At 48.4% G+C, this 54,881-nt stretch overlaps 1 protein-coding gene across 2 annotated transcripts; it reads left to right on the top strand.

Annotated features, from left to right (window-relative positions):
* Positions 1–1,693: 1,693 nt before the first annotated feature.
* Positions 1,694–50,974, top strand: KLF13 (KLF transcription factor 13). 2 transcript variants are annotated; one of them, XM_079122261.1, is made up of 2 exons: positions 1,694–3,070; positions 45,066–45,202. In XM_079122261.1, the coding sequence occupies exons 1-2, from the start codon at positions 2,145–2,147 to the stop codon at positions 45,067–45,069; spliced, it is 930 nt and encodes a 309-aa protein (XP_078978387.1). In that variant the 5' UTR covers positions 1,694–2,144; the 3' UTR covers positions 45,070–45,202. The 2 variants fall into 2 exon arrangements, with proteins under 2 accessions (XP_078978387.1, XP_078978388.1); XM_079122262.1 differs by having other exon boundaries at positions 1,741–2,724; positions 45,066–50,974.
* Positions 50,975–54,881: the final 3,907 nt, after the last annotated feature.

The raw sequence follows: 54,881 nt of genomic DNA, 5'->3' as shown, positions 1-54,881 counted from the left end.
GAGGAAGATGACTACTTTCTGCCAAGCAGAGACCCTCCTACAGGGACTTGAGCCAGCTTAACAAGCTTTGTAGTCTCCCCTGAGGGCAGCAACTCAGTCAGTGAGAGGGAATTTCAGGGTTTTAGTTACAGATACCCAAAATGCTCAAATGTTGACACAAATTTACAATCCACCACAATATGCAAACCAGAATGGCTTAATTTCCCCCTTGGCTACCTGGAAATCGAAGTCTTTCCTACCTAAGCTTCAAATTAATTCCGAGAAAACTTAAACCTCACCATTGCTCTTAATTCCCAGCCTCTCTACTCTGGTCCACTGGGGTTCAATGCCTGAGTGATCCTCACTTTCCGAACTCCTGTTGGAATTCGGCACAGATGCCTGTCTTGTTCCAAGGCCGTTAAGCCCAATGAACGAGTAGTTGCAGACCTCTGGGCTCAATGTTCCCAGGTCAGGTGCCAGGAATTGCCATGGAGGGTCTGGTGAGGGTAACGCTGTGAGGGGTATGTTAAGCTCGTTTCCAAGGCAGGAAGTTATGCACCAGTCTCTTAGCTGATGGTCCAGACCTGGAGTTTGGGGTTGGGGTGCCTGCAGTGAAAGTCAAGGGCAAGTTGGTCTGTCCCAGGCAGGGACGCTGCCAGAGGGGTACAGCCCAGCATTTCCTTAGGGCGGCTGAGTGGAAGGGTGGGGCGGTGTGGGCGGGGTCCTAGCAGCTGGTGGCTTTTGAAGCTTTCCCGACCGCGGTGGGAGAGGGGCAGCCTAGAGAAGTTGGCAGCGGGCCTAGAGCGGGAGGGGGAAGAAGGGGCCCCACGTTCCCTGTACTGCAGCGCCCGCTTCCCGGGCACGTAGTTCACTCCTGTAAGCACAGGCCACGGTGGGCACATCACCCGGCTGCCAGATTAATCGCCGGACCGGAGCCAGTCCTGCTCCAGCTGAGGCGGGCTCAAAGGCAGTGGGGCGGCACCCTATGTCCCTGGCTCCCGGAACGAGTCGGGGGAACGCCTGGTTCCTCTCGCGTGAGAAGTCCAGTTCCATTCGTGACCTTGCTCTGGCCAGGGCTGAGCTGAAGCGCAACAGGAAAAGAGCGAGGTGGTGACCATTGGCCTGAAGTTCTAGGAGCGGCCACCTGGGAAACCCACAGCGTTGAGGTGCAGCGCGACAGAGTTCCGCCCCTACGCGAGGGCAGCAGCCCAGTGCCCGGCCTCAACAGACACGCCTCCTCGCCAGCGCCCCTCACGGCACGGCTGGAGGGACAAAGGGGTGTACTCCAGAGCTCTCCACCGCGGGGCTCAAGGTTGTCATCGCACAAAAGCTCGGGCAGGGAAAAGCCGGCCGGGTTCCCCGCTGAGGCGGGTACAGACAGCGGCCCCGCGCGGTTACACCCAGACCCGCCATCCTCGAACGTCGTGCGTCAGCGTGCCCCTTGCTGGGCTCTAATTTCCGCCCCCCCTCCCGCCCGCCAAGGGGACACGCCCATTGGCGCGCGCAGGACCTGCGGACGAGTGAGCCCCTCTAGAAGCCTGGATTGGCCTGACCCGGTATTCGCCAGCCAATGGCGTTCATCCCTGCTCTCGGCCACGCCCCCTCCTCAGACGCGAGCGCGCGACCGCTCGGTCCCGCCGGTGCGCGCGCCAGGCTCCCCGCCCCCTACGCGCGCGCAGCTCCCTGCGGCCGCTGCCGCCTGTAACCTGCGCCGCCAGGATGTGGCTGGGGGCTGACGTCGGGTCCAGATGTGGCCCCAGCCCCGCCCACCCCCGAGGCCGGGCCGCCCACACCGAGCTGCGGCGCGCACAGCGGCTGTCCGGACTGCCACAATGCGCGGCGAAGCTGTGCCCGCGACTTGACGCGGTCGTCCCTAACGTCGCCACTCGACATCCTTAGGACAGGCCGCTTCTGACGCCGCGCCGAGACCCTACTCGCCCACGCCCCCCATGCGCTCACTCTCCGGTGCCGGGCCGGGCGGACGCGGAGCCGCGCGGGTGACGGCAGAGGCGGCTGCGCGCCCAGCCTAGCCCAGCCCAGCCGGAGGAGAGGGCGCGCCGCGCCCCCGCCCCCCGCCCGCTCTCCGGAGGCCGTGGGTGCGGATGCGCCGCTGACGACTCGTAGCGACTAGCACTGCCGCCCGCCCGCCGGCCGGAGCCCGCAGCATGGCAGCCGCCGCCTATGTGGACCACTTCGCCGCCGAGTGCCTCGTGTCCATGTCCAGCCGTGCAGTCGTGCATGGACCGCGAGAGGGACCGGAGCCCCGGCCCGAGGGCGCGGCCAGCGCCGCCGCCACCCCCACACTGCCCCGCGTTGAGGAGCGCCGCGACGGCAAGGACAGCGCCTCGCTCTTCGTGGTGGCGCGGATCCTAGCGGACCTCAACCAACAAGCGCCAGCGCCCGCCCCAGCGGAGCGCAGAGAGGGCGCCGCTGCCCGGAAGGCGAGGACCCCCTGCCGGCTACCGCCCGCGCCGCCGCCTGTTTCCGAACCCGCCTCGCCCGGTGAAGGCGCGGCGGCCGCGCCCCCCAGCCCGGCGTGGAGCGAGACCGAGGCGGGACTGGAGCCTGAGCGGGAGCCGGGACCCGCGGGGAGCGGCGAGTCCGGCCTCAGACAAAGGGGCCGGCGGGGCCGAAGTCGCGCCGACCTCGAGTCCCCGCAGAGAAAGCACAAGTGCCACTACGCGGGTTGTGAGAAAGTTTATGGGAAATCTTCGCACCTCAAGGCGCACCTGAGAACTCACACAGGTCAGTGGGGCGGCCGGGCGCCAGGAGCGCGCGATCAGGGGACTGCGCGGGCGGTCCAGCCACGCCCCCGGAGCTACCCGCCGGGCGCAAGGGGAGGGCCGGGCGCAGGGAACGGTCGGGCGGAGGACGATCAGGGCCTCGCCCCTTCCCTCGACTCTCAGCCCTGGGGCCGGCCTCACGCGCCGCGTGAGGCAGTCGGGGCTCTAGGAGCCGGCGCCCGCCCGGCGACCGCGCCCCCGCCGGGCACGCCCCCTCCCGGGCTCGCTCGGGCGGGGCCACGGGGGTGGATGTCGTCATCCGGGCCGGGGGCGGCGACCCCACCCAGGCCTGGGGACTACGCGGGCAGGTGCGCACGGATTGGGTGGGGGCAGCAGGCGTCACTCGTGTGGGTGGGCAGCCGGGGCGCCCGGGAACTGAGGGAGGGTGATATCTTACCGGTCCCTCATTTTCCCCTCCCCCGCCCACCGGGCACGCGCTGGGAAGGGGCGGGGGGAGGGAACAGCCCAGGCGCGCGTTGGGCGAAGTTCACGCGGGGACAGAGTTTCCTTCAGCCACTCGGCACATTCTTCGCTCTCCTCTTCCTGTAATTTTTCCAGCGTTCTAAGGTTTAATTTGTCGTAACCAGAGCCCGCGGCTGCACTGGCGGACGCGGGGGGCGGTCCGGGTTAGGAGTTCCCCGCCCGCGGCTCTTTGTGGGAGCCCCCGCCCATCCGGCTAGCGGGGGCGCGCCGGGCCCGAAGGGGCTCCTCGGCTCCGCGTCGCTTTCTCTGGAAAGGAGCGCCCTGCCCACTGTCCGTCGGTCTGCGCCGCCTGTTCCGGGCTCAGCTCTCACCTGCTGGGGGCCGGATGCGGGCACGCGGCACCTGCCGGAGGACTAGAGGCCTGAGCCCGCAGCTGGGGCCGCAAACCGCCTCTAGCCGCCACCTACCCCAGGGGAGTACTTCCCATCACTCTGGTCTGATACTTTGTAGTAGATTCCTCTGTGAAAGTTTGTTGTTTGCTTAACCCCCTTTTTGTTTCGTTGTAACACATAGACGCAACTATTTAATGGATAGCAACTCCCCTCCCCCGGTTTGGTTTACAGATTCATCTATTTCCCTGAACTCACGCGAATTCCTCTGTGACACTTAACTCTTCCATTTTTGAGGCAGGTTCACAGCTTGAATACTTAATACCGTTACCTTGTTACCAACGGTTGTGCATTTTGTTAAGTAGTTCATATGCTGATTAAACATTAAAGCAAACAAACAAACCTGCTGCCTTCAAGACCCTAGAGCTGAAGGCCCTTATTCTCCTGGTAGATTGGGAATTGAACGGCCGAGCTCTGCAAGTGTAGAGGTTGGTGTATCTCTGAACAACTTCCCCTCGAAGACTGTGCTCGGGGTTCTAGCCCTTTGCTGCAGCCGCCCCCGAACCACGTGGCTGATGATGCTGTGGAGGGTGAACGTGGAGCCATTTCTAGGCATTCGGGGTCGGAATTAATCGTGAATTGGGCGGGGGTGGGATGGGGCGGGGCTCTCAATTTGGCTTGGGAATGCTGCCGCGACGGTGGGTGTGGCCGTGGGGGGCGGGGCCAACTAGGTTTTGAAAGCCGGGGACCCGGAGTTCGGGGTAGGGGCAACACTTGGAGCGGGACTGTGGCTGAGATCTACCCGCGGATGGGTGCGAGGCCACTGCTGGGCGGTGTACTTAATGATTGGGAAATCCTGTAGCCTCTTTTATCCGCAGCCGGCAGCACCCGGTAGCTGGCTTCTTGAATTGCGGAGGGACTAGCTCAGGGGAGAGACGGGTGGGCTGTGCTGTGAGGGCCTCTGCCCGGGGATGTTTTCCTGATTGGCTCGCCCCCTCTTTGGGGCTCTGCTGGCCCGGAGCAAACGTCTAGGCTACGGAGAGGATTGGAGCCCCGAGTGCTGGGAACTTTCATTTCTGGAAATGCAGAAGCAACCCTCTTTGAGTGCCTGCAACAAAGTCTATTCTTAAGAAGAGTAGGGAACCCGCTCTGCCTTTCAGGTGTGCTGAGATCTGAGGGAGGCCCCACCTATAGGATGAATGCAGGCTTCTGGGCCCCCTGTTGAGTGCGGGAGTTTGAAATAGCGCAGATTCTGAGGCTGAATTACTACATCATAGCTGGGAACTGCATTTACTTGGTACCCCAGGTGAATGTGATTATGAGAGTTGCACATCCCAGGCACCTGCCTCTGGTCCAGAGCATCTCTGGGAAACCCATTTATAGCCCCTACTTGGGTGGGTGTAGAGAGCATACAGTAACTGGCCTTCATAGGGGCAGAAGGGGAGGTTGCTGGTGGAAGGAGAACGGTACAGCACACAGAAGGGAGAAGTCAGCAAGGCTGGCCCCAGGGTTGGCTGAGTGGCTGGGTTCCTAGGTAGACCCTAACTCAGAGGTGGCTGTGGTTTGGTTTATGGGCCCTCAGAAATATTCTGTGAGGGTCTCTGGAGACAGGGGCTGAGGTCATGCCTCATTTTCTACCTCACTAGGACTCGTCCTCCCAGGACCCATAGTGATTTCATGGCAGGGGTTGAATATTAAAACCACTTTAGCTAAGGAGGTAGGCAGCAGTTCTTTGACCAGAAATGGGTTTTTAGACCTTGTGGCTTGGTGAGATCTACCCTGATCACCTGGAAAGTCTTTGGAGAAATGAGTTGGTGTGTGTGTGTGTGAGTGAGAGAGGGAGAGAGAGAGAGAGAGAGAGAGAGAGAGAGAGAGAGAGAGAGAAACCTTTGGGAATTGCAAGGGTCAGTCTTTACTGGGGAGGGGGGCGAAACCTGCCATCCCAGGCCAGGTCTTTGGTCTACTCTGCCCCCACCACCCTCACCCCTGAACAGCTGCTTGCAAAGAACTGCCCTTCCTGGTTAGCTGTGTGATAGTGTTGTCTCCCTTTCCCACTTCCCTTGTAGTTATCCTGTCACATTTAGGTAATTGTTGATGTTAAAGCAGATGCATAGTAAAACAAACGTCTTTGCAGCTCAAGCCATTTATATAATTGGAACTTCTCAACCCAGTTTTGGGAAATTTTCTAAGTCTAACTTTGGGGAGTAGCAAGATGAGGAGCAGATTTGCTGGAGATTGAGGGGTTTTGGTGTGGAAAGAGAATTTCCAGAAGGTTAGGCCAGGCTGGGCCCTCATGAGAGCAAATAGATCCTTTGAACCAGCTGTGTTGTGCATCTAGAGATTCCAGCTTATCTTCAGGTGGGGCCTGGTGGGCCCCTAGTGGAATGGCCACTCAGCCTTTCTTGGCAGCACTCTAAATACATTCCTACCTATTTTGTTCCCATAAAGAATTGTTTTCCAAGGGACTCTGCCCTGTTTTCCCTCCAAGCACTGGGAGCCAAAACATCTGCTTGCATTCTCCACAGACTGGGCCATCTCAGCAGATCTAGGACGCCATGAGAAAAGCGGGTATGGTGCTGCACTCTGCTCTTCTCCTGCAGACCCTGAGAGATGCTTGTGGTCACTGCCCCTGTTTGGGTTTGAGGTGGGAAATACAGTAAGATAGCATTCTCTCAACCATTTCCTACAATCATTTGGGAGGAATTTGTTTAAAATTTATCCTTACCCACTGAAGCAGGGATTTGATCCTGAATGATATTCTTGGGGCACAGTTTTTCGGCCTCTTCTCCAAGTGCTTTGGCCTTGCTTTCTGTTTACAAGCACACTGCAGCTCTGCTTCTCATAGGTGCTCCCTGATACAAGTATTCAGGAAAGGCAGCCTGTCAGAGTAGAGGGAGACTGTGGGATCTCCTTCACCCAGTCAAAATTTAAAAAAATTAATGGCCACCACTTTGTCCAGTGACATGCCCAGGCCAGTGTCTCCTACCCCTGGCACCTTCACTGCCGTGGGCTTCCATCAGGCCTCCCTTGTGAAACTCCTCAAATAATGCAGGAGTTGTGGACAGAATGTTTGAGCCTGTCCCCTTGCCCACTGGCCATTACTACCCTATGTTGGTATAGCCCCTTTCAAATCTTAATGGATTTGCATATATGCATCCACACAGACCTTTAAACACTACGTAAATAGTCTGCCAGAAACACTGTACCGAAGGTTATACATAGCTTTCATCCTTTTGATTATTTGGTTCCTAGATGTAGCAAATTAAAAGGAAAAAGCAGAAATATATCAATGGCTGCCCAAAGTAAGGAAGGAAACACACTGGTAAGTTACTAAGTTACATGCACTTGTTTAAGGGTGTGCATTTAAATATATAACTGAAGAAACCACACCAAACATAATATCAGGACAAATGTGGTGCCCTGTCGGAGGACATGTTCCTTCCTTCAGGAAAACCTGAGACCTACCTTAGAGACCTTGTAATGAATGACATTCCTAACAGTGATTTTGAGATACCAGCACTCTGTAAAGTGTGTCTGGTTTGTGCTTTAAGAAGGCAGTTTAAATGTTTCTTAAAATTAAAACACTCAGCAATCAAAAATCATCTAAGACTTCCAGACTGCTTGCTAGGGGCAGACATTGTTCGGACTGCATTAGTTTATATGAAGTTACTTAATCTTCAGAAGGACCCTAAGTGGCAGATAGTTATTACTAGTAATTTTCAAATAAGGAAACTAAGGCTCAGAAGGGTTAAGAAACAATCCCAAAGTCACACAGCAAGTGAGAATGGAATTGAGGTTTGCACCTGGACAGCTGTGTGCCTGAATTTGGTCATGCCTACTATGCCCTTTGCCATTGTCTCTGGACTTGCATTCCTGGTGATGCAGGTAAGCAGATTCCCTTCCGTAGTATTAGAAAACCATGCATTCCCCAGAACATTGTTCCCCCACAACTTTTTACTATTTCTGAAATGCCAAGGGTGTAGTACAGTGAACATGCATATACTCTTCCCCTAGTTTTGTCCATTAATATTTTGCCACATATTTCTCCTTTCCTTTCTTCCCTTCTCTCTTCTCTCTTTAATGTATTATCTGATGTATAGACTGTATTCAGTTTTCCAAATGTCCCATAGGGGATCCAGGATCCACATTGTGTTTGGTCATTCTGTTTAGTTTCCTTGAATCTAGAACAGTACATCTTTTGGTTGTTTGTTACATTGACATTTTAAGGATTGAGGCCAGTTGATCTGTAGAACATTCCACAGTCTAGATAGATCTGATTGTTTTTCTCATGTTTAGGTGCTGCTTAAACAAATTTGGCCACCAATAGGATACAGATAATATTTGGCGTTTCCACTGCAATGTAGCTGGTGTGGGGACCAGGGATGTCAGCTTGTCCCCTTGCTGGATCACATGGTTAAGGTGGTGTTCACCAGATCCTCGTGGGCATTTTTTCTCTTGATAATAGCCAAAGTGCTACCCACCCTGTGCACAGCCAGGTACTGTACTGGGGCAGGTGTGTACTTGTTCATCTTTAGTCACACCCTTCCAGTACCTGGTTGATCTCTGCATTATTTTCCAACTTCTTTGTGTGTCTGTGTGTGTGCAGTGTTGGGGATTGAACCCAGGGCCTTGTGCATAGGAGGCAAATTCTCTACCAACTGAGCTATATCCCCAGCCCATTTTCCAACTTCTTGATAGGTGTTGAGATTTTTGAGTTCTGCTTTGGAAGTCTTTATCTAAGAACAACTTCCGGGAGGCTTTGGCATTCCCTTCCTCAAATAAGATACCTTAATTTATTTTTAAAAGTGTTTCCAGGTGGTATAAATAGCCAGTTCTAAAGGTGGTTGGTATTGTGTTCTTGGTCAGCCCCCTGTGCCTAGACTCATCTTATTTCCAGGGGTTGTGCAGTTCTTGCTGTCACCGATACCCTTAGGTCTTGATGAGTCTCTGTATGCTTTCAAGAAAAAGCATGTATAGATCTCAGTTCTGTTTTTCTTCATTTTATAATCTTACAATTTTACAATTTTATTCTCTTGAGAAATCAGCTTCCTTTAAAGGTGAAAATAGACTTCTTTCCAGCTTGGTGGCTCAGAATTAGATGCTGTGCTGTGTGACCAGGGTTAGGGTGGTACAGATAGCTGCTGATATAGTCTCCAGGGCAGTAGGCACTGAGTTCAGAAAGCTGTGGTCGCTGTTCTGGGTCAATATAATGGAGACTTAAATTCAAACATGTTACCTTGTTTGGCAGGGCTTAGACAATAGGTACTTGTTAGAAGACACAAGAAATCCTTAACCGAGCCTGAAACTGACTTTTGACTATACAGATACATGTTTATCTATACACGTTTATACACATACATCTCTATGTACATGTATATATGCACATGTGTACATATACATGTATGTGTATGTAAATGTGATGCCCTGTTCATTGTGTCTGAACCAAGCATCCAGACCTTCAGAAACTGTGAAACTGTGGACCTTCTGATTTCTAGTTCAATTTTAGGTCTTAGGGTTCACCCAAAACCCCAGCAACTGTGGACCAGCTATTTATGAGTTAGGGTGTTGAGCAGAGGCACAGAGTTTCCTCATTTGAAATTAGGACCTTGGTAGAGGTGTTCATTTGCTCTACCCCAACTCCTGACCCTAGCCCTATTTCCCGTACTGTTTTTGTTACCTGACTCTTGTTCTGTCTCCCTCCCTGATCATGTTCCCCTTCTGCTCAGGGCTTTGCCTTCCACACCACTTGCCATTGAGCAGTTGCCCTCAATGACAACATTGAGTTGTCCTCAATGTGTGTGTTGGGTAGGTGGGCACAGCATGGCACCAAGGACCAAAAACACAGTCTTGACAAATCTCTGGTTCTTACCAATATTTTTCTGGACAAAGGAAACTGAGGGCATACATCCCCAGGATTTTTTTTGTGTGTGTGTGTGTGGGGGGGGGCGTCTATTTATTGTTCTTCAGTTTTGAAGTTCATCATACAAAAACACTTGCTAACCAGGAACTTGGCCACACTGTGTGGCCATCAGCCAGTCTGTCCCAAGGTGACCTGTTTGGAAAAGAGCTGAGGCTTGCTGCCTCAGATTAAATGTCCCTATGCTGCTGCCATAGGAGCATGGCCTGCTTTACATGAGTGGGTGACCCTCGGTCACTGGGCACAGGGCACAGGCTTATCTTCTTGGAACTGTAGCCCAGGGTGCATCATGGAAGAGCTTTGCAAGACACAGTACCCCCCAAATTAAAAGTCATTCACCAGGGCTGGGGTGTTACTGAGTGATAGAGTGCTTGCATAGCATGCACAAGTTCCTGGGTTCCAACTCCAGCATTATACTGCACCCCCAAAAAACAAAAGAAGTAATCTCTTGCCAAAGAGCTTGTGACTCAGTTCCTGCCCTGAACTCCTGTCTCAGGGGAACCTCTAAAGGTAGAGGTCTGTCATATGTCCATCTCCTGTGAACAAGGGCCAGTTGGAAGGAAGTCTAGCAATGGCAAGAGGGTGACATGGACTTACCCTGTCTACCACTCAGGTCTACTGCACAAACTTGGGAGGTCAGTGAGGTGATGACTTGAACAGCATGGTAAGTGGTCAGGGACCCTGGATCTGACCTCAATCCTTTTTTGGAGGGCTCATAGTCAACCTTGTGGGTATGAGCTCCTTTCATGGTCCAGAATTCCTCCTTTAGTAAGGAGAGCCTATGACCACAATGGTGTCTCTGAGGTTTATGGCCCTTTGAGATTTTGGGGGCCTTGCAGTTCTGTATGTGGGACTTCCCATCTCACTCCTGGGATGTCTGGGCAGGACAGCTGCTCTTCTTAGGGGCTAGAATCCCTGCTGGGGTTTGGTAGCATATCCTCCCTGGAGAACTTCCAGGTGGCTTAAGAAGACCTGAGAATCATTTTCCTCAGGCCATACCTGAGTATTTGCAGGACCCAGGATATAACCAGGAATGCCCTCCTCCCGTGAATTCCTTCTCTGAGCCTTTTCACTTGTCCTTAACTCTCTTTTATGTATAAATGCTTGCTAAAAAGAAACAGAATAAAGGGAACTTGATTTAGGGCTAGAGGTAGAAGTTAAAATGCAAGGAAGCATTGGGAAAGTGGAAACAGAAAAGAGATGTGTGAGTCTCAGGCTGGCTCCTGGGTCCTCCAGAAGGAGGCCAGACATCTCAGACCCAGCAGGTCATTGGCTTGGAGTTACTATTACTAGGAGGGTTAAAGCTGTTCTCCCAGACCCTTTGCTAGGTGAATTGTTCAGTCTTGTCTGGATTCTGTTGAGGGTCTGAGAGCTGGGGCTGGGCACCAGGGGTGTGCCTGGGCATCTTTTCAACCACAAGCCCTACACATTTTCTTTAAACAAGGGATAGTAAATATGAGTTAATTACATAGTTGCCAGTCATATGAATCTTATGAGATGTATAAAAGTGACAGCAGACTGGTTCTTTGGCAGGCTCTCCATTGTCTTGGTCTGTGTACTTGGGCTCATCAGGTATTCTTGATGCAGTGCGCTTGTCTTCACCCTGACAGCCTTGTTTGGTTTGCCTACTGGTCATTGGTGGTATCATGTCTCCTTAGGTTCCACCATCCCATTGCTTAGGTCTCCATCCTCAGAAGGATTCTCCTCATGCTTGTTTATCAGCTGCTATGTTTGTCTCCTAACGCAAGTGGCATGGTGAGAGAAGGAGATGCTCACTGCAGCACCTGAAGATCCGAAGGGACACTGGCTCCCTGCAGCCCTGCATGCTGAGGCCAAGTTCCTCTAGTTTTATTGTCTTTTCCAGAGTATACCTATTTACATGCATGGCAGTTTCTTTTTTCTAAAAATGACTGCTGCTTGGCCTAAGGCACTAGGGCATTCTCTGGATGAGTCCGAGTGGCTTTGCAGGATGTCACCTTTTGTCAACTTAAATGTGGTTTGAATATTTTATGCTGTGTCCCCTTTGTTATGGGGTCTGGCTGAAGGAGGCAGGCCCCTATGAGTGTTCACTGTCATGGACATTGTGCTAGTATGTTGGCAAGCAGAACTGATTGTCCTAAATTACCGTTCAGACCTTAGGGTCTTACAGAATATTGGCTACTGACAGGTTGTGATTTGAAGCTACCCTAGTGATGGACAGGGCGTTTTACTTTGGATGAATTGTACCATTTTAAAGTTTACTCTTACTCTAGCCTTTGGAAAGCATCAACCTTTATTTTCCTGATCCTCTTTCTTGCTCTAAATTATGAGCCAGGGTTTGAAATATGCACAATCAGTATTGTATCTGATCTTGGGATTTATTTGCATGTGTGTATTTATGCCCATTTATGCATGCATGTTTGTGTACACATGTATGTGTGCATATATGTAAGCATGTGCATGTGTGATCAACCATGTAGCTAATATTCAGGATAGTTTTTCTTTTGGGTAAAAGCCAGTCATAAGATGTCCATCCAGGTGTGCAGGCTGCAGCAGGAATGATTGTTGCTTCCAGCACCATGAACCCCAATAAAGCTGTATTACTGAAAGGCTGATACCTTGTGGTAGCAGGGAAGAAGGCTCTTCAGTCAGGACCCAGTCTTGAAGATGGAGAAGGGCCCTGGAGCTGAATCCAACAGTATTGTTTCCTGTTTCTCTGTTCTTCCTCCACAGACCAAGGGGCTCAGTGGCCTGGTATGGGGGCCTGGCTTGACCCAGAGAGTGAATGAGACCTGAGCTCTTTAACTGCCCAGCTGAGGATTCAGCCTGAGCCCTTCCTCTCTTCACCTCCTCCTCCTTCCCTGGGATCTGAGCTGTTTCTTTATCTGCCTTCAGAGCTTTCTAACCCTCAGGACAAGCTGGGGGAGAAAGGGCTGCAGGAGGTAAAAGAGAGAGGATAGAGATGCCTCTCCTTTGTGCTGTAGGCAGCTCTGCCTAAGAGATCCTGCAGGGGAAGCTGTGGCTTCCTCCTTTTGCCCTATGGGGACACTCTGGCACCTATCCCGTGGGGTGTTGGGAGGCAGTGACTTGGTTGGCTGTTCCTGGTTGTAGTCAGGGTCCTCCTACACAGCAGAACTGGAGGTAAACACTGGGTTGCCTTGACAACTAAGCTAAGCCAAGGCTCCAAGTGCTTGTGGCTAGAGAAGTTCTCATTGTCTCAAGTTTCTAGGATGGGTTTCTATTTTGAATTTTTTTTTTTTTTTTTTTTTTTTTTTAATTAGCTGGTATGACTAAGATAGCAAAATACCTGACCTGGTTCCTATAATTTCTTAATAAACATTTATATTCCCTTTATAGGAGGAACATTTCGGTGCTTCATTGACTTTTTTTTTTTTTTTTGGCAGTGGTGAGGCAGGGTGGGGGAAGCACAGAGCACCCCCGACAGACTGGCAGGGCCACAGGCCAGGGAGTGCTGGCCAAGGTCCAGGGACTGGGAGCACTTACGTAAACACCACACCAGAATTCTATTGGCTTTGAGGCTGATTAATTCCATGGAAAATTTTGGGGAGCTGCTTCTCTTCTCTTGGAAGGTTCAGATGCCCCTAAGTGGAGCTTCCAGAAATGATTAGACAGAGCAGACCAAGAAGTCTGTTTGAGCCCAAGGGGTGCCCTCCCCACCCAGTGCCAGGCCCTCTCTGGAGGTCAAGATGTGAACTTGTTTTACACCTTGGTGCAGGTTTGCTATTAAACTCTAACTGCTCATGCTGGCAGCCTGGGCAGGCTATATCTGAGCCCATGTCCTCCTGTCCACTTGCTTACACTCTTAGTGGGATGCCCTGGTGGAAATGCCCCAGGCTATGGCAGGGACTCAGCAGCATGTTCTTCCATAGATCTGGACTTCCATTTTGTGTCTGACTGGGCTTTCCTGCTCTGCTTAACCATAAATTACCTCACATAGAGTCAGTCACCTGCCCAAGCAAGGAGCTAAGGTGAGTCTAAAAGAAGCGACTTCATTCATTTTATCAGGAGAGCTGATCCAGGTGGGATAATGTGTCCTGTGAACTACTCATAGGTCTCTTTCCTGGGTCCTGTCCTCATCATGATTGCACAGATCCTTTTGAGTCTCTTCCCACAGCACATGCATGCCAGAGTGGACTGGGCTGCATAGTGGATACTTTATCTCTTGTTTCATGACCAACTCCTAGGCATGGATCTACAGGAAAGCATCTCCCTGCAGCAGGGGTTGTTCTAGTTGCTTTGGGGTTAGGGCCCACCAACTTAGCACTAAAGGAAATATCCAGATTTTGTGTTTTTTTTTTTTTTTTTTAAGAATATGTCTCAGGGCTGGGGATATAACTCAGTTTTCAATTGGTAGAGTGCTTGCCTCATAAGCACAAGGCCCTGGGTTCAATCCCCAGTACTGCAAAAAAAAAAAAAAAAAAAAAAGAATATGTCTCTGATATTGTTTTTCCACACTCTGAGCTTCCCAGCTTCTCTCCAGATTTCCCTGCTGAGTGCTGGGCAGCTGTCCCTCAGCATGGTGCCAAACCCCTGGGTGAAATGCCAATTTAGTGTGCCCTCCCCTGAGCAGTCCTCCTCACCTGGACACCATACAGCCTTCTTATCATTCTTTCTTTGTAGGGCAGAAACAGTTCTGTTAACATAACCCCTTTCAGGGATGCATGCAGAATTTGATTTTTTATAAGAAGTTTATAGTGTTGGAGAAAAAACTCAAATATATGAACATGGTATTGAAGAGTATTATACATGTGGGAGTTTTATGAGATATCCAGTGCCTAGCACCTCTGTGCTGTTTGCAAGGTCTAACAGTTTGTGCTTTGGACTTTGAGCCCCATATCATTGCTGCATCTCTCTTCCTGGCCAACCATTTGGAAGTTTGACTCCATAGATGTTGTGTTTTAGCAACCTTCTTTAGGAGTCTCTCAGTGTTTTATCGGAGAAAGGGCTTTTTGTTTGGTTATGTCTTGTTATTTAAAAAGACATATTGATGAGGATGACATATTGATGAGGATGCTTGACTTTGGAGTTGGAACAGGCTGAGCCCAACGCCAGGTTTTCATTAGTAAAGTGGGTCTGTCTGGTCATGCTGACCTTTGAGGAACACATGAGAATGTGGACAAGACATCCAAGAGCAGGGGGTTTGTGGCAAGGCTGTGTATGTTTAAGCTGCAAGAACAGAATTTCATGTCTTACAGTATTATTCACAGGTACCTGGAGGGACAGTTTTGCTTCTTGCCCCTTTGAAAAGAGACATGATTCAGAACTACTTTTTTGATGGTTCTGGGTGGTGCCCCAGGATCCTTACTGCCTGCTCTGAACCTCCCCACCCACAGCTGTCCTATGGCATGGGGTGGCCTCAGATCCACAACCTTACAGCAGTGTGGCCTTAGGCGTACAGCCTTGGCTTTTGTATCTATAAAGTGTCCATCTCAGGGATGCCAGAAAATGAACCAAGGCCCAGTTGTAGAAAAGTGGTACAGACTGCAAGGTTTCATGAACTTGCCATTGTTGTTGGGTGCTGATCTCTGCTCAGACTAGGGAGTATATATCAGATGAGCCTCCTTTGTTACCAGGGAACCAAGCTCTGGTACTAGTAGGTTTTGTACCTGTCTGGACTCAGATTAGCAGAAGCAGCTAAAATAAAATCTCAAGGTAAAAGACTTGGTCCTTGGTCACCAGAGCAGTTATGGACAAGCCAAAGTACTGACAGGGTTAGCCCCCTCCTGTCAGTAGTCTTAGGCAGTTTCACAGTGACGGGTGACTGTGCTAATCCTGCTAACACAGGCCCCACCCAAGCAGAAGGACATTTTGAGTCCCAATGTACTCTGAGTAGTCTTGGGCAAGGGAGAATAGCACCTGCAAGAGTTCTGCCTCCCCTCTGCCCAGGCACTCTGACAGGTTTTGTACTTTCTTCAACGGAAGTCCTGTTTGCAGAAAGACTTGCATCATGTGAACACTCTAGAAGAGCCCCTGGGAGTGGAGCTCATTCACCTCTGCTCTTAGAGCATCTTACATATGCAGCCTAGGGAATCCCATCAGCACCCACTTTGACTGTTTTTATGATTTACCAAGGCTTCTCTGGTTTCAGCAGGCATTCTACTTCTTGTTTACAGGAGTGATTGCTTTTGTGAGTTCTGGGCCATCTGGATTTTTTTTTTCCCCTTTCATTTTCTTTTTCTGGGGATAGCAATTCTGTTTGTAAATATGAGAGTTGTTTCCTACAGTGAAGCAAAGAAGCATTCTTAAGCCCAATTTTCAGCTGTGAAGCAGGTTTCTTACCCCATTCCTGCTTTCTTATCATCTTCATATGAAAGCATTTGGCAACAAAATGCTTCCTGTGTGGTCTGAGGTGAATATTTTGAATGACTGTAAGTAAGAGCATGGCTTCCTTTCTCTCTTCCTGCATGTTTGTTCCAGAGGATACCTGTGAAAGTCCCATTCTGCAGAGCCCACCTACTGGGGGGGATGGTGGGTTCTTCCTGGGGCTGAGGTTTCCTTATCCTTCCCTGCTGACCAGGCCTCTTTGCAGAGACGGCAGAAGACACAGGTGCCTGTGTCACATGTGTGCCCTGTCTGTGTGATCTTGATTGGGTCTCTTCCTTCTTCAGCTCTGAGCCACTGGGTATGGATCAGCCCCTGGGCTGGGGTGGGGACTGTCCTGCACCTCTGCACAGAGTTTACCACTTAGACATCTGCTTGAAATCACCCTGAGAAGTGGTGGCAAAAGCTGGGGGTTGTTGGAGCAGAGACATGTAGGATGAATTCAGTCTCCCAAAGATCTTATTGTACCTACACATGGACTGTTCCAGGCCATGCACCATCCTAGGCCTCAACCTCTAGAGATGAGAGAGAGACTGCCTCCAGGCAACTCACCTGCAGGGAGAAGCACAGGAAGTTGATGAGGGTGTCTAGCCTTCTGGGAAGACTGGCAGATAGGGTCTCCATGCTGATGGACCCTAGTAAAGACCATATGCCCACCTATGTAGGCAGTACTCTGGGCCATAGTAACTCAAACTAGATTTCATGTTAGCAAATGATTTCCAGACTCAGAAAATGATCTGGAAAAATTTTCTGTTTAAACCACTGAGAGCAGGCTAGCAGACCTAGGTCCTAGATTAGGGACATTCTGACAGACTGTGACTGTCACTTCCCACTCCTGTGCTTTATGTGGAACACCTCTTTGGAAAGATCTTAGGTGGGTGACCTAAGGGTACCTTGGGCTCCAGTGCACAGTTTGCTGGCCCAGGTTCCTGAATATACTGAGGAAGGTGATGACAAGCCTCTTGCCATTGCAGTATTGGGGGCAGGGGCAGGTATGGTACTGTCCCATTTAAATATTCCTTCCTTTGGTGGCTGGGGGTCTCTTCCCCAACCCACCTTCATTCACCTGCAGGTCTTTATGTGATTGTGTGTTTAGTGTCCTTCCTCCTTGTGAGACTGCACATTGGTGTCCCCAAAGGCAAGCAAGCCACAGAGCCTCATGGGCTTGTCAGTAGTCTGCAAATGGAATACATGTACATGAGTGGTCTGGCTTTCAGGGATATCTTTTGGCCCTGAGGGTTGCTCACCGACCCCCTGGGACACATACTTACCAACACTTACCCAGCTACCTCCCATTAGTGTCTGGTACCTGTGTTCTAGACTTGGCTTCTTGGTGTCCTGGCTGGTGGTCTGGCCCATGACAGGAGTTGTCACCCATTTAGGAGTTGAGACTGGGCCAACTGAGGGCCCTCTTTCTCTTCTGAGTGGGGTGTGTTTGGGCTTAGGTCTCATTCCACACCCTCCCCAGCCAGTGTGGCCTTCACAGGGCTTTTTCTAAGAATGTAGAGAATGAATCCTGGTTCTGGAGTCTGCAGATTTCCTTCCCCTCCCTGAAAGTAATAGGATTTTTCTTTTAACAAAACCTATGGAATGCAGTGCAGAAAAGAGCTAGGGACCCCTGATGGAATGGGCAGAAATGAGGGCAGGACCCTGACTATGACTGAGTGCTGCCCAGTCTCTCTCTTTCTGCTTATTCTGAGGAGAGGGTTCTGGGTAGTCCTGAAGCTAGTGCAGGGTCCTCCCTCCAACTCTGACATGGAAAAGAAGGAGACCAGCTGAGTGGAGTAGGGGCAGGAACCCCCGGAAACCAAAAGAGGCCAATGTCCCAGCCTGTACCCCTGATGGTCATCCCAGGCATTTGGACCACAGTGCTTCTGAGAGGTGCAGCCTAATCCTTGGGCTGTGGGAGTGATGGGGGCTCTTGAGGTCTGGGGCAGGTGCTTTTGAGGCTTTAGGGTCTGATCCTCTCCTGACTCCTCAGAGGATTGCTACCATGGCCTCCTAGCCTTTGAGCAGGTGGAGATTGGGTCTGGGCGTCTTGGGTTGGGCAGGAGAAGGCAGTGATGAGATCTTAGTTAGAGAGCCGGGTAGGCTCAGCAGCCTGAGGGTAGCAGAATCTGGAATCACAGCCTGGGCAGAAACCTTGGATTCTCCAAAGGGAAGAGAGAAAGTGGCCAAGGTCAAAGTTATAGTTCTGAAGTCGGGGATGGGGCTGGCCTGGCCAGTGGCACACACTGGACCTGGTTGTGTAAAGCTGCATTTGTGGGGTATCAGTGGACAGTGTGGAACAGGTGACATAGGGTTTCTCCACTTGTTCCCCGAGTGTCATGAGGGGTCTGCCTCAACATCTAGCATGGTGTTATCTCCTTCCCACTTCATGCTTTTGTCCCTTGAGGGCTTGCTGTTTGTGAGGGCATTGCCCTGTAGCCTCATCCCACATGCTACCTTGTGGGCCTGGGAGGCCCTTGCTCCTACCCCAGTCTACCTCACCTCCTACCTTCTCTGGTGTCTTCCTAGAGAGCACTGTTAGTGGGACAGATCAGGGCCTGAGTGACTGCCTTGTGCCTAGAGGCAGCAGCCAGGGGATCCACTGGAAGTGTCACTAGATCACATCCTGAGACCAAAAGGAAGTCCTTGAGTAGGTGTGTGGAGGGTGTGGAGGAGTGGATGTAGTTTAGAAGGCAAGGAAGTAAGCTGCTTCTGTGGCCTCCCAAGACCCTTTGCCAGTGACCCCTTCCCTGCCTTTTGGGCCCTGATGGTCCCAAAGAGGTATTACCCCATCTAGCTGGAGTGATGGCCCTGAAGTTGTTACTCCCATGAGGCTGCAGCCTGAGACAGTTGGGCCCATCACTCCTTCCTAGTCACAGTGCTGAGCACAACAGGGCTTAGTGGCCATGTGCTTAGTTCCAACATGTGCCTCTGCAGAATCAGCCGGGTATGTGTTTCTTCAAGAGTTGTCAGACACATGAACTCACTTGCACTCAGTTTGTGAAGGGCAAATGACCCCTGGCTGAGGAGGGCTGTATCTGCACCTCCACCTGCTATTCCCTCATGGCCTCTACTGCCCCAGGGGTACAGTTTGCAGCCACAGGTGGGAATAAACATAATAAATGTGCTCTTTTCCTGGTTCCAGACGGAAGATATGAGAACTGAGAGGGAGCACACCAGAGCACTTGTTTGTACCAGCGCCAGGCTGGAAACCCAGGGCTATTCTGCATATAATGCCTGGTTGATGATCTCGACACTGTTTCTGGGAAGATCACCCATCTGGGGCTTCCAGAAATCACCTTCTTCCTTTTTCTGAAACTTGCAGTCTTTCCCCTACTCTCTTCCCCTGTCTCCGTCTGTTTCTGTGTTTCTGAGTTTGGAGAACTCTTAAGTCCAGGTGTTCCTCTGCACACACCTCACCCTGGCCACAGGGTTGAGCTCCTGGCCAGCAGCCTTGTCATTTTCTTCTTGGATTTGCTCCTTCTAGCCTGACCCCCACTCCTTATTATCAGTATTCTGCTACTCTGGAGTCACAGACCTCGGCTGCCCAGTGGCTGTGGGATGCCCCCAGGCCACAGTATGGTGTTTTCTCTTCTCCCACTTCTGCTTCTTCCTTAGTTCATGCTCAGGTGGTGCATCTTAAGGCCTTGGGGGCTTCCAGGCCAGGGTCCCAAAACCTCCAGCTGCCCCCTCCCATGGTCCCAGCCTCTTCTCAGAGTTGGGGGTGCCCCTCTTAGGGCAATCTTGCTCTGTCACAAGATGGCAGCTCATTTCTATATATTCTGCTTCAAAGGCATCACCTTTGACTGGAAGAAGAAATGAAAATACCACCTGCCCTTCAAATCTTTCAGTTTCTGTAAAGGGACATTCCAGGCACTTGGTGGTGGGGCCAGGGACCAGGACTCCTGCTGGACAGCATGTCAGCATTAGGGTGATTGCTGGTCTCATGACCTCACCCTTCTATGCTGGCAGCTCAGGGTCTGGAGAGGTGCAGATTAGGTGGGTGGGCTGCAGGGGATGCAGGCTTGGGGTGAGATCCTGTCCTGCCCTGGCAATCCTGCTGGGCTTCATCTGGGCTGTAATGAGATCAGGTCTGTGATAGGGCGCATGCTGAGCTCAAAAGGGAGGATTTGAGGGCTTGAGAAACTAGGAGATTAGGCAGGGAGTTTGGTTTGAACCCAGGATCAGCAAGCATCCCCATAGTGCTTTGCCAGCAGCATCAGCCTTCTGAGAAAAAGACTTCTGCATGGACCCTGGGAACTACCTGAGGAAAGCAGGACCACCAGCTTCTTTGCTAGGACTCATGAAACCATTGCATCTCTATAAGTGCTGTCCTTGCCCTTTTAGGGGGGGAAAGGGAGTCTTGCCAGAGCTAGGAACAAGCTTATATATACCTCAAATGGGTGTCCGGGATGTGGACTGTGAGTACTAGAGCAGAGGAGCCACCTTGGGTCTTTGTGAGTGGGGATGGTCATGTGAGAGAGGGTGAGTGACAAACCTTTTGGAAGTAGGCATGCAGCTATGAATCTGCAGGGGCCCTCATGAGACCAGTCTGGGAAGGGGGACTGCTTGTACTGTGACAGAACAACAGAAGAGAGTATTCTGCTTTGGAGATGTGGTTTCTGGGAGATGGTGGAGTCCTACCAGTCCAGTGGGGGCTGAATAGGAGGATGCTGCAATAGGGAAAAGAGGGAGGGAACAGTGTGACTTGGGAAGCCAAGGAAAGAAATGACTACAGAAGCAATATGTGTTGCAGTGGTTGGACCCAAGGCAGCAGTATGAGGGACTCAACCTCTCAGTGTCCTCTCCTGGACTCTGAGGCCCAGGGGCTGCATGTAAGCTGCAGGGTGGGGCTTCTGGATGGTGGAGTTTAGGTAGAACACAAATGTATGATGTTGGCTTCTGGATGGCACAGTGTTGAGAATGGCACTGGCCCTCAGCACATGCAGAAAAGGTACATCTCACAGTCATGGCCTGGATCTCACCCTTGAGTATTTCCAGTCTTGCCTTCTTGGCCACTCCTCCTGGCTCTGCTCATCATTGAGAATTTTTCCAGCTCTTTCTGGACACATTCATCTGAAGGCTGGAGGCAAGACACAAACCCCAGGTTTTCTTGCTGGTGGAGGAAAATGTAAATTGCTCAGGACTATAAAAGGAAAGATGTCCTTTTCCCAGAGATCAAGCATGGAGTTGGGATCTGTACTCATCTCTAGTCAGAATGACTGCAGGAGAAGTGAAAAAAGAATGCCACAACAGAAGCACACAGGAGTGAAGGTGTTTCCTCCTGCCCTTTTTGTTTTGCACTGAAGTAATAGCAGAACACAGTGTCATTCCAGACTCCTGTTTCTTCTAAGTGAGAAAAATACCATGCAGGCACTTGCACATATGTGAGCACACACATTTTTTATTGAAAGTGAAAGATTTACTGCAAGACCATTTACCGCAGCTCAAAGAACTTAAGTGACACCCACAATTTTGCCTCCTAAGGACTATTTCTTGGCCCTTTTCTCACTGAAAACTTAGAAATTAACAGCCCAGGAAGCCCCTCTAGGCAACCAAGGCATGGCCTCACAGTGCAGATGTGCAGCCTGCCTGCTTCATCCATCGAGAGCTGCACTTTTTGTGAGCCTGGGATTCAGAGTATTCCAGGCTTTGACACCTTGGTTATAGTTGGGAGCTTCAGTTGCTGGCATTGGTTTTAACATTTCCTAGGACCATTTGTGGAAGCCTAATGTCTTAATACTTTTGGGTTGCTGTAATGGAATATTATAGACTGGGTGACTGTGGTACACAACAGAAATTTCTTTCAGTTCTGGAGTCTGGAAGTCCAATATCAAGTTGCCTGCAGATAGTGTCTGGTAAGAATGACACTGAGGAGAGATGGTGCCTCCTCCCTATGTCTTTCACATGGCAAAGGTATGAGATAGCTCTCTAAAGGCATGAATCCCAATTGTGAGACTTTCACCCTCATGACCTAACCACCTCTCCAAGGCCTCACATTCTAAATACCATCATCTTCAGAGTGAGGATTTCCACGTATTGATTTTGGGGAACACAAACATTCAGATCATAGAGTATACAGTGTTCTTTTTGGAACCATATTGCACTGATGGGTGGGACAGGATGGGACAGGTTCTCTATAGGCCAGTTCCCTTCACTAGCAAGGGCTTTTTTGTCCTCTGACTTTGGAGATCACGGCTGTGATTTTTACTCCATTTGGGGCAATTTCAGGACCCTGGGGAAATGCTGCTCTCCATTTAGGGAGAGGAGACTGATGCTGCATTCTCAGTGTCCTGCCTGGGCAGACCTCCATGTTGGCACTGTTTTACTGAAGCTGGGAATTGAATGATAGCTATTTCCACCCATGTGGGAAGCCTGTGCCCAGCTGGGCAGCAGTAGACACATCAGCACTCAGATGCATGGTAGTCATGCCAAGGGATTTGGAGATCTAGAGTATGCTTATCTAATGCTGTGGTGACCTTGGACCTTAGTCTCTGGGCCTAGGTTGGTTGTAGATAGGCCCTGGCCTCTGCTTGATCATCTTACCTCTGATACTTACATGGCTCTTGCCACCAGTGTGTTGGTGTTGCCCTCTCAGAGCCTCACAGGCATTGAGAAGGAAATGGGTTGATGTCTGAGGAGGAGAGGCCTGCTATTGCAAATGGTTATGCCACTGCTGTTCTGTGACCAGGTCAGGGAAGACAGGAGCCAGCAACTTGGGAGTGGAGGTCCCTAGTGAGGCTTTAAGCCTGTTTCTTCTGGGCTTGGATGGCTCCCTGGTGGCGGGGGTCACAGCTTTCAGTGCCCCTCCTGCCAGTGTGAACTTGAGAGTGAACTAATGAAAAGCAGATGAGTTCAGATGTCCCTAGAAGTCCACATAATTTTATATTGTAGAATGTGATCAGCCATGTGTCCTTGGCTGAACCAAATGTACTTGGAGAGTTGCTGAAGTGGCCAAGTTCTCAGAGCAGCCTATGCAGAATTTGTGAACATTTCATGGGATGATGTGCTCTGTCCACCAACGAAGCCCTAGAGAAAAGTTTCCTGGCCTTCAGCCATTCTAGGACTTAAGAGAAAGGTACAGCATGCAACCTCTGTTTGTTTGTTTGTTTTTGAGATAGGGTCTGACTGTGATGGCCAGGCTGGCCTTAAACACGAGATCCTTCTGCCTCAGCCTCTCAAGTAGCTAGAATTACAAATAGGTGCTGCCATGTCCAGCTGAGGCCTCTGTTGTAAGTCAATATGCACCTTACAGACCCTTATAGGGTCCATCCCAGTCACAGTGGGATATGAAGCACCCTGCACCCAGAGATCCTGGATAGATAAAGACTTTGGAACTGGAGAAGGTTGGAGAGAGGTATAACAGGCCCCTAGAGACACAGGGTCCCTTGATGGCAACTTGTCATATTGTAGATCCATTGTGTAGAACCTGTCCTGGGCTCTTCTTTGCCTGGTTTGAATGAGAATAGCTGTCTTTTAGCCAGGCAGGTGGACAACTGTGAGCAGATCTCATTGCAGATCTCAAAGTAGAAGTATATGTGGTTGCAGACAAGGATGCTCCACTTGGGTTCTGTCTTCATCAGATGGTTAAAATTTAGGCTATAAGGAATTATGTCCCCCCAGGGTTTAGGGCAGAGGAAATGAAGTCCAGGGCTTAGTCATTTGCATTTGTTTTACCCACCAAATATTTATAGAGAAAACAGTTTAGTGTATAGGGCAGCCTCTGGTCCAACTTCCTTGACTTCATCAGTGAATTCTGGGTCTTGAATAGGAACTGACTCATTAGTCCATTTTCCAAACTTCAGGGGATTCACAGGGCAGCTTGGGTCTGCATATAGCCCTATAGAATGACCTCAGGTGGCCCAGGCCAGTGAAGAAAGCAAGGCCAACTGAACTCTGAGATGTACCCATAGTCAGACCATAGCCCAGGCCTGGTATCCACTATCCAGGGTCCTTGGGGGATATAGCAGTTTTGAATAGGTGAGGATCCTTGCTTTCCATGGCCTTCTGTGAGAAAATGATAATAACAATGAGATAGTGATGGTAGGGGGGAACCTTGGTGGATATCCAAGTGGAGATATTTCTTCAAGAATGACTTGCTTTTTATGATGACCCACATCCACCATCCCTGGATTTAGTGGCAGATTCCAAATTGAGTCAAGGCCTGAAAAATATGAGTCAACATCAAAAAATGTTTACTAAACCCATATTATGGGTTTGCTTTTGGTGCTTGGGACAGGATGAGATGTGTGTTCCTATTTCTTGAAAGAAATGCCTTGCTGGAAAACTGATTTTTGGGGTGGGGGTACCAGGGAGGTTTACTGGGGACTAAACTCAGGGGTGCTTTACCACTGAGCCATATCCCCAGTCTTTTTTACATTTTATTTTGAGACAGGGTCATGCTAAGTTGCTTAGGGCCTCACTAAGTTACTGAGGCTGGCCTTGAACTTCTGATCCTCCTGCCTTAGCCCCCCGCCCCCCGTCAAGTTATTGGGATTACAGGTGTGCACCACTGATTTTAATGCTTTGCATTTGCTTATATTTCTTACTGTAAAAGTTGAGTGTATTAATTAAAGATGATTTGGGAAACTGAAAAATATCAAGAGAAAAATTAATAAGGTGGGAAATCAATAATCAGAAATCAATAATCAGTAATTTTTCCACTTTTAGCATTCTGTCATGATCACATTCCCAGGGCCTCACACATGTTAGGCAAGAGCTCCACCAGCATACTACAACTAATCCCCCAGCCTGGTCTTTAATGGGTTGCCTGCTTATCTTTATCAGTTCATCTTTCAATCTCCCTACCCAAGCCTATGGTTCAGGTAGCTGTGGTATCCCTAGTGATTTGCTCTTCTGGAGCTGCCCTGTGACAACTATCCACAGTGTGTGCATTCTCATTATTTTCAGTATGAACTCCTAGGAGTCAACAAAGGAATGTTTGTTTTAGGGGCAAACTGCCTTCTAGATAGGTGAAATGAGTCTGACACTCAGCAGCAAGGCAGGAGACAGCAGGGCAGGTAGGGAGTATGTTGTTATTAGATATCAAAAGGTTTTGCAGTGAAAAGAAGTAACTATTGGAGTTTATGACAAAGGGGCCCCCAACCTACCTTTTACCCAGGTACTTCCTCATCTTCTGTAGTATGGGCTCCTCTGGAGCCATCAGGTCTACAGGGTATGTGGTCCAACCTTGGACACTAGGGTCCTGAGAGTTTGTAGTCCAGGGACAGGAAAGTATCTCAGAGTGAGACCTTACCAGGGCTGGCTGCTGTGTGCTGGGCACAGGCCAGGCCCATGGGTTCCATCCCCACTCTCAAGCCACATTGTCCACAAAGAGGTCCTCCACATACCCCACGTACCCTGGGGGACTGCATAAGGAAAGTTACCTGCTGGGCTCTACAATTTACCTTGCATGATCTCTGAGCCTTCAGCAGCCTGGGTCCTGCTCAGAATGCACAGACTTGGTGGCACCAGTGCGCAAGAATGGGCCAATCCAACCCTGTGGGCTGGACATGGGCCACAAGGTCAGCCAGTAACCTCAGCAACTGCTTAGATTAACTCCTATCATTTGGTGTCATTAGCAGCGTCATTTGGTATGGTTTTGGCTCCTGGCTCTGGGATCCCTCCCCACCATTAAGGACCCTGTACCCTCAGGGCATTGACATGAAGTAGAACAGGGACCCCCCTCATTGAGTTTTTTCTCTGTTTAAACTGAAACCACACTGCTTCTAGGAAAATGACACACAGGAGGGGCCCCTAGGTATCTACTCTCTCCTAGGCATGGCAGCACTGTCCTTCAGACTTCTCATATGCTTCCCAACTCAAAATTATTACTGCTGAGCTGATTTCTTTCTTTTGACGTTTGCAGATTGTTAGGTGGCAAAGAGTTATGAACAGAAACTTAATAAGAGGATGTTTAAATCCTGGGCATCACAAGGCTGAACTAAGTTCCCTTAGAAGTAAAGGGAGGAAGGATATCTCTTCTAGGTCCCTAGCTGTGGGTATCACAAGATAGAACCCCAAGACCACTGGGCATTGGAACTTTCAGAGTGGCTAAGAGTTCGTGTGAGGAGGTCAGCTTCCTGACCATGGAATGTGACAAGGCCAGGCCATCCTCCCCTTCTCTCTGCATCTGCCTTGCAGCTGACCTGGGCTGTGGGCTCTGTTGGTACCTCCTCTGGGTGTGTAGACTGCTTAGACGGTGAGTGAGCCTTCCAGATGGAGAGGGGCTGTGGTGACAGGGAATGGGTACCTGGCCAGGGAGCTATGCTCAAGAACAGTGCCACCATTTGCTAACTCTGCAGCCTGGTACCCCTCTCAGACCCTCCTTGGGTTTGATTTCTTGACCTGTCACTCATGGAGTTTTACCGGGCCTTGCTAAAAGGTTTGTACCTGCTGGTACCAGAGACGGGGCTTGCTGCCCTGGTTATGTGGTGCAGTTACTGGGGACTTTTACAGCTACAGTGCTGGATCACCCAGGAAGAGAAGTCATGGCCTGGGTAGTGCTTGGGGATCCTGTGCCATGTTTTCTGTAACTGTAGCTATTGTGTCCTTGAGTGTTGCTGCAGGGCTATAGAAGGTCTCCCTGTGAAGTGAGGTACCCTGGGGGATTCTTGGGCAGGGCCATCTGGCTTGGCCCACTGGGGACTGACTGAGTGTCAGGCTTGGTCTCAGCAGGGTTTGGGCTGCTTCCAGATCTGTTTTCATTTTCAGTTCCCTTTATTGCTAAACCACCTCAGGGCCACAGAGAACAAACTGTTGTCCTCAGCTGACCTCAGATTCCTGGCCTCAATTGTTTGCCATTTGCTAATTTTAGCTTCTGATCATTTCCACCCTTATCCTCCCCCCCCAAAGGGAGACACAGACCAAGAATAGCTGCCGGGAAGGGGGACTGTGGTGGTTGTGGCCAGAGTTCCCACAGTGATCTGGCAGTGCATGTGGACATGGTAGGAGGGGCTTTCCCTAGGCAGGCCCCCTCATGGAGGACCCTGCACTCTTGGGGCATTTATGTGCCTTAGAGGAGAAGACAACTCTTGTTGAGTTTTTCTCCTTCTAAACAAAAAACAGTCTGCTTTCAGGAAAATAATGCACCCCCATGGCCTTGCCTAGCACCCAGAATCTTGGGTCTTGCTGACTCCACCCACCACCCCAGACTCCAGGACCCAAGTAGTAACCTGGGGTCATTGTGGCACTCAGCCACAGCCAAGGTCCAGGATTCCTGTCAGGCTGGAGGGTCCAGGCATGTGTAGTGCCTGCCCAGTGTGGCACAGAGCCAGCCTTGCTCTGTCCTCCCAACCTCTCATGTAGGCAATGGGAGGAGGACTGGGCCTTAGTGGATGTGTAGTGATGGCAGGTCCAGGGAATTAGGCTCGGGCTTACAGGATAAGACTTTCTCTGGGAATGGGCAGAGAAGCAGCTGACCCAACCTCAAACCACAGGGAGCAGGCCTTGGGAGGGCAAAAGACAGAATGAACTCCAGCTAGCAAGAGTGGCCTTTAGGCTTGGCCTGAGGCATGGGATTGCAATCCATTTCTTGCATAGTTTTTAAACTTCTATTGTAGAGAACAACAGATACCAGGTTAGACAGGATCATGCAGCAAACGGCCCACATCCCCAGCACCCCTCTCACCCGTCCCATGGTTTTGTTGTCTCTTCTGCCCTCCATCTCTCCATCTCAGTTGTCTGAAATCACTTTATCATTCTATCCATAAATATTTCGGTGCCACACATTTTTAAATAAAAACCCAGTATGTATAATTCTGATGCTAGGATAACACTAAGTAAGTGGAATGAAGAAATCAAAAGCCAGAAACCCTCCCCTGCCTACTTTGAGGTTGAAGTCACCTTTGCAAAATGTATTGGGGATATAACTCAGTAGTATAGTGTGGGCTGTGCATACATTAGACCCTGAATTTTTTCCCCAGGAAATTGCGTGTGCTTGCGTGCACGCGCGCATACACACACACACACACACACACACACACACACACACACACACAAAGCAGTGGGGGCGGGGGTGGGTATCCTCAGCCTGAAGGTAAAACTAGTTACAGGTGAAAAGGAGGCGGTCAGGAAACAACCCTTCTGTCATTGTTGAGCTGTTTGAACATATATTAGAAATCAAAAGCAGCAATTGCCAAAAACAATCAAAAGTGCTTTGATGGTAACCACAGGTAGGAAGAGACCTAGCTACCCAGTTTCCCTTGGGATGGTTCCTCACCTCCCCCAGAGCAGGAGACAAGGTGTCACCTCCACACACCTTAGGTGGATAGTAGGACTAGCTGTCTTCCACAATTTCTGAAGAGGGGTTAACTAGGAGGGAAGGAAGGAAGGAAATTCTCTAAGGAAGGACCATACTGCCAAGAATGTCACACCCTATTTTGTAAATTATTTAACAAAATTTATGAGAGCACATGCATTAATATATGTTCTGTACATTTTATGATATACAAGTTTCTTGCTGCTCCCCTGACCTCTGCTCTCTACCAGAGGCAACACTACCAGCTTCCTCTCTCTCCATGTCTTGCTCCTTGGGACCTTCTTGCTGTTTAGTTTTAGGCATTATCTCTTGACTTCAGTGGTGACAGATGAGGATATGGCTCCCTGTCACCCCAGCCACAGGCACCCTTTCCAGGCCCTGATGTGATAGGATTAGTTGCCTATGTTTTGCTGATTGTGGCTGGACACCAATTGGAGGAGAACCATGCATACGTTATCCACATTTCTTTTCCTTAGAGTCCATAGCTGCCTTTTTGCTTGGTTTTCTTGGTGCTATTGTCACTGACTTGTCCCTACAAACCCTCCTTGCCATATGCGGCCTTCTGGGCATGGCCTGTATAGTGTGTTCCCCTGGTGACTTGACCTCGAAATTCCTCCCTGAAGCCTGGACCTCCATTCTGTTTGGTGAACCCCTCCTCCATAGCTGCCTAGAAGGGTGCATGGGAGGCCAGGATTTTGAGGCTCATCTGTCTGAAAATGGTGCCATCCTGGTCTCATTTGATTCATTTCTGACTGGTGTCACATCCTACCTGGGATAGCTTCTTCAAGGGCTTAACACCACTGCCTCGTTTCCTCGTTCTCATGGCCCCTGGGGAAACTTGGTTTTGGCATTGGAGCTGCTGAGCTGATCTTCCCCCATCTTCCTTCTATTTTCTGATCTCTCCTCTCTCCTTGAAATCTGTTTGTCCTTCTGCTCTGTATGTGTGTGTGTGTGTTTTCCTTGAGATTTTCTTGATGTTCTCTTCCTTCCCTGCTATTCGGGTTTTCATTTCTGCCCTATTTTCCCCTATTGTATCTTTACTTTCTAACTGAGCTTTCTCGGGGCCGCTGCTGCTACTGCTGTTTCTCTCTCTCTCTCTCTCTCTCTCTCTCTCTTTAAGGGAGCTTCCTGTTCTTACTTCTGCCAATCCCTATCTTATCTCTGAGAATCTTATTGATGACTCTGGAAGTTTCCTTCTCCCTACATGGCCTCTACTTCAGGAGTTGCTTTTTCCTGGATCTGTGACCCACTGAGCCAGGGGCTCTCTGAGGTGTTTGTCAATCTCTGGTGTCTGGTGACACTGTCCAGAGGGCCAAGAACTGACTTGGAGTGAGTGGGATCCTATGAATGATGTGCTGAGCCATTTTCTTCAGGGCTTCCCCCAGAGAGTCTTCTGCCCCTGCCTGGGTTGTGGATGGGTAGGGGTGATCCTGGCTACAGTATTCAGAAGCAGCTGGGGAGGGAAGGTTGAGAAGGCAGCTTCAGGGACATGAACTGTTCACCAAGCCTCTTTTGAGGTTGCCTTGCCCTGAGCAATGTCAGGTGCCTAGCCCAGAGCCCTATCCCATGTTGACCCTCAGATAGACAACCATTTGTTGAGGGTCGGGAGAGAGGGAGAGCACCTATGTGCGTTGCCCCTCTATCTAATGTTTAGGTGTCTCCCTTTTCCAGCCCCACTGTACCACACTACCACCTGCCAGAGGCTCCTAAGCCTTTGGGAGAACGTTGTGCAGGGGTAACAAGGATCTCTTCTTCATTTCCTCTGCTGCCGTTTCATTTTCCAGCTTCTAAATTATTATCATTATCTCCTTTCCCTTTTGCTTTGTTAATTCCCCCACCTTTTTTTTTTTTTTTTTTTCCTCCCTTTCCTGTTAGTGGGACTGGGGGCCTGAAAGTGGTAGATGCCCATGACTGATATCTGCCTTTATCCAGTTTGTTTGGCTTTAGGGTCCCAAAGGTCTAGGAGAGATACGGGGTTAAGATGAGAACCAGGCAGGGGGTGGACACGGGGAAGATGTTACCTTGTCGGCAGCCAGTGTCCTCCTTTTATTCTTGTCTAGTGATATTATCCAGGAATTAGCCAGACCTACACCCTGAGTGACATTCTGGAAGCAACCAAAGGCAGCTCACAAGAGGATGGTTGTACAGGGAAAGGAGTGAGTCCAGGCCTAAGATTCCAGGTTTCTTTTTCTAAGCATTTACATCTCCGAACTTGAATAGTCCAGTGCTAGTGAAATAGACCCAGAGTCTACCAGAGAGACCCAGGATCATTGTCTCTCTTCAGCCATCATTGACATGTATATTTGGCTGTTGTCATCTCATAGATGCATGATGGCACCTGCTTCTCCATCCTGGGAACATAATCAATGCAGGAAGAAAGGAAAGGTTGAAGGGAATAGGGCCTTCTTTATCAGAGAAATGCACCCAGTGGCTTCAGCAGCATTCTTGGCAAGAATCGGTTTACAAAGCCAATCCTGGCCCAAAGGGAGTCAGAAAGAAAGCATTATCTGAGCATTGCCGCTCCAAATGAGGAAGGCTGCATAGATGCTGACCTGTTGCTGCATCACTGAGTGACTCCCGTGCATTTGTCCTCCTGGTTGGGAATGCAGATCAGGGAAGTGTCCAGTTGGAAAAGGCAATCACTGTGTGGTCTTCCCAAAACATTTGGGGAACCTTAGAAATTTCTTTCTCCAACATTTTTTTTCCCATCAGTTGAATCTGTATTAGCCATTCACACTTTATAAGCAATATTGGCTTATTACTCAGAAATAAAGTCACACAACTTTTGTGATGATCACAAAAAGGCAGTTAAATAGGTTGTAGTTCATAATTCAAACTGTAGTTGTCAGGTCTCTAGGTCTTTGTAGGCGTCTCTTGGCTTTTCTGATTTTCCTTGTTTTTCATGACCTTTGCCAAGTATTTTGTAAAATGCCCCTCAGTTTGCATTTGTTTGATGTTTTTCTCATGATTGAAGTGGGTTTGTGGCTTTTTGGGGAAAAAAAAAAAAAAAAAAACAACACCAGAGGTGAAGTACTCTTTTCATCACTTCATATCAGTGGGGGAATGAGATTCACATGACTTACCATTATTTATGTTTTTGCTCATATGTATTGGCCTTGATCAGGAACTCCTTTAGGCCAGCTCCTGTGTTCTTTTGACATTCCACTGTCATTTTTAGTTTAGTTTGTTGTCTATTTCCTGATTTTCTGGCTTTACAAGATGCTTTAGGCTCATCTTGTGTTTTTCCTGCCCCAGCCCTAGAAACTGCCATTCTCCAAGGAGCACTATTTCCTCTTACTAGAAAACAGTATTTGAAACAGAGACCTGGGTACAGGGGTTGCTCCCTGAGACTGGGAATCTCTGCTTCAGCTCCTCTCAGTAGACAGACCTAGGAAACGCATGTATGTGCACTCACTCATTTGTACATCATGATTTGCCTTTCTCAATTCCTCTCAGTCCATCTGTCTATATACTGAGCCAAGCATGAATCTACTCTGAGGTCTCAGACTTGGGGCCAGATCAGGGGACACATTCTTTTATTATTATTATTATTATTATTATTTTTATTTTTATTTAGCTTTTAATTTTTTACAGACTGCATTTTGATTCATTGTACACAAATGGGGTACATAATTTCATTTCTGTGATTGTACACAATGTAGATTCATACCATTCTGTAATCATACATGTATATAGGGTAATGATGTCTGTCTCCTTCCACCATTTTTCATACCCCCTCCCTCTCATTTCCTTCTACATATTCTAAAGTTACAGGGGACACATTCTTACATGCCCCTTGCTGACCTGTACCTCTCTGCCCTGCAACAGTGAGATGCAGGTTCTCACCACCCAAAGTGCCTTCACTTGCTTGTTCAATCCCAGTGTACATACAAGGCAGTTTCAGAATTGCTAGCCTACTCTTGCTTAAAATGAATTTGCTAATTGGAGTGTAGTTCCTTTTTTTCTGTACTCTTGTAATTTCCCATCAAAACACCATTTTCTCAGTTATTCAGGTCAACTGCTTCCCCATCCCTGTGCAAAGGCCGGTGTGACATTTGTATATATTGAGGGTCTCCTGTCACAGTCTGAGTTTCATCCTGGATCCCCCTACCTCTTGCTTGATTTTTAAAATATTTGCATACAAAGTTCATTCTAATCACTGAACTATACCTCCAGCCCCAGCTTTTCTATTTTTAAAATACTCGGTCTACTGTATTGTCCAAGCTGGTTGTGAACTTGTGGGCTGAAGGAATCCTCCCACCTCTACCTCCTGAGTAACTAGGATTAAAGTCGCACGCCACCATGCTTGGCTAGTTCAGAGAGTTTTGACAGATGCTCAGTTTTAGGTCTATTACTCCAGTACCAGACAGAATGGTTTCATCATCCTAGAGATTTCCCTGTGCATCCCCTTTATGAGCCAATCCCAATCTCCTTACCTCTGATGAGCTTTGTGTCTGTGTAGATTTGCCTTGTGCAGAATGCCATGTGAATGGAGTCATACAATGTATATATAGCCTTTAGGGTCTGGCTTCTTCAACTTCGTAAAATGCATTGAGGATTTATCCATTTTGTTGTGTGAATCAATAGATCCTTTTTATCATTGAATAATATTCCATTGTATGAATGTAGAACAATTTGTTTATCCATTTATCTATAGAAAGTACTTGCTTCTGGATGATTATGAATAAAGGTGTTAAAAACATTTGTGTGCAAGTTTCTGTATGAACATAGGTTTAGTAAATGCTTAGTAAATGCCTAGGAGTGAAATATCTGGATTGTATAGTTTGTGTTTAACTGCATAAGAAACTGCCAAATTATCTTCCAAATTGCACCATGCTACATTTTCACTAGTAATGAATGAGGGTCCTGGTTACTTGACCAGCACTTTAATTATTGTTAACTTTTTGACTTCTCTAACCATTCTCATGTGTGTAGTAGTATCTCATTGTTTTAATTTCCATTTCTATAAGGACAAATGATGTTGAGCACCTTTTCTCATAGTCACTTATCTTCTTGAATGGAGTGTTCACGTATTTCATTCATTTTTTAAGTTGGGTGTTTGCTTATTGTTGAGATTTAAGAGTTCTTCATATTGTGAATGCATGTTGCCTTTACTTTTGATCAGCCTCAGATGAAAAGCATTTTTATCAGTAAATAAACCTGGACTCCTTTCTTCAGTATGTTATAAGCTCTCTAAAATGACTGGTTGGCATGTCACTCTTAGGCTTTCAGCAGCTATCAGGTGGTAGTCTGTGTGCTATACAGACTACAGTCACATTGTTGTGCCCAGAACCAGATTGTTGACCCAGGGCTCCTGAAGCAGGGGCACAGATGTTCACTTCAAAATGGTAGGGGGCAGGAATTTGACACATGTCACTCTGTTCAGCTCAGGGAAGATGCTCTCAGCTTCCCTTGAGAGGTCTGCTCCCTTGAGCAGACCCTCAGAATAGAAAGGAAATGGAAATGCCTGTTCTTTTGGTTCAACTCAACCACTTGTCGAAGGCCTTTGAATGTAGCATTCAGAGATATGGAAACTTGGAGCAGGAGATGGACACTCCTGCCTGTCCCCTCAATAATAGCAAAGGGTGACTTGTGGGTGTGTTTGTGTGTTTGTGTGTGTGTGTGTGAGAGAGAGAGAAAAGAAAAGAGAGCCCTTGTCTGTTGTGGCTTCTAGCTGTCCTCTGGCAGAAACCATCAGTGTTTTATTATTGCTGTTTTAAAGAGGACCTTAGAAACGGAAATTTTCAAATATGTTTTGTAACCCTTAGCAAAAGGAGGGAAAATACCTTTATGAAATTCCTGGCATGTAGTCCTTTGGACTTTTCCAGGCAATTCTACCAGTGTGTGTGTAAATTAGTGCTACTTCCTTAGAGGTCAGGGTGCCAGGTTCTGTGGAAGCTGTCCCAGTCATGAGCTGGGGATTGGGTGAAGTGTATATATGTGTGTGTGTGTGTACACAACTTTGTAATATAGTGTTACTGCATTCTTTCCAACTGCCCAAAGCACTTTGGTTGAAAAATGCAGGAAAAAATACAGGACAATCATGCAGGAATCTCGTCTTTCCAAGATAACCCTTGTGTTTCCTTCCTGCAGTTAGAGCTCCACATCATGGGACATTTCAGTGGTGAGGCTCAGCTGCTTGGTAGTCTGTTTTCTTTGCCGTCCACGGGAATGGGACTGCTTGTGAGCAGACCTAACTGTGGCTTATAAGAACATTAGAGAGAGACAGCCAGGCAAGCTCCTTGTGCTGAGTCTCCCCTTGTCCACCTGCCTCCCCAACAGATGAAGCTAGGTTCCTGTGACATTGGAAGCAACACCAATGAAAACTGAGCCCCCTACCTCCCACCTTGGAGTTCTGAGGGAGAAGGGCATGGCATAGGACAGGGCTCCTGCCCTTGTGGTTGTACTGGCTTTCACTAGCCCTCTCTTGGTTTTAGCAGGTAGCCTCAGATCATAGAGTCCTCTGCAAAGCTATTGAGAAAGGGGTCACTCCAGCCCTGGATTTTCTGGGAACCCAAGGGGGATAATGCAGAGTGGTATCCATTTTTCTTCCTGATTGGTGTCCCCAGGGCCAACTCCCTTAAGGTCCCATTCCAGTTGAGAACAGTAAAGGGCATAGGAAATAGGGTAGAGGGCCAGACAGGATGTGGAGGAAAGGAACAATGTGCACATGGCATGGGCAGGCCTGTGACAAGGATGGGGCCAGGCTTGGTCTCCTGAGGAGAGATGGCCTCATGAACAGAGTTACTGGAGTATCTGCAGGCAGGCCCGAGGGGCAGGGCTTAGGGCTTCTGGTCCCTTGCCACACAAGCTCATTTTCTGCATGAGTTTTAAACACAGTGGTTTTCCCAGAAGATACTGGGTATAAATTGCTGGTGACTGGAATCACTGGTGTAACACTGGGGCCTGGGTTCCTCAGGAGAGGCCCTGGGAGCTTTCCTGGCCCCTTCCTTGATGTCTGAAGCAGGGAGTCCTTAGCACTATTCAGCTTTTCTAGAAAGAACTGGTCAGAAAAGACTGAGCCTCAGTTTCATCAATAACCAAAGGTTATTGGCCTATGACATTTCTGATTTACATGCTTTATGAAGTCAACTCTGAATACTACCCCCAACCCCCCGAGTTCAGCTAGAAACTGTTTTCCTGAGGAAAATGGAACCTGCTGTATATGTGTACCTGGAGCATGCCTGGTTGAGGGGAGAGGGTTCTGGAGGCAGAGCCCACCTGGCCTGCTGGACCCCACTGCAGGATGACTTTGCTCCACCTACAGTGCTCAGGCAGGTTCTCTCAGCTTTCCTCACACAGGTGAGGCCCCAAGGAAAAGAGCTTCCCCACTCTTTCTGCACATTTGGCATGACATCCTGCTGCATGGATATTGGTGACTGACTGGTCCTCCAGCAAGCTATCCTTTTGCTGTAGGAGATTCCCCTTTCTTTTAGGCCTGCTGTGAAATTGCAAATTGGTCAAGTACTGCAGCCTGACTGTGGAGGGAGTTGCTGGCCCTTCCCTGATGAACCTGAGGTCCAGGGTGCAAAGGATGGAACCTTGTCTATATTGTGGGTGAGAGCCATCTGGCAGTGTGGCCTGCACTGGATCCCACTGCCTTTGTGCCTTTGTCCATCAGATGGGGCATGTCTTGCATGGTTCCTCATGTTTCTAACCTTCTAGAACAAGAATGGCTTGGACAGTTTTTCAGCAATTCCTCAATCACAGTGGGGAGCTCCTGTGAGAATTTCTTCTTTCTAGGTGAAATATAGGCTAAGTCCTTGGTGTGGTCATTTGACTACTCCTCATCCGTGAGATTGGTCCCATACTGACACCTTCCTGTCTTAGGCTGGTAGAGTTAGGTGAGCTGGCCCATGCTGAAAGTAAAACTGTGCCCCTTGAAGTACATGCCTGCAGATGTCTTGTGAATTGCTCTTGCTATTGAATTGTCTGCAGCAAGGTACGGCTTAAGTCTCTAAGTCACCCAGGGATAAGGCAGAGGGAGGAAATAAAGTCTGGGGGCGGGGGAGCACAGGAAGAGGAAGTGAGGCACAATGATTGCCAAAGAAGGGGACCTCCCTCATTTGCTAAGAGAACATAGGGACCCTGGAGTACAGAGCTGAGAGGTGGGGAGCTGGCTGTGCACACTGTCAGATGGGGCAGGAAGGGAATCCATATGTCTCTACTCACACCATGCAACGTCCTTTCCCAAAGCCCCTGACTGACCTTGAGGGTACAACTATTTTAGCAAGGGAGGTGCAGGTGGTGGTCCCACAATGGCTGAGGTCTTGTCTTTGTCAAGAATTCAACGGCTCCCAACCATGGGATCATTTGGAAGGGAAAATTGAACTTTGTTGCTATTTTTGGATTCCTCAAACGCTAAGCATCTCTCTCCCTTTCCTCTCCATGGTCTGAAGAGAATCTGCCAGGTGACCATTGCTTATTTTTTTCTTTGATTAGTGCATTATATTTATACACAATAGTTGGGTTCATTTTGATATACATGGCATGGGATTTGATTTACTCCATTTCAGTCCCCAGAACCCCCACTTTCTCTCCCCTCCTCCCTTGACCATTTATTTTAGGGTAAGCTCTTGTAAGAAGTGATATTAGAAGGTGTGCTGCTGAATACAAGGCCTGAATTGGGGAGCTGACTTGGAAGTGTACAAAGTGTATGCAATGTTTCATTTTAAAATTAGTATCATATATGGGTAGCGTTTATGGAATTTAAGGGTTATTTGCTGTGGATCTTTTGTTTTCAATTTTTTGTATAGGTAATGCATTTATGTGTTTCAGCATCCAAAAGGTTGTTTAAGTAGTTTTCCATGAAAAATTCTCACCAACCTTCATTGCCCTCCATTTGCTTAGTTTCCCCCAGTGGATTCCTTCCTACTTTTCTAAGTATCCTCCCAGAGTGTCTTTCTGGACATATAGGCAGGTTCATACAGCTGTCTGTACTATTTTATCTATCCTCCTGTTTCATGCATTCTGTTCTGGACCTGGTTTTCTTCACTCAGCAGTATGGCTTGGAGAGCTTTCCATGTGGTATCATAAAAAACTCCTATTTTTCATAATATTCCATCAAATGGGAGTTCCATGATTTAATTCATGTTATTTTCAGGCTTCTACTGCATTAAAGAATCAGGCACATATCCTATTTTGTAGGTGTGCAGGTGAGTTTGTAGGATAGGTTCCCAAAAGTTCAGTTGTGGGATCAAAGGGAAGGCACATTTGTCATTTTGATAGGTATCACCAATTACCCTGTAAGGAATTTGTAGCAATTTGTCTTTCCATCAGCAAAGTATTAGAATGCCTGTTTCCCCATGGCCTCCCCAGTCTGATAGGTACAAAGTTGTATTTCACTGGGGTTCCTTTGCCTTTAACTCCTGATGGGGGAGTTAGAGAATGTTTTCAGGCATTCAGGAACCATTCGTATTTTCCTTTATATGAACTTTCTATGGGGTGTTTTTTTTTTTTTTTTTTTTTTTTCCCCTTCTAATTTCTGTGAGCTCTTTTCATATTAGAGATTAGCCCTTTGTGATATCGGCTGCAGCTGTTTTTTTTTTTTGCCATTTTTGCCATTGTTTATGATGACTTTCTTCATGAAGTATAGTCAAATTTATCAATTGTTTCCTTTATGGCTTCTGTATTTTGATTTATATAGTAACAGCATCCATTCTTGTAATGTAAAACAGTTTGCTCATATTTTCTTCTAGAGCATTTGTGGTTTCATTTTTTACATTTAAATCTTGAACAACATAGATTTTAATTTTTAAATTTTGACTGATAAATAAAAATGTACAATTGCCTAATTGTAAAAATTGGTATACCATATGGTGTTTTGATACCATTTATAATTCATCCTGGTTTAAGGTGTGTAGTATGGATTCAACCTTTACAAATGCTACTTTGTTGCTTTAATACATTTATTGACTCCCCACCCTCTGGGGCTTGAGATGTCACTTCATACAGCATGCAGTTGCTACTGCCTACTGGGTCTAGTTCTGGACTTCCTTCTCTGCCCCACTAGCCAGTTTCCAGCTGATACAACAATATGTTGACTATCCTTTCATCTAGTTGCCTGTCCCCCAACATCATTCTTCATTTGCAGAGATTTTCTGGCTATTTATTTTTCTAGATGAGTTCTAGGATCAGGTTATCCTGCAGCAAATCACAACAAAGCACAGCCACAACAACAACAAAAATATCTATTTTTAAAAAATATCTTTGCATCCATTGTAGAAACACAAGACACTCATTGGACCAAGCTGAATTCTGAGGTTGTATATAACAATCTCCAGCCAGGCCTGTCTCCTCCAGCATCCTAACAGCTCTTGCATGTGAGCCAGCATATAGGAATGTGTGATCAGCAATACTGGTGCACCCACAGTAGTAACACCAGGCCAGAGTGCTCTGGGCAGGGTCAGAGGTAGTTGTAGCTAATGGTTCCACCCACTGTCCCAGTTGCCACAGGCTCACTTATGCACACACCTCCCAGGAACCCCTTGGCTCACAGGTGATAACGGCATATCTTCTGTGAGCACTATGCAGCAGGCACTTGCTCTCCAGTGAGTTCTCCCTTAACCCTCATAGTAACTGAGAACCAGGCAAGTTGACAACTCCAGGCATCACAGAGGAGTGGGGGCAGGGAGGGCTGCTTCCTCCAGCAGGCACCTCCTCTGCTGCAGACTAGGCCTTGAAGGGTCCCAGCTGTTCCTCTGGCTCTGCCATTAGCCAACTGAATTGCAGCTCCTCTCTCCTCTTGGACCTCACTTCTATCACCTGTTCAGTGGTTGGGTAAGAGCTTCCAACGTGAGAGACAGGTCATCTGCATATCAGCTTCATGTGGCTTCATAAACCACTGGTATTTGTAGTGACAAGCAGAGCAGCCAAGTGGCCTCCTAAGGAGTTAGAAAAGCCCCCTACCCACCATTACCTCAGAGGACAGGCCTTTCTGCTATCCCCCAAGATAGTGTGACTGGCTTTCTTTGGCGGTTTAGCAGTTGATCATCCCTAGTGTTTGACCCTCTAATGAATTGCCCTAGAGAGGGAGGGCAAACAGACCTCCCTGGAGTGAAGAAATTGGCAGACTTGAGGTTGGATGCTGGAAACGGCTCCGTCAGTGCCCACAGATCAAAGTTATCTATCGATGAATGACCGCCTGCTCATCAGTGCTAAATAGTCAGGAACTGGGAGCCCAGGAGAACTATTTGTGTTCGGAGGCCTGTCCTTGTGCCTCCCTCTGATGTCCCCATCCTACACTTCACAAGCACCCCTGGCACACACCTATGTGGATTCCTTGTGTTGCCCCAGAGGTTTGTTTTTGTGATCCAGGACATCCTGTGATATTGATGATTCATCTGCTTTTCCAAAGGTCCTCTGTTCAGATGCATTCCTTCCCTTCAGAGGGGAGCTCAACAGGAGTCCCCAAGCCCAATTGGCTGGTGCACTCAACCTGACCTGAGTCTAAGCCAGGAGGGCTGTGCTGGCAAAAAGATCTGGTGGGAGACAGCAGCTCTGGCCCCAATACTGGACATTGGGGAGATTGCAAAAAATGATCCCTCCCACCTAGATTGCCCACAAAAGGCTCACAGACCCACCCCCAAAAATTATACAGGTGCTCTTGAATCTCTGAGGGGCTCATTTCACCCTTGGGGTGGGGTGAGAGAGTGGCAGTTTGGCCAAGGGTGTCTGGCTTGTGCCAGATAATTTGCAGCTGTACCTTTCCAACAAGAGGGCAGTGCAGAAGGGAGCCTGCGTCAGGGCCCAAGTCTAAGATCAGGCTTTGAGCTGGAGCTCTGGGCTCAGAACCAAGCAGCACTTGTATGTGGCTGCTGTAGGGAAAGGGTGGGTGCTGTGTTGGGGGAGTTTGGCTGGAGGGGATCCCCTACGCTCTTCTTCTGGCCGGCCCCTGGGAGGGAACACACTGTTCCCGCCCAGGCCTGTGGCTTGGGCAAGACCAGTGTGTGGGACGCAGTGTTCCCTGATAAGATGAAGCAATCGCTCTCAGTGTGCGCTGCTCAGCTTGTGGCAGGCAGCCTCGCAGCGGCTCCAAGAAACATTTATGTAACCTCGTTCGGCCCCTGCTCACTCCGTGTCCCTACTCCACACTCCACCCTGCACTCTCATCCCACGCACCTGTACCACGCAGCATGTCCCCAGGCTTTCTGTACCCAGGTACATCCCTGTCCCTACTTGTCCCCTTCCCCCAACTGCTTTTCATCCAGTGGCCTGGAATATTTGTGATCAGGCACCTGAAGACCTCCTCACCCTGGGATACCAGCAAACCCTCCCAAACCCCACAGGACCGGGCTCTTCAGTGGGGCCCTCCCACAGTCTCCCTTCTGCTCTCTCCCTGCACTCAACCTCCACAAAGCCAGTCCCCAACCCCCTTCCTCTCAGCCCATTTCCTCTTCACAAAGCCTAATCTCCATCCAGTCTTTTGCCCTTCACTCTACTGCTCTCCCCACCCCCAAAACACATGGACATACACAGTTCAGGCTCCCTGAGCCCTCCTAGATTCCAGAGTGAGGTCTTCTGGGATCTAGAGCAGCTTTGGGATACTAGGAAAACCAGCTCCCTTGTGGGAGTCTGGATATACATTCCCAGTCCCTTCCTGAGATCCACAGCCTTGGGAGCCCTCTCCTTGGGAGGGTCATGTCATATGACTTCTGCCTCCTTGTCACATGCCTTCCTAGGAGGCAGACACAGAACTTGAGTACAGCAGGGGGGACACGAGTTTGTTTAGTCCAGTGGTGCTCTTTGCAGTGAAGTGGGAATTGGGCTCACTCCCTGTAGTATACCCGTCTGCCCCCACCCTCACTCTGGTGTGTCCCTGTGCTTATTTAGCTCAGCCACACCACCCTGAGGTGGGTTTCCAGAACATTGGGTTTCAGTGATGCCAGAGAATGACACCTACAGGTACCCGAGACACTTTCAGGGACCACATGATCAGAACTCTTCATAACAATCATATTATTTGCCTTTTTGTCCCAAGAGTACAGTGGAATATTCCAAAGGCTACTTCATGTATGATGACATCATTCCTCTGGACAGCTACTAGAATGTATGTTTGGGTTTAAGTTCTCCCCCCCCCCCCCCCTTCTAATACAATATATATCAGTGGATATAACCTATATAAGCAAAGGTTCTTTACAGACCCCACTGAGAATATAAGCAAAGATGCCCTGGTGTATGAAATTTTCTGTCCACACTTCCTCTAGCTCTTCTCCATTCTTCTGGCTGCTCCTTGTCAACCTCCTGGATACCGCTTGAATGTCACCACTCAGGGGCCACCTATCCAGAGCTGGTGCTGTTCCTTGCCAGCATGAATCATAACTTCCATTTGTAGACCAGTTTATATTGGCTGTTGCCTCTCCTAGAACAGGCTTATGGAGGAATATAGAACAGAATGGGGAGGATCACATCAGTCTAGGTCTGGACTGTGTCCCCAGAACAGGCAATGAGTATATGTTTCAGTAAAAGTGTAGAGGAGCTGAGCCAGAGAGGCCATGAGCCATGTACTGGTCAAGTGTCAAATTCAGGACTTCCCACACTTTCCTCCCTTCTAAGCTTATCCTATTGGATGCTGCAGTTGTCTGCAGCCCCAGTATCACGTGACACATCTATAATTACACCCACCTCTTATGCTTCCCAGGGATATAATCGAAGGATTCTGAAAAGGACAAAGCCCCCAACAAGAGCCTAGAAACTATTAGGAAACAAAGTGAATCTGAGCCCAACAGACTCAGATCTGAAAATATTCAGTTGATGGGGTAATTGATGAGAGCAGCAATAATGGATAACATTTCAGGAGTAAATATTTGAAATATGCCATAGTGCCAAGACTGGTTGCATACAACCCTATGGAATCATCATGGAAAGCCCACTGAAGAATAGGGCAACCTATTAATTTCCTGTGGCTGCTGTGACACATCAAATTGGGTGACAAAGGCAACAGAATTTCACATCCACTCCCTGACCCCACAGTCAGGGATTGAACCCAGGAGTGCCCCCTCTGAACTGTATCCTCAGCCCTTTTTATTTATTTACTTTATTGAGAACAGTTGCACTAATTGCCCAAGCTGGCCTTGAACTTTTGATCCTCCTGCCTAAACCTACTGAATAGCTGGGATTATAGATGTGTTGTACTGCACCTGGCCAGAAATTTAAAGTTCCTGAAACCAGAAGTCCAAAATCAAGACACTGGCAGGATTAGTTGCCTTCTGGAAACTTCTTGGGAGAATCCATCCCAAGCTTCTCTCCTATATTTTAGTGCCAGCAACCCATGGCGTTCTTAACTTGCAGATATATCAGTTCAGCCTCTGCCTCCATATTCACATGACCTCCTCCTCTCCTCCCTGCCTCATCCCCACCTAGCCTCCCTTTTCCTCTTCTCAGGACACTTGGGATCTCATCCCAAAATTCTCGCCTTAATTGTATCTATAGATGCCTTTTTTTTCCCACATTCAGAGGTCCTGGGGGTTAGGACTTAGATATATCTTTTGGAAGCTTATTGTTCACTCCATGGCACACAGTGAGGAGCCTGTCAAGTCATATTATAAGCATGCAGTGAACATAGGTGACTGACCTGACACATTTAATACTATACCACTTAATACCAGACCTTTCCAAGATTTTAATGACTAATGTGCATCGTGAATGTCCAAGAGTAGAATTAGCATGTGGCATTTTTCAAACTCTTTTGTTGAGAAGGTTTTTCCCCCTGAAACCAATTAGCAGTTTATTTAATACTGACATTTTTTCAAACATGATTTAGGAAATGTTGGGCTACATATTTAATGAATTATATTTAAACATTCCTTTTTATTCTTTATTACTGGAATAGCCTCCTGTGAGCCCTGAGCCCTGGTCCACTGTTCCAGTGGCCTTCCAGGCCTCAGCCTTGTTCTTGACCTGAGATGCCCCCTCACTATTCACTCATGTTCCTAGTTCTCAGTTTTCTCTCATCATTTTGCTGGAGTGTGTGAAATGTAAACTTGGAAGTCCCTAATCCCCTGCTTCTGGCAATCCATTGTGACTTAGGAAAAACTGTTTCTGTCCCAGCCTTGTTCCCCTCATGGATAACCTGGAATTTGTTTCTCCTTTTCCTGTTACTAAGTTTTGGGATCTCCACTTTGCAGAAATTCTCTCACAGCAGGGGCCACCTTTCCTTTTCTGCCCACCTTTGTTAGTCTCCTGTCATGATCATTGTCTTCTTGGTATTCTTCTCCTCATCCCCCACCCTGCTTTTTTAAAAACTCTGACAAAAACTATCCTATTTTGTTGGTAATTTCTTGTACTCCATTTTTTTTTTTTCCCCTATTTGCCCAGTCCATACTTCTTTTAGTTAGATGTTGACCCCCTGGATCAATTCCCCTGTAGTGTTTCAACTTTACCCCCTCTATCTATTAAACTGTCAAATAAATGTGGGAAATGATGATGGCTACTTGGTTTCCAAAGTCCCCCACATTCCCTTCCCCAGAAGAGGAGAATTGATAAAGAGGGCAAAGTCAGCCTCACGTAGACATTGGCTTCGGCAGTACTAGGAGACAACATTCACATTTCTGGGATGCTTCCTTGCATATATTTCCAGTTTTTTAATGGAATTTTTGGTTTGGGAAGTGATTTTCTCAATTTCTAAATGTTACTTTTTGTTGTGGTGGTGGTACTGTGTGGTTTTCTGTTTGCTTTATGCATCAAGTTGTGTCTCTAGTTCCTTTAAGAATTCTAATTAGAATTTTTAGATTAACTTTCTCTTCTGTTTCCAGACTTCACTCTTTCATCTGGAATTGGCGATTTTATTGTTCTTGGCTTTTCCCTTTTTGTGCTGCTGATTTTCCTTAGCTGTCTGTTTATATTTAAAGATGTGTGGGTGGTGTAGATTTCCTCTGCTGGGCATAGGTGGGCCAGTTTCAAGGACTGGCAGTCTGCTTTAGGGTCTGTGTAAGGCAGGGAGGGAGAAAGCATAGGAATGTGTGTGGCTGTGTGGCTACTTCAGTGCTAGAAAGGCTGCATTCTGGGGTATCAGAGCATCCCACCACCACCACCAATTTTCCCAGAACAGTTATTGTGATTTTTTTGTTTGTTTGATTTATTTGGGTAAATGCAAGCCTGTTCCATGTTCTGAGCAAGGGATGGGAGAAGGGGAGAAGAATCTTGACTATAACTGACCTTCATCACCTCCCAACTGTACTGTGTTTGCTTTCTCCCTACCTGTGTAGGCCCCTCTCAGAGTGTTCTGGGCCACCACCCTGTCTGTCACCATGCTTGAGTCCAATAGTCTAATAGTCTCCTCTGCTGGCCATTGTTGGCTAGCCACATTTGGTTCTCTCTCAAAAAGAGGAGGAGGCTAGACCCTGGAGAATACCCAGACTAACCTCCTCACATTACAGAAAGGAGAAACTAAGATGGCTTGAAGTGGTGACAGGACTCTTAGGTATGGACATTGTCTTCTTGCTGTGCCAGGGGTGTTGGAACTCAGGTGTGACTCCCATAGGGCCAGTGTGGGCCAGTTTGGCTTCTGCAGGCAGGTGGAACCACAGCATAAGCCTGTGTCTGCACTCTCACAGGGCTGGATAGAGCTAACCCTGTGTAGGCATGTTGGATAGTATGTTTTGTCATATACTTAGGGGGTCCACTACTAGGGACCACCAGTCCTGACCCATACACACCCTATGTACTCTGCAACTTCAGTGCTGGAAATGCTGCCTTTTTTTTTTTTTTTTTTTTTTTTTTAACCTGTGAGCTGTCATCTGCTTCCATACCAGGTGTGGACACCGGGAGGCCATGGTCCACCTTCACCTTCGCCTTGATGTATATGACGTAGAAAATGGAGATAGAGCATGGGGGCATTGATGAGAAAGTCATAGTGGATGGGATGGGGCAGGAGTAGGGATAGGGAGCCATCCTTGGGATGGTGAGTGGGCACATCTTGGCCATGAGGGAGGGCAGGGACAGGTACTGAAGATACTAGGTGTCAGTGGGCATGCTAAGACTGATGCTCTGCTCCTGTCGCCCCACAGGTGAGAGACCTTTTGCCTGCAGCTGGCAGGATTGCAACAAGAAGTTTGCTCGCTCTGATGAGCTGGCCCGGCACTACCGCACACACACTGGTGAGAAGAAGTTCAGCTGTCCTATCTGCGAGAAGCGCTTCATGCGCAGTGATCATCTGACGAAGCATGCACGCCGCCATGCCAACTTCCACCCCGGCATGCTGCAGCGGCGTGGCGGGGGCTCGCGGACCGGCTCACTCAGCGACTACAGCCGCTCTGACGCCAGCAGCCCCACCATTAGCCCAGCCAGTTCACCCTGAGCCCCGCCGGACCCACAGCAGCACAGCCCCGCCAGTCCCTCCGCCAGCCCCGCGCCCAGCCAAGGACCCTACCCTGACAACAGCCATGAGCAGCTGCTCTCACCTCCTTGTCAGTCCATGCCCCTTCCTTTTGATAAGAAAGCAGAGTGAGAACTTCATGAAAAGTCCACGAAAAAACACTTTTCTTCACCTCAGGTGTCAAAGTCAATTTGTTAAAAAAAAATCAAGAAAGAAAACAGAAAAAAAAAAAAAAAAATTTTTTTTTTCAAAAAACATCATCCACAAATTGCACAATGGAGATACCCACAAAGTTGAGATTCAGCGGTGTCGAACCCCCTTTCTCAGGGATGGACACGTTCCACGAGGTCAGTGAGGGCACCCCTTCATGCCGCCTTACTCTGTACATAGATTTGCACTCTGGAGTTTTCTATTAGGTTTGGGAACACACTGGGGATAGAGCAGGCCAACCGGTGCAGGTGGAGCTCAGCATGCATGTGGGTCTGTCCATCAGCTGACTTGAGAGTAGATGTGGTCACTGACAGTTGTGATTCCAAGGCAGATCCCTTAGTGGTGAGGCCTGTTTTCCTCATCATCTACTCACCCACTTAGCCTCCATCCTCTGCCACATGGGCCTGGCTCAGAATGCAGATGGGTCTGAACGACAGACCAGCTCAGAGGGATGCCTTAAGCCATGACAGGTCAAAGGAGCACTCCACCTGGGGGGACTGTGGAGAGAGTCATCTGCCTTCCACGACTGGCCCTGCCTGTCTCGCTCCCTACCTTCAGGAGCCCTCTCCCAGGCTCCTTGGAGAAATGGAAGCAGAGACACAAGCCCTGACTGGGTACAACATCGCACCATCCAACCTCCAAGGAGATGGCCTGGGCCCCACCTGTCCAGGCCCCCACTGCCCAACAGACAGCACCAGGGACCCTTCACTATTATACCATATTCTCTGACTGGAAAATACAGCCTGGGAATTCTGGTCTTCTAAAAAGATTTTAAAGTGGTGTTGGTGTACCCAGTTGCCTAGCTCTCCCGTGCTGCTATGGAGTCACCTTTGTTTGAAACAGTGGGCAAGGCCATCATGTTGCTTCCTCAGTCAGAAGGTCTGTGAGTGGCCATGTGTGTGCGAGCATCTGCAGCACTTCACAGAGACCATTCAGTGGCAAAAGACCAGAACATTGTGACTCGGAACTTTTCAAGAGTGGCGCAGCCAATGTTATGGGAAGTACTGTTGGAGAATGTGCATTCTCTTTTCTCCCCAGGGAACACCAGATGGAAAGTTGTGAGAAACACTTTTCTCAGACCCCTCATGTCTGGTGGTACAGACTTAGCAAACCTCCAGCTTCTCATTGTCGCCAAGACTGTGTCTCCCTTTCCCTCCTGCTTCTGCCTGCCCTGCCTGGGAGGCCCCAGGCCATGCCTCGCTTGTATTGCCCCATTGCCAGCCTTTTGGTAGGAAGGGAGAAGCAGAGAGCTGAGGCAGTTTCTCATGAAGCCTTGACCTGGGCTGAGTTGGGGTTCAAGCCCCAGGCCAGGGCAGTTAGGCTGTATTCCATTGAGCTCCTCTGCAGACCTGTGGAATGTCCAGCCTAGCCCTGCAAGGCCCATGCTGCGCCTTGCCTTCCTCCCAAGGGTTGGGGCCTGTAAATACAAGGCCCCAGGACAGAGTATATATGTCTGTGTGTGTGTGTGTGTGTGTGTGTGTGTGTGTGTGTGGTTTGTGTTGGGATGGGTTGAGGTGAACTCGGGTTATAGTATCTTGCAGAGATCTCTCATTTTGATGAGGAATGGCCCTTGGGACTCAGAAGGGCCATAGATGGGCTTCCCAGGCCCAGAGTGCCTTGGTTGTAGCCATTCTGCTTCCATCCCAGCCCACACATGGTGTGGGGTGCAGCACAGAGAAACCCCAGAGATCCCCGCCCAGCTGAAGCCAGTAGCTTCTGGTTGATGTGTCAAGCCAGCTTCAGAGTGGATGGGTGCCCTCTGTCTGCAGCAGTTGTGCATGTGGCAGTATGCCATCTGTGATGCTATGGATGTCTGTTTCCAGCTTTAGTTAGCTGGAAGTGGCTAATGGCAGGTGGTGGCTTCTGTGTAGCCACAGTGGGTACCCATTTGTGCTGTGGCATTTTTAGTGCTGTGGGTGGGGATAGTGGGGCAGGGGCTATCTCATCAAATGCAGATCTGGCTACCCTGGCCCCTCTAATGCCTTTGGGCCCTATGACAGCTCAGTTTGCATTTGTTTTGGGAGAGAGTAGAATATGCGGTAGGGACCTTGAAGAAGAGAGCCCTGAGTGCTGGGGGTGTGGCAATCTTCATGTCCAGTTCCAAAGTGAGGTCCCTCCCAAAGTTGTTTCTGTGTGAGGCAGAGAAAGCCACACTCTGACCACATTTCATGTCTCAGGAATTCACATTCCAGGTTCAGGAATTTTATTCCAAAGTCCTTTGGTGCACCCATGTCCATGGTTCCCAAGGCAGGGAGAGGGAGTGGCATGTCCCACATGGCCAGCAAAGCACTCTCCATTGGAGGAGCCAGGTGTCTCCTTGTGATTTGCCTACAGCATCACAGGGGGTTTCTAACTTCACATCTATCTGCACATAGGAAGGGGAAAAAAGGACCTAACCCAGTCATTTTGGAATAAAAGAAAGAGCTGGTTTGTTTTAGAGTGGGGTGGGGGGTGGGGGAGGGAAAGTGGGCATAGGCTGTTTCCAAAGAGAGCACTTAATTTAATTTTCCCTCTAAATGACCCAGGGCTGTTCCATCGATAGATGGAAGGGTAATATTGCCTTAAAACAGAAATATGCAGGCATTGGCTATTTTTGGCAAATGAGCGTGTCTTCATTCCCAAAGTGGTTCTCACATAATGGCAGGGTGCGGCCCTTTAGCCACGGGCCTGGCCTGGGAAATGGGGGCAGGGCACCTGGAGGGCGTTCCCCCCTGGGCACCCTGGCTGCACCCTCCAGAATCATCTGGGGCTTAAATTCATCTCATTGAAGGGTCGGGGGAAGAATCTGTGAATCTCAGGCTCAGTTCACATGGGTTCTCATTAGCAGGTTTCCATCTCATCACGAAACAAGGGAATGCCTTCTAAGATGTAGATTGTCTTCCCAGCCTGGGTCTACTTCAGGGTCTTTCATTTTTGCGTTTTATGGCCATGATTGCTGGTTTCATTGGGATTGAGGAACCCATAGGGCTCCTGGAATAATAGTGAAAAGTCAAGCTTTTATTTGGGGATATACTTCAACTCTAGCAGTTCACAGAGGCAGAGATCTCAAAATGAAGGGTGCCTGAATAAAGGGAGAGTTTCCCTAAAAAAAAGTCTAAAAGTGACTAGACCCAGCCATCAGAAGACTGGTGTTCAGCTCATATCCCAAACAAGAAAACCCCTTGTCAGCCATATTAGGGGAACTTTGTCAACTCCCCGAATGCCTACTGAATCTTACAGCCATATGGAAAAAACCGACAACACAGCCCTTTCCACAAAGGGCCTTGGGGTACTCTCCTGATAGGTGCTACATAGGGATGGGCAGTGATGTCCTGGAAGGGAATATGGTCCTGGATGTGCCCCCTACCTGCATCCTGCTGCATGCCCCCATGGGATTTGAGGTGTAAAAATCCCCCCCCCACAACCACCCACCCTCAACTTTGAGGCCATGCATCGGGGCAGGTGCAGGATTCGCCACGGTGCAGCCTCCAGGTGCAGACCTCACCAGGCCCTGAGCAAGGACTCAGATCCCTGGAGGGTGATTCAGAGGTGGGGATGGGTAGAGAGGGTTGGTGGCTTTCTGGGGTCCTGAGTGAAGGTTGGCAGAACTACTGGGTCTCCAGCTGCCCAGCCTCTTATCTTGCCAGAAGCAGGTGCTTAAATGTACTGCATAGGGTCTTAGCACTTCTTAGGGACCTCATCCCTGATCTCTGCTGGGCACATATGCTACCCTACAGGCAGATGTGATCTGAGCAATAGTGTGGCCTCATTTCTCAGCTCCTGGTTGTGGTTTTGTTTACAAGGCTACCTGGTTATTTTGACTTTTGAGAGGTGTCACTGATTTTTTTTTCTTTTTTTTTTTTTTTCTTAGCCCATGTTTAAAAAGGCCATTTGGTCAAAACTGCTGGAAGTTTAAACAGCTTGGACCATTTTGATTGGTTAGAAAGGCTTAGTTAGTCACCCACACCTTTTGCTACCCAACATTTCATATGTCATCCTGGATGACCATATCTTCCAAAGCTAAAATGCAGATGTGGGCTGATGGGTTTTGAAAGGAAGATGGCCTCTGGAAGAGCCAGGTCCTGTGACTAATATTCCTGATTCTGAGACTTCAAAGGTTTGTCCTGGACACATTCCAGAGAATTTTGTACCAGAATTTGGATGCATAATCCAGCTTACTACTGATATATGCCTGGACACCATTGAGGGAGAGGCCCTTCCTCTTGCTGGCTGGCTCTAGCCTTGGGAAGAGTAGGATCAGGCAAGAGTCAGGAGTCCTGTGTCCAGGAGGGAAGAGGTTTCTACTAGCCCCTACCACTATTGGACTTGCTGTGCAGCCACCTGGCTTTGCCCAGCCTCTCCCTTCTCAATACAGCTTTAAAACTTTACTACTTTTATTTAAAAATTAACAGGATGGGAGAGAAGTAGCCTCCCCTGCCCTGCATCATACATTCCAGGGTGGGGGACGGTGGGGTGGGGACAGGAAGCCAGAACAGAGACAAGATGGATGCACGTGCAACTTTCTCCTGAGGACTCTGCAGTCCTTTTCTCCCTGATGCCCTCCTAGAGGACCTGTTGCCTGACTACTGCACATGCTCATTTGGAAACCAATGTGCAAGCTGAATGTTTGCAGGGAGACCATCATAGATCAGGTTGTCTCTTCCATGCAGCACAGGAGCTTATGCATTGTGCTTGGAAAAGCCCTCCCCATGTTGCCCTCCTTCCCTTCTTCCCTGCTTGGCACAGGCACTGTGATTGGGTGTCATAAACCCCAGTGTCTGTTCTCCAGTTAGGATACCTGTCCGTGAGTTTGTGAGTGGGAGACTATTCCCCTCCTTCACCCTGGAGAAGCCTCAGGTGCCCAGTATTGGGGACCCCAGCAATGTCAACATGGGCTCTTCACTGAGCAATTATTCATTGTTGAGTTTGGGGCTGCTTACTGTGGGTTCCTGGTGACCAGGAACTGTTTGTGTAGTTACTCTGGGTACACCCAAGTGACCCCTTCCCATCCAAGATCATTGGTGGAGCTTCTCTGGAATCATTTGCCAAAATCCCAAGGCAGAATCCAAGGGTCCAACACCATTTCCATCGAGTTCACAATTTCCTTTTCTGTAGAAATATTGTTTTGTTTTTGTTGTTTTTTTAAACTAGTTCACCACCATGCTTCCGAAGGCCACATTTCATCTTTTCTGGATCACTACAGTGAAGTATTACAGTTGTACAGTTCCCAATCTGGCCTTGGCTTGCTCGGATTAAACTTTGTATGTATTTTGTAAGGCATAGATTCTATATTGTAATGATGTCCTATGCAAAAGAAAAAAATTAACGAAATTGTAAATTTTATTGTTTTAACATGTATGCATGTTTAGTGACGTTTACATTTTGAAATAAAATTTATGATTCATTATTTTATTGTAGAGCTGGTTCCTACAACGGGCAGAAGCTCTGGGAGGGGAAGGGAACTGAAATGGAAGTGAAACTCAAGCAGCCTTTATTGGCTGAGGGGCAGCAACTTACCTGGAACTTTGCAGGCCTTCCCTTATCCTGGCAGGAAGACTATAGAAGAGCTGTTTGGAGAAGTCTCTTCTGGCTGTCCCTTCCTGCCAATAGCGTTCTATTTCAGATCATGAAGGCTCCATTCCAGTGAGCACAGAGGACAAAAGGAGGTGGTGATGGCAGTTTCTCCCAAAGGAATTTGCACTTTTCCTAAAATGTGTTAGTCAGCTCTCCATTAGTGTAACAAACACTTGAGATAATCAACTTATAAAGACAGAAGGATTACTTTGGCTTATGGTTTCAGTCCATGGTTGATTGGCCCCACTGCTTTTAGACCTATAGTGAGGCAGAACATTATGGTGAGAGTGGGCAGCAGATCACAGCTATTCACCTCAAGACCATGAAGTGAAGGAGAAGAGGAAAGAAAGCGGTTGGGCTCCCACTGTCCCTCCAAGGGGCGTGCTCCTAATGACCTAAAGACCTCCCACTAAACCCACTGAAAGCCTCCACCATCTCCTAGTATGGGACCCTGGGGAGCAAGACTTTGTCACATGGACCCTGGGGGGACATTTAACATCCAAACTATAGCATCCCCCACAAACACTTGGGCACCTCCTCTCGCTGGGCAGCAGTTGCATCTTCTATCCCCAGAAACCTGTTTCCCTCAATCTTTTGCCTAGAGTCTAGAAAATGTCCCCATTCCTAGCTACTTAAAGCTCTTGCAGTCAACCAGGGGCACTGACTCTAAAATACACTGCCAAAAGGACAGGTCCAGGGAGCCAGAGGTGTGTATTGATACCAGATGTGATCATTAACTGCCCCTTGCTGCCCTCACAGGCAGGTGATGGTCCTCAACACAGGCGATGGGAAGCCCACAGTTAGGTGGGTGATGGGGTCAGACCCTTGGCCTGTGCATGCTGCAGCATGTAAAAAGAATATACAGGTATGGCTGCATCCTCAGCCTATATCCTCACTGCATGCTGTTCTTAAATCAACACCTTTTTACAGAGTAAATGAAAACCACCAAGAAATTTAAAATATAAATAACAAAGCAATGTAGTTGATCAAAGGTGGTTTTTCCTGAAGCTACATAGGCACTAGTGGGCATTTCCTGATAGACATTTCTTTTCTGTGTTTGAGATTAGGAGGAGGGGGTGTGAAATGAATACACCCAAACACATACTTGAACAGTCATAAACACAAGGATACATTTTCAAACAAAAACCTAGCTGGTTCTGAGACATTTGGAGCCTCTTCTCACTTGGAGTCTTTCCCCAGGACAGCCACTGTTCTACCTTCTCTAAGACAGTTTCCTTATTGCTCAGAAACTTTCCTGGATAGCAGCAACTGCTGGATGAATCCACTTCCATAAATAGTGGTGTATTGAGAGGATCCCCAGATGCTTTAAAAATATCGACAGGAAAAAAGGAAAAAGTGTTCCATCAGTTACGTCACTGCTGAGGTTTGAAAGATGCTATACATTCCTGCTGGAGTTCCTTTCCAGGAGACTGGGGCCACATCTCAGGAACCAGGAGTCTCCTCAGGCCTTGAGACATCCCTAGTTATGTAGAAGGATGACAACACTTCAACAAGTGTGTTCATTGGCTTTTTTTCCTGTGGCCAAAATACCTAACAAGAACAACTTAGAGGAGGAAAGACTTATTTTGCCTCACAATTTCAGAGGATTCAGTCCATGGTCAGCCAACTCCATTGCTCTGGGCTTGAGGTGAGGCAGAACATCATGGGGGGAGGGTGTGGCAGGGAAAGTTGCTCAGCTCATGGCATCAAAGAAGCAGAGAGAGGGAAGGAGGGACCAGGTACAAGATATAGTTCCCAAGGGCACATGCCCAGTGACCCACTTCCTCCAACATGCCTCATCTACCACAGGTACCATCCAGTAGTCCATTCAAATAATCAATTATTTGAATAGATTGATCCACTAATGAGCCCCACCTCTGAACACCACTACACTGCCTTCAATACATGAGCTTTTGGGAAACATTCCATATCTAAACCATAATAGCAAGACAGAGACTTTACTGGTGTTTTAATAAACAAATACATTAGTATGTTTTGTGTGCCACATAGCACATTTTCTTCTCATTGTCCTGTAGATGATGAAGAAAAGTGGGCAAAAGAATAAAGCATATTGGAGAGGGTCTGTGACTGACAGGTCCTCTGTGACTCAGTGTTCTGGAGACAAGCCCGAGTGATCAGTTTCAGGACACTCCTAAGGCTGATTCCCTCTGCATTTTTATTAGAACTTGGTTTAAAAAGTCAGAAATTTTGCCATTAAGTGAAGGAACAAGGCTGGTGGTGTCCTGCCCAGGTGAAGGGTAGCATCTACTGGAGGGAATGGCAGACTCCTGTTATCCTAGAGGGCAGAGGCTGATCAAGTCTCACAAATTACATCTGCCTCCCAAAGAAAGGACTTACCATTGACTTTGGTCTGTTTTCTGTTGCTGATAACATAATATCACAGACTGGGTAAGTTATAAAGAAAAGAGGTTTATTTTGTGTCACAGTACTAGAGGTTGAGGGATCACAGTGATGATCTTCTTACTGGCAGAGTCTTGAGACAGCTTGGGGGCAAGGGGAGGAGAAAGAGAGAGAGAGAGAGAGAGAGAGAGAGAGAGATCTGTCTCTCCTCTGGTTTATCACCACCCTGACAACCTAATCCTAACCACACTGCAAAAGTCCCACCTCTAAATATTATAGTCCAATTAAGCATCCACCCTCTTAGTACCTCACTATGTGGATTAAATTCCAACAGGAGTTTCAAAAGGAATAAGCCATTCTCAAACCATAGCACTATCCCTTAGTGCTGACCTGCTGGCAGTGACCACCCTGTTGCTGGAGGTATTCAAGTAGGTGCTGAAACACTGCTTACTAGAAATGCCATAAAGGAATTTGTGTTCTAGGAGCCTGGTTAGCATGCAAAGGAAAGGTCAGAGGGTTTTTCCAGGGGTACTCATTGGGGCATAATCATCAAGACCTTCAGACACTTTCTTCTAGTCTGTCAGTAATGTTGGAGTGTGTATTGGCCTTTCGTAGGTTGGTGTTGACTGAAGAGGACCTTAAATAATTGGTTAGGAGTGTGTAATTTACACCCATGTGCAATGGGAACAAAGGTGCCTCCATCCCTCCCATCAAACATCATGTGTATGCCATGATACAATTCTTGCTGTTGGACGGATCCAAGATGGTGGACTAGAGGGTGACTGCATCTCCTGTCGCTCCAGAACCCAGGATTCAAGAAGGGGATGCAATGAAAGATTTGGACTAATATAGAGCCATGGGGTGAGTTTCCCACCAGGTGAAGCTCGGCCCGGGCGGCAGGCCCAGACAGGGGCAGCTTCTTGGAGCAGGGCAGGGCAGCTAGAGTCTTCCCCAGGCAGCCCTGCTCCCTCCGGCAGCAGGCTCCTTCCACAGCCAGCTTCTTGGAGCAGGCTGCCCAGTGAGAGCCTTTCCGCACAGAGCCAGCCCCCAGCCCTGGAACCAGTAGTGGGCTAAGGGCAGCTTTCTTCGGAAGCACTGCATTATCAAGTTCTTCCAAGACTTCAGGCTACTGAAGGCTGGGAGGTGATATACTGGAAATCTACAGGGACACTATAAGCCAAAGAGGAAATCTCCAATATCTCAGAGTCCCACTGATATCTGAACAATATGAGAAAGCAAGGGAAGAAAATGTCCCAAACAAACCTAGATACTATATCAATAAAACCCAAAGACAGCACAGCAGAAGAAATGTCAGAAAGGGAGTTCAGAACGTACATAATTAAAACTATCAGGGAAGCAAACAAGGAGATGAAAGAGCAAATGC

The sequence above is a fragment of the Sciurus vulgaris genome, assembly GCF_902686455.1.
Source record: "Sciurus vulgaris genome assembly, chromosome: 2".
Taxonomy (NCBI): domain Eukaryota; kingdom Metazoa; phylum Chordata; class Mammalia; order Rodentia; family Sciuridae; genus Sciurus; species Sciurus vulgaris.
This window is presented reverse-complemented; position numbering and strand designations above follow the sequence as displayed.

Coding starts and splice junctions, on each gene's coding strand:
- KLF13 (XM_079122261.1), top strand. CDS start 2,145: ATGGCAGCCGCCGCCTATGTGGACCACTTCGCCGCCGAGTGCCTCGTG.